Source organism: Engystomops pustulosus, chromosome 1 (genome assembly GCF_040894005.1).
Source record: "Engystomops pustulosus chromosome 1, aEngPut4.maternal, whole genome shotgun sequence".
Taxonomy (NCBI): Eukaryota; Metazoa; Chordata; class Amphibia; order Anura; family Leptodactylidae; genus Engystomops; species Engystomops pustulosus.
The window spans coordinates 154398146-154470234 of NC_092411.1; the positions used below are offsets into that span (position 1 = coordinate 154398146).

General features: G+C 42.8%; 2 protein-coding genes across 8 annotated transcripts; both read left to right on the forward strand.

Annotated features, from left to right (window-relative positions):
* The first annotated feature begins 16570 nt into the window (after positions 1-16570).
* DAZAP1 (DAZ associated protein 1) lies at positions 16571-42200 on the forward strand. 7 transcript variants are annotated; one of them, XM_072111919.1, is made up of 13 exons: positions 16571-16755; positions 22343-22383; positions 23652-23818; positions 25655-25720; positions 27379-27492; positions 27627-27675; positions 30704-30786; positions 32871-33024; positions 34538-34567; positions 34658-34801; positions 34899-35075; positions 35389-35450; positions 41215-41353. In XM_072111919.1, the coding sequence occupies exons 1-12, from the start codon at positions 16727-16729 to the stop codon at positions 35424-35426; spliced, it is 1092 nt and encodes a 363-aa protein (XP_071968020.1). In that variant the 5' UTR covers positions 16571-16726; the 3' UTR covers positions 35427-35450; positions 41215-41353. The 7 variants fall into 7 exon arrangements, with proteins under 7 accessions (XP_071968020.1, XP_071968029.1, XP_071967994.1 ...); XM_072111928.1 differs by having other exon boundaries at positions 16574-16755; positions 34670-34801; XM_072111893.1 differs by lacking the exon at positions 35389-35450 and having other exon boundaries at positions 16574-16755; positions 41215-42200.
* A 27032-nt stretch (positions 42201-69232) lies between these two features.
* On the forward strand, positions 69233-72048 carry RPS15 (ribosomal protein S15). The gene is made up of 4 exons (XM_072111961.1): positions 69233-69395; positions 69766-69851; positions 69927-70161; positions 71898-72048. The coding sequence occupies exons 1-4, from the start codon at positions 69393-69395 to the stop codon at positions 72009-72011; spliced, it is 438 nt and encodes a 145-aa protein (XP_071968062.1). The 5' UTR covers positions 69233-69392; the 3' UTR covers positions 72012-72048.
* The last annotated feature ends 41 nt before the right edge of the window (positions 72049-72089 follow it).

Sequence of the window (72089 nt, forward strand, 5' to 3'; positions counted from 1 at the left end):
AGAGTATTTAACATGGAAGAAGAAGAAAGTATACGGTCCAGCCAGTCTCCAAATCACCGATAGTATCTTTATTCAAAGTTGCATCATAAGATAAAAAATCCACTCAGACAGATGGTTAAAATTGCTTACGCGTTTCAGACAGACAACCTGTCCTTAGTCATGGCTAACATACACTGCTTTAGATCCACATTTATATAGCAATACAAACAATCAAACAATCAAAGGTAACACCCCCCAAGGTGAAACTCTGACACTTCCGGTACCGCCCCCTTAACAAAATATTTTATGCTAAAACATGTAAGCAAATACACGACACACCGCGATCGCCAACAGTGATCGTCGTAAGCATAACATTAATGATATTAATAAAGCGCAGGTTCGCCTTTTGTGTTGCGTGTAGAGTCACTCACGGACCGCTCGGCTCCAGTCATGTGGTGAGTGTCAGCTGACACGTCCGAATCACATGGTCCAAGGTCACGTGACATGCCGGCGGTTGCATAGCAACAGACAACCAGATGGATAATGATAAGGTTCTAGACATCGGAGTGACATGTCGTATAGAAGTTGCCATCATGGGGGGGCTGGACGAGGAGACATCCCATCGGCATCTCAGTGAAGACCCACAGCAAAACCGCACGAAGACGAAAGGCCCGGGCAGCGTCCGTAGGGGACCCACGCAGCGTGGCCGAGAAGAATCTCCCCCATCAGGGTACGTATCTACAATAAATCAGAACATGATTGTAATCAAAATAAAAACAATTGGTATGCAAAATTAGATAAAAACCATGGAACTGACCAACATCATGCATAACGGTATAGGGTATATTATGGAACAGAAGAACGTACAGCATTGTCAATACACCTGCAACCTCAGAAAATGGCATAACACAGGCTAATAATGGTACATTAGCTCCCTTTTGATATTCAAACCTTGTGGAAAGGAGGTACCCAGGGTAAAGATCCAATACACCTCTCTATTGGCTAGGCGGGCTCCGATATTGCCCCCTCTGATGTTTTTGTGGACCTTTTCTATGGCGTATGCGCTAAGTGAACGGGTAACTTAACAAAATGTTGTGATGCTCCAGATAGGTTACGACCGGCAGGGTTCAAAATATCATGTAAATGTTCCGCAAATCTAACTTTAAACTTGCGGGTAGTATGTCCGACATACATTAAATTACATATGTTACATTGTATGATGTACACCACATTTTCTGAGTTACAATTCAGGAGCTTCTTGACAAAAAATTTCTTTTCACCGTCCCTGGAAAAGAAATATTTCTTTTTGTTGGCTACAAATTTGCACGGGATGGACCACATTTATAGAAACCCTGTGTGGCCAACCAAGTCGGGGTGGGTTGAGTGGTAAAAAGGGAAGGAGACAATAAATTAGCTAGGCTTTGGCCTTTTCTGCAGACGATCCTACACCCATCGTCCAGAATCTTCTCCAGTATGGGATCAGTTTTGAGTAAGGGCAAATGCTGATGAACAATGTTAGAAATAGCCTTGAACTGTGGGCTATACTGCAAAACCAATGTTGGAGCAAGGGCGGAGTTTGGATTTTTGTTATGAGTAAGCTGTTGTGGATATAAGAGACTATGTCTGTCCCTATTGGTGACTTTACCATAAGCTCTCTCTAGTGCCCACTTGGGCATTCTTCAATCTATTGCAAACACCTATTGCCTCTGTACAAAATGTAGTGGTGTTACTGCAGTTTCTCCTTACCCTCGTTAGCTCCCCTACTGGAATGGCCCATATCGTGTGTGGCGGATGTTGGGATTTGGCGTGCAGAATAGTATTGCCAGCCGTGGGTTTACGGTATGTTTTCGTGGCAAAACTGGCCCCACAAGTACCTGAAAGTGATAAATCCAGAAAGGAAATCTCGTTTGGATGAGTGACAAATGTGAATTTTAAGTTGAAGGTGTTGTCATTTAGATAGTCAACAAAGAGTGGTATGGCAGGCACCCCTCCACGCCAGACGATCAAAATATCGTCAATGTACCTGCCATACCACTCTATGCAGTCAAAAAACGGGTTTTCGGAGGAGTAGATCGTAAGTTCCTCCCACCACGACATGGTAAGATTCACTAGTGACGGTGAAAATTAAGCCCCCATGCTGACCCCCTTGATCTGTAAATAATAAGCATTGTCGAACATGAAAAAATTATGTGTGATCAAAAATTGACAAGTCAAAATTTGTTCCTTGTACATTGATTTGTCCATCAGGACAACTGACCCCCCCCTTGTCCTGATGGACAAATCAATGTACAAGGAACAAATTTTGTCGCTACTTAATGACCCCTGTACTTATAGAAAATTACTGGAAAACCCAACCAAATGCTTTAACGATGAATTAAGAAAATTGTTGGATGAGGGCATTAGCCTGGGTGCACTCACTAAGGGCCAGACAGAGCAGATTTTCGTCAGGGATCCAATGGTGCCTATAATCCATGCTCTCCCCAAAACCCATAAAGGGCTGACACCACCCCCTATGCGCCCAATTGTTTCGGGCATCGGATCTCTTGGCGAAAATCTGTGTAGCTGGCTAGACTGGGTACTACAACCCTTAGTACGACGGGTCCCGGGCTTTCTTCAGGACTCACGTGATGTCTTGCAGGCACTAGATGGGATTTGTTGGAGTGACAGCTTCCATTGGCTTAGCTGTGATGTGGTGTCACTTTACACCTCCATTCCCCACAGTGTAGCTCTTAGGGCATTCCAGTTCCATCTGGATAAGTACACCAAGTACACACCTGAGTTCAAGGAGTTTGTTATTTTGACTTGTCAATTTTTGATCACACATAATTTTTTCATGTTCGACAATGCTTATTATTTACGGATCAAGGGAGTCAGCATGGGGGCTAAATTTTCACCGTCACTAGGGAATCTTGCCATGTCGTGGTGGGAGGAACTTACGATCTACTCCTCCGAAAACCCGTTTTTTGACTGCATAGAGTGGTATGGCAGGTACATTGACAATATTTTGATCGTCTGACGTGGAGGGGTGCCTGCCATACCACTCTTTGTTTACTATCTAAATGACAACACCTTCAACTTAAAATTCTGCAGTAACACCACTACATTTTGTACGGAGGCAATAGGTGTTTGCAATAGATTGAAGAATAGAGGGTATCCCAAGTGGGCACTAGAGAGAGCTTATGGTAAAGTCACCAATAGGGACAGACATAGTCTCTTATATCCACAACAGCTTACTCATAATAAAAATCCAAACTCCGCCCTTGCTCCAACATTGGTTTTGCAGTATAGCCCACAGTTCAAGGCTATTTCTAACATTGTTCATCAGCATTTGCCCTTACCCAAAACTGATCCCATATTGGAGAAGATTCTGGATGATGGGTGTAGAATCGTCTCAGAAAAGGTCAAAGCCTAGCTAATTTATTGTCTCCTTCCCTTTTTACCATTCAACCCACCCCGACTTGGTTGGCCACACAGGGTTTCTATAAATGTGGTGCATCCTGTTGCCTTACGTGCAAATTTGTAGCCAACAAAAAGAAATATTTCTTTTCCAGGGACGGTGAAAAGAAATTTTTTGTCAAGAAGCTCCTCAATTGTAACTCAGAAAATGTGGTGTACATCATACAATGTAACATATGTAATTTAATGTATGTCGGACACACTACCCGCAAGTTTAAAGTTAGATTTGCGGAACATTTACATGATATTTTGAACCCTGCAGGTCGTAACCTATCTGGAGAATCACAACATTTTGTTAAGTTACACAACGGGGATACCCGTTCACTTAGCGCATACGCCATAGAAAAGGTCCACAAAAACATCAGAGGGGGCAATATCGGAGCCCACCTAGCCAATAGAGAGACGTATTGGATCTTTACCCTGGGTACCTCCTTTCCACAAGGTTTGAATATCAAAAGGGAGCTAATGTACCATTATTAGCCTGTGTTATGCCATTTTCTGAGGTTGCAGGTGTATTGACAATGCTGTACGTTCTTCTGTTCCATAATATACCCTATACCGTTATGCATGATGTTGGTCAGTTCCATGGTTTTTATCTAATTTTGCATACCAATTGTTTTTATTTTGATTACAATCATGTTCTGATTTATTGTAGATACGTACCCTGATGGGGGAGAGTCTTCTCGGCCACGCTGCGTGGGTCCCCTACGGACGCTGCCCGGGCCTTTCGTCCTTGTGCGGTTTTGCTGTGGGTCTTCGCTGCGATGCCGATGGGATGTCTCCTTGTCCAGCCCCCCCATGATGGCAACTTCTACACGACATGTCACTCCAATGTCTAGAACCTTATCATTATCCATCTGGTTGTCTGTTGCTATGCAACAGCCGGCATGTCACGTGACCTTGGACCATGTGATTCGGACGTGTCAGCTGACACTCACCACATGACTGGAGCCGAGCGGTCCGTGAGTGACTCTACACGCAACACAAAAGGCGAACCTGCGCTTTATTAATATCATTAATGTTATGCTTACGACGATCACTGTTGGCGATCGCGGTGTGTCGTGTATTTGCTTACATGTTTTAGCATAAAATATTTTGTTAAGGGGGCGGTACCGGAAGTGTCAGAGTTTCACCTTGGGGGGTGTTACCTTTGATTGTTTGATTGTTTGTATTGCTATATAAATGTGGATCTAAAGCAGTGTATGTTAGCCATGACTAAGGTCAGGTTGTCTGTCTGAAACGCGTAGGCAATTTTAACCATCTGTCTGATGGATTTTTTATCTTATGATGCAACTTTGAATAAAGATACTATCGGTGATTTGGAGACTGGCTGGACCGTATACTTTCTTCTTCTTCCATGTCTGTTTGCCCCAGCAGAGGGGTGGCCCGTGCCGGACTCGACACTACCAGGAGGGGTGAGCTGGCATCTGTGTGTTTTTTTCATTGACAAAAAGAGTATTTAACCCCTTACCGACATGTGACGTAATAGTTTGTCACATTCTGGGTTAATGTAGAGGGCTCCCGGGCTGAGCCCTCTCCATAGCCGGTAAGTCTGTGCTACATATTGCAGCAAAGGCTTACTGATAACACCGACTGTCGGCGATAGCTTTGCCGGCGGCTTAAAAAAAATCTTTGCGAGGATCATCGCTCCCCGTCACGTCATCAAGGAGCAGCGATCCATCGCCATGACAGTTTCGGGTCTTCAGAAGACCCGAGGCTGTCTTGTTTTAACCCTTTCGTTACAAAGTAGGATCACCAGTTGTAATGAATGAGGAGGAAAATCCACATATACTGCCATGCTGTGGTATGGCAGTTTATGATAGAATCGATCAGACAACCTAGGGTTAAAGTACCATCAGGTATCGCCACATCCGAAAATGCCTGATCTATCAAAATATAATAACGCTTTTTCACTACGTTTAACCCTGTAATGGAAAATAGCGCCCAAAGTCGAAAATGCCACTTTTTGCCATTTTACAAAAATATAAAAAATTCTATAAAAAGTGATCAAAAGGTGGTACAGTCCTAAAAATGGTAGCATTAAAAACATCATCAAAAGTCACAAAAAAATGACACCACCCACAGCTCCATACACCAAAATATAAAAAAGTTATTCGCGCCAGAATAATTTTTTTTTTGTACGGGTTTTAATTTTTGTAAATGTATGAAAACATTATAAAACCTATGCGAATTTGGTATCCCCATGATTGCTCCGACCCAGAATGAAGAAGGAATGTAATTTGGGGTGTACAGTGAAATCCGTAAAATCCAAGCCCACAAGAAAATGGATCAAATGCGTTTTTTTTTACCAATTTCACTGGATATAGAATTTGTTTCCCGCTTCCCAGTACACGACATGGAATATTAAATACCATCACTATGAAGTGCAATTTGTTATGCAGAAAAGATGCCATCACACAGCTCATTACATGGAAAAATAAAAAAGTCATAGATTTTTGAAGGTGGGGAGTGAAAAATGAAAACGTAAAAACAAAATAGGGCTGCAGCGTGAAGGGGTTAAAGCAAAGGGGTGTATATAACATTTAAAGAGAAAAAATTAAAACATACACTCGAATATTTACTGGAGGAGCACCAGTCCTAAGGAGTAATTCCAGACAACTCCCAAAACATAGCAAATTCAAAAGAAGTCTGAGACAATTGGAATTTAAAAATGTTCGATTGTCATAAGAACTAGGGTTAACAATAAAGCATGATTACAGACAAATTTAATAACGGTTATAGCTGTTTATTGTAGCCTAGGGCTAAAGTACAGTAAATTACCAACATCCAGAGGTCCGTTTGTAACTAGGAGTTGTCTCTAAGTTGGGTGTTCTTAAGTAGGAGACTGTCTGTACTCCAATTTCAACTCGGAGAGCAGAGAAACACAAACACAGGCATTCCACCACAATCCTGTAGGATACTCCACTTCACCCTCAGCAGATTCTGCGCAAATCCAGAGTGTACGTAGTGCAGATAACTTCCACATAGCTTCAGAATTATTTCTTTAATAAAACGAACTCACAAATATGAATTGAAATAAGGCCTTTCACATAAAATCCAGTTCAAACGGACAACAAACCATCTGACCCGACCCTGGGTTTCGCCTTGTTCCAGCTTTTTTTGGGGGGCATGATCATGGCACCGGCGATCACCGATGTTCATTTAAACACCCCATTTTCATATTAAATAGTGTACAAATATACATTACATAAAACAAATTATCTTCCACTTCCTTATTATATGTAATGTACACATTTGAACCTATTCATCAGACCTTCTCTAGTCCAAAATCACAATTTCCTATAGTTTTATATTTCTCTCTCCATATTGCTACATCATGGGGAACTACAGATGTCTTCCACGGTAGCTATCCTTTACTTTTTTTTTAAAACACACGATCACCCTACCATTACACATTACAGCCTTGTTAAACTAATGTAGATTTCCAGGTGTCAAGAAACCTCTCTATTACCGGTAACTCAAATTCACCCATACATTTATTATAAAAACTCTTCATCTCAAAATCGATGTTTAGACCCATTGGTTGTAAACTGTTCAGTTGGTAAATCCACAAACCCTCCCTTTGATTTAATTGTTTATTCACATCCTCACCTCTACATGAAACCTTTCTATACCATTAAAGATAATACCTTTCAGAATTTTTGATGTACTAGTTTGAAATGTGCTGAGGGGCCATGTGTCCTTACCCCTTTCTTAATGTTCCTAATGTGTTCCCTAATCCTTAATTCACATATAATAGAAGACAAGGACAAACAAGGAATACATTGATTGTAAGGCTATATTCACACTGCCGTTGCCCGCCCGTACCGTACCGTAGCAGGCAACGGCAGTGTACGGGGAGAGGAGGAGGAGGTGAGCGCAGCTCACCCCCGCCCCTCTCCATAGCAACCTATGGCGCACGGCGCCGTATTACGGGGAAAGATAGGACAGGTCCTATCTTTCTCCCGGGTACGGAACGGTACGGTGCCGCACGTGTGCTGCACCGTACCGCTCCCGTAGGGTGCCGTGCGCCCATAGGAGTGTATGGGGGACGTATATCGGCCGTATATACGTCGGCCGTATATACGTCCCCCATACGTTCGTGTGAATGTAGCCTTACACTGAGGCCCCTTCCACACTCACGTTGCAGATCACGTCAGTTTGATCAGGGTGCGATCAGTGTTTGGTCAGTGAAAAACGCACATTTTGCATCAGAGTGCAATCAGTTTTCAGTCAGTGTTTGTTCAGTTTTTCACGGGCGTTTTCAATGCAATTTCAATGCGTTTTTCATGCGCAGAAAATGCACGTGAAATGGACTCAGGGCTGAGCTCTATCTTTTCTATGGCAATTGATGCACTTGCATTGCACTTGCAAGTGTCTCAGAGTGCAGTGCGTTTTTCACACGCGTGACTTGCAAAAGTAGAGCATGTCGAGATTTAAACCTGCGTTAAAAAAAACGCGCGTGTGTGCGTGAAAAAAAATGCAAGTCTGAAAAAACCCATTGGTTACAATGGGTCAGAGTGCAATGCAAGTTCTGTGCGTCAAAAGCATGCGCAGAAAACGTGCGTGGAAAACGCAAGTGTGAAAGGGGCCATACTCTGTTATATATGTTATTGTTTGTGGTCAGCAATGGAAGCAATGATACCTGGTTAGATCCGCTGCCTGCCTTGACCTATTTGATATTCAATTTCTCCTGAGTATGAGAATGCCACATATGTGGTAGTAAACCGCTGCCGGGCTTAGAACGAAGGAGCACTATTCAGGGCAGATCTGCATTGTCACATTTTACAGACTATAAAATGTTTATTTTTTTCTAATTTGGACATATGGGGGATTATTTTTTTGTGGATGAGATCCACTTTTCAGGTACATTATTTCCGGTGGGTTAAATAGCTAATTATCAGATTTTAATAACTCTTTCTTGGTGGTGGTGGACGTTCACCGTACCATTAAAAAAATGCGTTATCTTTATTCAATGGGTCATCACAAATACAGATATACTCCATTTATATCGCTATTTTGTGATACATTTTCTTGTTTATGCATCGCAATAAAATTTGCATAAAATTAATATTTTTATGTTTACAGAGCTGGTTTAGAGCTCATTAGTAAATGTTACTTTTTGATTTTTGTGAAGTTTTTTGGAGTTTTTGTTTACAGCGTTCACCATATGGTCTTAGCAACAATTTTATTTGATTGTACGGGTTGTGCGAACGTTGTGCTATCCAATATACTGGGGCACCTTTACTAAAGGTCTGAATCACTCTTTTTTTGTTGGGTTTCCCAAAAATTACCGGTTTGTGCCAAATTGGCCCGGGTCTTTGGCGCACGTGATCGTATTGTGGCGCGTCAGTGCCAGCATGCATGCGTCGGAAAACCCAGACGGATTCGGAAAAAAAGCGGTATTTTTACTTACATGCACCAGGAATAGGTTGGTGAACTCTGACGAACCTGGCGCAGCAGCCACACCTGGTGGACATCGGGCGTATGACCTTAGTGAATCGCCGGAAGACCCGAATCGTCGACGGAGAACGCGCCGCTGGATCGCGACGGGACCAGGTAAGTAAATGTGCCCCACTGTGTTTTTTGGGTGATTTTCACTTTTTTATGTTTTATTTGGGGGATGGGACTTCAGGGGACTTTTATTCTTTTTTAATAATTTTTTTTATTGCACTTTTTTTTTCTGTTTTATTTTGTCCCAGTGTGGGACATGAACAAGTGATCATTTGATCACTTGTTCATTCTAATATTCTGAAATACTAATGTATTACATATTACAGTCAGCCTATGCATTTTGCACAATCCTAACAGGCTGCTACTATAGGAAACTCTGGGGTCCTTATCAGACATCAGGGTTGCCATGGAAAAGATCGCCACCTCCGTGCCCTGCACGTCAGTATGACCGTGGCGTCTATAGGGTAAAACAGACAGGATCGCGATAGTCACGATCCCAGCTGTTACTGCCAGGATCCCGCGGTGATCGCACGGGCTCAGTTTCTGAGCCTGGGCAATTGCCATGATGTAATTCTACATCAAGGTGCGGGAACTACCCGAATCCTTGAAGTAAAATTACGTGAGGGTGGGGAAAGGGGTTAATGGGATTTCTATTGTTTATCTGGGATACTATTGCGGGGATATCCTTGTTCATATTACAGACAAAGCCATTTTCTTTCTGGGGACCTGTTTGTGAATTCTTTGAGCAGTTTTGTTTTCTTATTGGGTCTGTGTTGACCTGGAGAGTGGTTTCAATTCCCTAGTAGGTTTGCATGAGGCGTGCATCCTATGGTTTTCTTTCAGGTCCGTCTAGGCTCTTGGAATAAGTTTCCCTTCCCTACCCTTCCGTAAGGGTAATGTATCTTGCAGTGTATGTTTCCCAGTTTTCTTTCAGGTCTGATTTTTTTTCAGCTATGTTCTCTATTAGGATTGTTTTAGGCAGACTATTTAACAGTTCTCTGTCAGGTCCGTCCTTTCAGGCACGGCTTTGATACCAAGTCTTTTGAAAGGAAAACATACATGCAAAGTAGTTTTCTTTCAAGTTCGGTGTTATTTAAAGAGACAGTGACCAGGTTTAAGCCAACAATGTTTTTATAAATATGTTTTTTTTTAAAAACAATACCTTTGTATATGTGGAATAAGCAAAAGTACTTTTTTCATGACTTGAGGAGTAACACCTATCATGTTATTAAGATGTGTCTATCATGTGAACCAGTTGCAATAATTTTATTGGTTGCTTTTTGATATATAAACTGTGTCTATGTATTTTGTGTTATGATATGCTATGAGCCATTTTGGGGCTCCAAGCTCAGCAGCCAAACGTGCAATTTGTGTTGTTTAAACAATTTTTATAGATTGAAGACATCGATGGCAAGCCAGAAGCCATACATTCCATTGTTAAACAAACTTTTTGATTGCATAATGTTTCCAGGAGGTGAGGCATCCAGACAGTGTAAAGCAATTAATTCCTAGCTTTGTATTACATTTTCTGGATAGCTAACTTACTACATGAAGTAAGTGGCAAATTAGACACAGGTGTAACTTGTATGTGTTCTGTGTTTTGAAGTCACTTCTGCTTTTAGATAGCTTTTACAAAAGTTGTTGGGTGTCTTTATATGGTGATGCAAAGCAAAAAATACAAGAATTTGGCACTGTCTAAGGGTGAAGACACACGTGGCGTTTTTAGGCCTTTTTTGGCCGTTTTGTGAAAACGCATGCGTTTTTGACAGGTTTAACCAATTATCTTAATTCAAACTGGTGAAAAACGCATGCGTTTTTTACGATCTGAACACGCACTAACTAAAAACGGCCCAAAAACGCCACGTGTGTCTTCACCCTTAGGCTCAGGGCTGTGGAGTTGAAGTCGTGATAAAATGGACCAACTCAAGACTCCACAAGCAAAGAATAGATTATAAAAATTATAACATTTTCTTGTCTGTTCTATTCCTGATTTAATGACTTAATGGTCAGGGGTGAGCAACATTTATTGGACCAAAGGCCATAGTGTCTTAGTGCTAAACTTTAATGGGCCGTGTAAGTAACTAGTACCCTAGATATACCAGCACCCAAAGTACAGCACAAAATGCCAACTCATAAATGATAAATGCCACATTTTAAGATTTTTACAGGAGGTGATTGAGGAGGCCCTGTCGAAGACACCGCTCCGTGCGAGGTAGCTGGCTCTTGCCTCATGTTCTACGCTGTGTCACACGCTGGTTGTATGGGTCAGCATCGGGACCCAGAGCATAATAGGAGAGGACCTGAGATTAGTACAGCAAGTACTTACCACTTCTGGGTCCTCTCCTGTTTCTGGGGCCATTCTTCTCTGTGTCCTTATCCCGGCGGATGCAACCAGTATCAGGATTCAGGACACAGATTGAAGCAGAAGGAGAGGACCAAAGGGCAGTGAAGACTTCTCAGCTGCACTCACTGCTACATGCTTCCTGCAGCAATGAATGCTTCCATCAGTTATGGAAATGCTCATTGGACCACAGTTATGGAAGTGCAGGGTGTGGACCACAACTCATGGCTTGACAAGCTGCATGTAGCCTGTCAGCACAGGTTGTATACTCTTCTCCTAGGCTTAAAGAGAACCTACCACCACGATTCTACCTATAAAGGTAGATCGGGTGGTAGGTGGATGTAAGGGACGTGAGGATAGCTCTTTCTAGAGCTAATCCTCACATCCCCGCTAACTTTTGGTACACTTTATTGAACTAATATGTAAATTTCATTATGCGGCTACTGGGGCGTGGAGTAGCCAGGCACGAGGCTACACAGCGCGGCTACTCCACACTCCAGTAGCCACATTACTCCTCCTACCCTGTTGCGCGCGGCGTGCAGCTCCTCGTAGCTGCGCGGCCACGTCCGTCATGATGGCGTTCTCGCATGCGCAGAACGCAGGCCGGTGGCTGAGCAGCCCCAGCTCCGAGGCCGGAGCTACTGCGCATGCGCAGTAGCGGGCTTGTCGGACGAGGGACAGATCAAAGGAATAATGCAATGGGAAGGAATGTGACCAGTCACATGAAAAAAAAGGTTTTGTACCGTGTTAGCCAGTCGAAGAAATTCCTGTTGCTTTTCATAGGTCAAATAAAGTTGCCTTATTGAGATTGATACCTTTTAATGGCTAACTGAAATATAATATGTTACAAGCAAGCTTTCGGCAATAAACCATCACAATGCCCAAGTAATCTAATTAAGGACCTCTTGTCTCAACTTTGTTACTGCTTTTGTCCTTTTGTTTACAGCAGACAAAAGCAAACGGCACGTTGCGTTTTGGCTGCGTTTGCAAATGCTGATGCAGACTAAACCGCACCCACCGGGGTGGGCCGCGGCCCGATCGCATTGGCATTTCTATAGGGAATAGAGCCGCCGGTGTTTTGCATTACGCAGCCAAAACGCAACGTGGGACAACAGCCTGAGGGCGCGTTCACACGTTGCGTTTTGACCTGCATTTTCATTGCGTTTGAAACGCGAATACAACAGCTGAGGAGAGGTGATTTGCCTAATTACATCACTGTTAACAATTCCGTTTACAAAACGCATCGTAAACGCTATGTTAATGCACATGTTGACAAAATGTTAACACATACATTTTGTTAACACATGCGTTAACATTGCGTTTACAAACATAAATGGTAATGTAATTAGGCAAATTATCTCTCATCAGCTGTTGTATATGCATTTCAAACGCAATGAAAACACAACCAAAACGCAACGTGTGAACGCGCCCTTAGGGTGATGTCACGCGTTGCATTTTTGGAATGTTTTAACCCCTTCACGCTCCGCGGCGGATATATCCGCCACGGAGCGCAGTGACTTAGCGCTCAGTGGCGGATATATCCGCCACGGCGCTTATGCCGGCTCGGCTCTGGATCAGAGCCGAACCGGCATCGGGAAACACGGGGTGCCGGCTGTAACTAATAGCCGGCACCCCAGTGTAACACCCGCGATCGGAGTTGTCTCCGATCGCGGGTGCTTAACCCGTTAGATGCCGCGGTCAGCGCGACCGCGGCATCTAACAAGTATCTGGGGGGTCTTTCCCCCACGATCGGCCCCCCCGAACCGTTTTCGGGGGGCGCCGATCGTTGCTATAGTAACTCTGGGGTCCGATCTGGACCCCAGAGTTACTAGCAAGAATTGCCAGTAAGATGGCGTCTGTGACGTCATCTTACTGGCAAAGTGCCAGCCTATGCAAGTGCATAGGCTGACACTGATAATACTCTGCAATACATCAGTATTGCAGAATATTATCATGAAGAAGCAATCAGATGATTGCTTGTTCATGTCCCATGGTATAAAAGTGAAAAAGTAAAAAAAAAAAAAGTTATTCAATAAAAAAATAGTCATAAATCACTAAAAATGCCCCAAACCCCCAAAACATATAAAGAGACATATAACTCAAAAAAAAAGTCTAAATCATAACACAAACCCCACATATATGGTATCACCGCGTCCGTAACAACCCGTAGAATAAAAGTAAATCATTATTGAACCCCCACGATAAACGCCGTAAAAAAAAACTGTTATAAACCCTCCAAAAATTATGATTTTTACCTTTTCAATCCCACAAAAAATGATATAAAATGCGACCAAAAAACCATATGTACTCAGACATGATACTGGTGCAAAGTACAACATGTCCCGCAAAAAACAAGCCGTCAACCAGCTCCGTAGCCAAAAACGTAACAAAGTTATGCCACTTGGAAGATGGCAATACAAAAATTATAGATTTTTCCCCACATTAGGGTTTTGTTTGACAAATTTAGTAAAACGTAAGAAAATATATTCATGTCTGGTATCCCCGTAATCGTATCGACCCATAGAATAAAGATAACATGACTATTAGTCTATACGGTGAACACCAAAAAAAAAAAAGTCAAAAATCCAGTACAGAATTGATGCTTTTCTACTCCTGCCCTCAAAAAAAGTTCCTAAATTTTCAACAATAGGTGATACCAACCCCAAAATGGTAACAATGGAAAAAGCATCTCATCCCGCAAAAAAAATGCCGTCACATGGCCCCAATAACGAAAAAGCGAAAATTTTATAGCCTTCAAAAGGGGCCAATGAGGAAACTAAAATCCTGGCAGCTGTAGGGTGCTCCTTCCCTTCTGCACCTCGCTGTGCGCCCATAAAACAAGTCACAGCCACATGTGGGGGGTCTTTGTACTCAGGAGAAATTGCAGAACAAATTGTATGGTGGGTTTTCTCTTTTTATATTTTGGAAATGTGTAAATTTTAGTGCTAAATGAACGTATAAGGGAACAATATGACCATTCTAAATTTCACCTCCATTTTGATTCAATTACTATGAAGATCTCAAGGGGTTAACAATCTTCGTAAAAGCTGTTTCTGATAGCTTGAGGGGTGCAGATTTGAAAATGGGTAGATTATATAGGGGGTTTTGATGCTAAATATGTAAAATTTCATTCAAAACTGTATTTATCCCCAAAATAGTCAATTCTGAAAATCCGGAAAAGCGATATTCTATTTGTAAGCCGCGTGACGTCAAAATAAATTATCCAGATATTTCAGAAATTATGAAAATGTAAAGTAGACAAATGGGAAATGTTATTCAGCAACTTATTTAGGTGGTAAATCTATCTGCCTGAAAACGCAATGATTTAGAATTTCGAAAATGGCAAATTTTTCAAAAAATTTATCATATTTTCTTTTTTTTGTAAATAAACGCAAAACTTATCTGCCAAAATTTACCACTAAAATGAAGTACAACATGTGGGGAAAAAACAATCTCAGAATCGTTTTGATAAGTAACAGTGTTCAAAAGTTATAACCATATAAAGCGAAGCAAGTCAGAATCCAAAAAATCGGGCCGAGCCTTAAGCTGTAAAATGGCTGCGTCCTTAAGGGGTTAAAGCATGCATTTTCAGTCCGTTTAAAATCGCATGCGTTTCTTAATGTTTACTATGTGTTTGGCTGGTTTTCATCTGTTTCACAGCTGCCTACATGAAGATAAACAGGATCAAAGCAGTCTGTGCGTGCATTTTTTTTAACGTATTGCTTAAAAACGGCCCCAAAACGGGTTCAAAATGCCATGTGTGCCGCCAGCCTAAGGGTGAAGACACACATGGCGTTTTTAGGCCGTTTTTAGTTAGTGCGTTTTTAGATCGTTAAAAAACGCATGCGTTTTTTGAAAACGCATGCGTTTTTGACCAGTTTGAATTAAGATAATTGCTCAAACCTGTCAAAAACGCATGCGTTTTTCAAAAACGCATGCGTTTTTAACGATCTGAAAACGCACTAACTAAAAACGGCCCAAAAACGGCCTAAAAACGCCATGTGTGTCTTCACCCTTAGGCCGGCGCCACACAGGGCGCTTTGTCTGCGCTTGCAAACGCAGACAAAGTCGCGCCCACCGGGGCGGGCCTCGGCTCAATCGCATCGGCGTTTCTATGGAAACGCCTGCGATCAGGAACGAGTCGCCGGTGTTTTGCGTTAATTTAAAACGCTGATGCGATCGGGCCGAGGCCTGCCCCGGTGGGCGCGACTTTGTCTGTGTTTGCAAGCGCAGACAAAGCGCCCTGTGTGGCGCCGGCCTTAGGCCGAAGTCACACAAGGTATTTATGTTTTGAGGGTTTTGGCCCATTTGCATATGTGTTTCTGTTGTAACGTAATGAGCATTGCATCTATTCTATTGTTTTGATGCAAGATACCTGGTGCTCATTCTTAATTGAATGCATTCCAGTGGAAACAAATGAGGGTACATTCACACATTGTTTTTCAGATGCGGTTTTTAAAACCAAAAGCAGGAGTGGATCACAATGAGTGAGAACATATCAGTGAGCATATATTTATTCACTCCTCTCATGGTTTGGACACACAAAAACCACATCTAAAAAACTGAACATGTGAACGCAACCTGAGTGATCTTGCCAAGACCCCCTCCTCTCCCTCACTATACTCTAGGGTAGTTCACATGGCCAACTTCAACATGTTATATGAGATGAGCGTGTCGGCCATATTTAGCAGCCTGAGGCTGCATTCCCATGTGGCGTTTTTGGATTTAAACGCATCCAAAATGCAAGTAAAAAGTGTTTGGCCAAAATGCATACGTGTTTGTTTTTATCCCGTATGTGATATGTGAGTGAGCTCCACTAACACACTGATAACCATTGCAAATGACTGCAGGAACACAAAGACAAGCAGGGATAGGACCTGCCCTATCTTTTGCGTCTCAGGCAGTCGGATCATGCACAGGGCTGTGAAAAAAAATAGAAACTGTCCTTTCTGTGTTCAGAGCATAAAGGAAACTTAAAAACAAAAGGTCTTCTTGTTCACCTTCCGTCCATAGACTACAATGGAGCTTTCACAGCACGAAGACAAGTTGCTAAAACTAATAGAATGTGTAAGGGGACGTGCAGAATTCAATGATCCTGTGACTTTTACCTTACAGGCAACACGTAGAATAGAAGAGGAAGTGATGTTTTCTCTCCTTCAGACAGTACATAGTATTTATTTGCAGTCTCTCAATACATTGTATGGTACAAAGGTTCCATCTAGAGACAAAATGTATCTAGAAAAAAAAACCGCAATCATCGGCGCCGAAGAGACACGTCAGCGGGACGACTCATCGTCCTCGATTTGACTACAGCAAAATGGCGTCTCTCTCTGTAACTATGACCTTGCCTCTAGTGGCGATCATCTATCGAAAGTAATGTGTGCGTAATGACGCTGACGCCGCCCCCTGCCTGGAAACCCCGTAGCCTCGCGCTGTGTTACCGTTGGTCGGAGGTGTACAGAGAAGCGGCGGAGGCTCCAGATCTGCCGCAGAGAAATGAACAACCAGGGCGGGGATGAGATTGGGTGAGTGGCCGCGGCGGGTGACGGTTACCGTGTGCGTCTTGTGAGAGGGTCTGGTGGGAGGGAAGGGTAGTGAGGTGACCCTGGGAGGGTGAGTGACTGTGAGGCCTGGGCGTGTGGGGAGCATAGTACCCGGAACGTGCACGTATAGTGCGGCTTGGCGGGCTGCCGTGGTCCTGAAGCACATGTGTTCGGCTAGAGCCCCCCGCAGCCTGGCATTGCTGTGGGCATGCACTGGTGGCACCCTCCTGGATCCAGATGGGTTTCGTCGCCTTGCTGGGAGCTTTGGGCTAAGAACCGGTCTGACGGGTTGATCCTTTGTTTGGTAATTGCTATGTGCAGCACCTGTTCATTACTGTGACTTGCTGGAGGTGCAGGATGTGCACATATGATGCCCATGTGGCCCCATGGGGCTGTGCACAAGGTTGTCTCCGGGGTGTGCTCTATTTCCAGCTCTCTGCTTTGTACTCTGCCATCTTCTTCCCTTCACATGCTCTTGATGGCATCTAAATGTACTTAGCAGTGGACCCTTGTAACGGTTGCTGCTTCTGTGGTTGATGGGTGTGCATATAAACGTTTAAAGGGTTTCATATCCGCACCTTACCATCCTCTGGCAAGATCTTGCACATGTGTGTTAGATCTTGCTGTCTGTCGGCCCTTTTGCTCTTGTGGGCCTGCCATGGCTTTATCCAGGTCTATGGAGTCCAGGAGGTGCAGATGTGGGCATATTTGAAGTGCTGTGGAAGAGGAGCCCAGAGGGGCTCTGGTAAAGCACTCTGAAGCAATTAAAGGAAATCTACCATTAAAATCCAGCATGATAACCCTGGGAAACCTAATTTAAATTTCTTTTGTTATCCTTGGCTTCCTTCCTTCTAAAATCAACTTTTATAATTATGCTAATGGGGCTGCTACACTGTCTCCCTGTCCTCTGTTCCCTCACTACTTCCCCTTCCCTCTGCCTGCTGCAATCCTACACAATGGGAGGAGGAAGTGCTTCTGTACAGTGTAGCCTGTGACACTACGCACAGAGGGGGACATTACCAGAGCCCTTCTGGCTCATTAGCACAATTTTAAAAGGTGATTTTAGAGGCAGGGAGGATAACAAATATATAATAAGAATATTACTACAGTCACTGTGCCTGGATCTATGAGTAGGTGTCTGGTGTTTATCATGCTTGATTTTGACGGCAGATTTTCGTTAAGGCTCAATAGAATATTTAAAAGTAGAAAACTGTTCCGCAATATTGATTTAAAGCCTATGCATGGGTTGTGCTGAGGAAGAGCTACGCATTATCTTGGCTTGGGGGTTCTAAAAAGTGATTACCGTATATAATCGAGTATAACCTAATTTTAACACAAACTGGGAAAACCTATTAAATTGAGTATAAGCAAAGGGTGGGAAATACATTGCGGACAAAATAACAATAAACCTGCGCTGACTGTGACTACTGATGCAAACAATGATATATGAAGTGAGGGATGTATTGGCTGGATGGGTAACTGACCTGATTAAAAACAGTCTTCAATTGAGGAGGTGGTGATGATCAGGAAGTTTCTCCGCAGTGTGAATAGTCCCACAAGGATAGTAGGTATCCAATGTAGTAGATGGCTTTTTCTGTGAGCCAAGTTTGAAGTCAGTCCAAGAGCAGAGCGATTCAGTGTGGGAGCCCCGGCCGGTGGCTCGTCCACACGATGAGTCGGATGTCAATAGTGACGTCACTCTAAGTTACAGTGGGACATAGGTGAACACGCACCGAACGCGTTTTCAAGAGCTACGGCTCTCTTCCTCGGGGTAGCTCTTGTCTTCTATTGTGTTGTACACTTGTATGAGCTCTGGCGGCTCATATTATACCAGCAGTGACACCTATACCATTTATTCATATAGACCGCCGACCTTTGTGCCAACGTCTCCCCTCTGGGAAATACATTGGTCATAGCCCCCACTGTAACACTGTACTCGACTTTCAAACCAGACGTCCTCTTCTTGCTTCGGTTGCGCCCGTAACTCTTCTGGGCCTTAAGCCACTTGCCGAGATCATTTTTTGTGTGGCGCATCGGAGCATCCAAAGCAAGAAGACGACCTGTAGGGGGCGTCGGAAATGTCAATACAGTGTTTATTTTTCAAATACACTCAAGTATAAGCAGAGTTAGGGTTTTTTTTTCAGCAAAATTTTTGTGCTGGAAAACTCTTATACTCCAGTTTATACGGTATATATTTCTTTTAACCTGTTTTAGAAGTGAAAATAGGAAGTAAACAAAAAAAAAAGTTGAACCTATCCTCCACACTTCCCTCCCTTTGTGTTGTGGTCAAATAGCTATGGCAGAAACAAACGGTTTTTGACACTGCAGTACTTTAGACATCTGTGACCCGCTTTGTATCAATTTATATAGATTTGTATCAAATGCTTTTTACCCTTAAATTTCTATTCCATTAACAACAAGCAAATTTTGCTAATTTGGAGGGAGTCTGAGTGCAATGGTCCCTATAGATCGTGACAATTGGTTTCCAGAGGTCACCCGCTAGACTACGGCTACATGCACACAAATGTTATTTAAAGACATGTGCTAGCCGCATTGTGCACTGCTAGAACATTAACTTATTCACTTTATATGGCCTCTTGCACAAGGCTGTCGATTGCACGTCCCCTGTGCATGATCAGACCAGCTGGGTCACAGACAGTCCTATTCATACCTGTATTGTAGCCTGAGCAGTATTTGACACCCAGGACTGTTGCTTGCATCACATATAATTGCAAGTGCTATGTACATGTGAACTATTAGAAGTCTAAGTATGAAATATCCTTTAGTATTGTTATGTTACTAGTGTAATTGTTTATCCATGCAAAAAAATTGCCCCAAAGTACACATAAATTAGAAGAATCCTTTGTCTTTCTGTCCCAAAAACTCTCAATTTCAAAATACAGCCAAAAGCTTTGTTCTAGAGAGCCCAAGATAAGGACATCTGAAGTGATGCTCACCTCTGGAACAAAGTCAGTCTCATCTCATTTGCGTGTTACTTGGAGTGTAACTCCTGCATTCATTGTTAGTTAAAGGGGTATTCTCATTTCAGCAAATTAATGTTATTGCTTGCATGATGAAAAACTATACACTTTTCCAATGTATTTTCTGTATTGATTCCTCGCAGTTTTCTAGATCTCCGCTTGCTGTCCTGCTATAGAAAGTTTCTATGTTTACTTCCAGTGGACAGAAATCTGACCATGGTCATACCAGTGCACGACTTGTTATATCATGGAGAGTAAACAGAGCTGTGTGTTATAACGAGCAGTGCACCTGTGTGACCATTTCTATCCACTGGAAGGAAACATAGAAGCTTTCAATAGACGGACAGCTAGTGGAGATCTAGAAAACCATGAGGAATTGATAATTGTATAGCTTTTAATTATTCAAACAATAAAATTTTTTGCTGAAATGTGAATACCCCTGTAAAGGGAAGTTGGTGATGGTTTCCCTTTAAGTCTTGTTGACATGCTGGCAGCAATAGTGTACCATACAGGTTCTGCAGAAATTACTAATTGTACGCTTGATTGTATGAAGAGTAAGATGGTATTTTACATAAACTGTACACGCCCACAGTTCTAAAATCCACATGTACTAGACTTTGACAATAGTTGGCCCTTCAAATGTAGTAATGGGACCCCTCCTTTTTCAAAACAATATGCATAATTGACCCCCGACTGATGTTAGCTGGAAAGTCTGTTAGTTACGTCAAATATCTTCTGTCAGATATTCAAGCTACACAACCCAGCGCTGTTTCATTGGGTTTCTGCACTCAGCCCTGTTATCGCCTGCTTGTGAAAGATAATGTGTGCCATATCTATAAGGACAAGGAGGCGCTGTCCTGCAATGTAAAGATGAATGCTACATTTCACTGGCATGGAATGAGTTCTTTTCCATGTGTCTTCTAAATGCGCAATGGACCTATCTTGCTGAAAGTGACATTGCAGCCTCTTGCAGTGTGTGTGAATGATACACCAGAAATCACACACAACTAGAGATGAGCAAATTGTAGGTTCAGAGTCTCCTATTTGCTAGCTCCGCCTAACCTGGACATGTTGCTTGATTAGCTGAAGAATCCAGCAGCTTTACACCCCTAACAACTAGGCATGGATGTGATTGGCCAAGTGGACACATGTTACCTGATCACAGGTAGCTGCTAGGGGCATAGAGCTGTCTGGCTGCTCTGCAACATAAACAGGTTAGGCGAAGCTGCCGAACCTAAAGTTTGGTTTGCTCTACACCCCCCCACCTGACACCCTTCTTTAAGCAGTCTGTCAAAATCTGCGTTCATTTAACGCATGCGGTTTTTGACGGACTGGTTTAAAAAAAACCGGGCAAAAGACGTGTTCAAAACGCCACGTGTGACATCACCCTTATATCCACATAAATCCTCTTTATATTATATCCCCTGGCATCAGAGAAGGGGTGTCCTGCTCAGCCACACTACCAATATAGGTATATAGGACAAAGGTCACCAAAAAAATCAAAGATCATAGACTATGACACAATTAAAATATAATATCAATTTTTATTTTTAACACCAAATACAGCAATCAATAAAACTTAATTAATAAAGGTCCACAAAAACGCAACGAAATGTGGTGGTGGTCCTAAATTAACAAGTGCATATGTGTCTACCATAACATGTCCAAATGGACACAACCAAAGTATACAAATATAGATATATGTAGTCAAATTACCCACCCGGGTGTAACATCATACAAAGTTTAGGAGAGAAGATGGACCACCACCACCACAGCACCCCGACGTACGTTTCGCCGTCACTTCCTCAATCAGCCAGTCCCTCCCATCTACTCCTCCCTATGTTCCATGCCTCTTCTTGGCATATCCTGTGACCAGGGTGACTTCATCACAGGTCCTTTAGCCTCCTAACATTAGCAAACTGTAGACCATGAAAATAACTGATCAAATGAAATCACAGCAGCCTCCATGGAGGTACATTAATATTTTAATCATAGTTTTTAATGAAGTCTTTATTTTGGGTGAGTTAATTTGCATGACAAGTTCTCTTTAAAGCTGTAACTTAGAATATCACTGACATTGTGGTGAAAATGTTCCAGAGCTTTGAGAGGTTTCCTGGTCTAACAGGTCCTTGGCACAGAATGTTTCTTGCACAGAGCAGTCAGCTTTAGACTTCTTTACAGTTTCAGCAATGGAAAGTGGTAAACCAGGGCTTGAAGCCAGAAATGGCAGAGCAGGCACACTCTTCCCATTGTAGATTGTATGGGCCTCACTAATCGAGCATTTGCCTGACATTTTTCTCCCCCATACACATGCATGCTCAGTTTAAGGTAGTTGTGGGGAATCTTCATGTGATATGCCTGCACTTATGGCTTCTCTGTCTCCAGTCACTTCAAGCAGACAGGTTATACCCTTTGGTGTTTGGTACAATGTTCCACTTGCTTTAACCTCTTTGCTATAGGTGTCAAACGGGGACAGACAAAATTGAGTATGTATTCTGAGTCTCCCCTAATGTCTTTTTGGAGGAGGGTGCTAAAACATCTAGTGGTTTGTGCCTTTTGATATGACTAACATTCATGTTCTTTTACAGGAAACTTTTTGTTGGTGGCCTTGACTGGAGTACAACGCAGGGTAAGTAATGCAGGGTTTATACAATTGTGGAGTGCTGATATTTTATATCCTTATATTTTTACTAATCAGGTGGGAGAACTGACTTTTTAGATAGTGTCTAAGCATTATTTACTGAGCAATGAAAGAAAGCTGAATATGGGGCTTTGTGGGGTGGGTTATGTGCTATTGACTGCAATAAATAGGGATATACATGGGCTCTAAAAATCAAGGCTTACTGTATAATTTCCTCTCAAGCTTGTATGGCTTTATGCTCTACAGAAAGACAAATTTATGTGTGTTTGTGGAATCGATTTCCTTTCCTTTTCTTTCTTTTAATAATTTCCCTCAGACCCCAATTGTAGAATGTTTTTCATGGCTACCTGCTGGTGTCTGTACTGTGCAGTAGCGGTGATGCCACATTGACACTAGTCACTAACCTTAGCATTCTGTTTAGGTCAGTCAGTGGTTGCAGCCATTACAAGTTTTTGGTATACTGCTGGGTTTTGTTTTGTTTTTTTTGTTTTTTTTGTACATGTGAACACTGTAAAATACTGCCATTGTGTCACCTTGACCTGATCCTTTGTGTCATTTTTTTTTCTTTGCTCTTTCAAAGAGTGCACTGTCATTATTGTGCTTTTATATAGTCGTGCTTTTGTTCTGCTTGGGTAACTTGCTGTTTTTACACAGCAGTGTTTTAGTCAGTATTTTGCTTCTGTATTTGTGAGCCAAAACCAGGTGCTGGTCCTGTAGAAAAGTAGTATGTTGTAAAGATTTGTGAATAGGGTCTCTGATTCTTCCAAATACTGGCACATGCAGGTTGTTACAGCATGGTGACCATGCAAGTTACATGGACATTCTAATGGGCACATTGATAAATTAGCTATATGGCTCCCTTGTTCTTTGATCATTGAGTTTTTCCTCAAAAAAAGTTATGCCAATATCACTCGATAGGGCCTAACTTGCTGATCAGTAGGGGTCTGTGATGAACGCCGTACTTGGCAATCGTGGGCAATGTGGACATGTGCGTCCTGCTGCTCTGTTCATCTTGGGGATCAATGAGGGGTACATCGGACCCCTTGTTTTATTAATCTGTGGGGGTTCCCATCACTGAGATCCCCACCGATCAGCAAGTTATGCTGTGGATAGGGCACAATTTGTCTTGTCAATAAAACCAGCGGGGAAAAAAGGATCACCTTAACGTATAGCCAATTGTACATACAGTAAATCTATTAATGCTATATGAAGACCTGCATTGTAAATTTCACATCTGTTATATTTCCTTTATGCAGAAACCCTGCGCAGTTACTTCTCCCAGTATGGAGAAGTAGTGGACTGTGTGATAATGAAAGACAAGACAACCAATCAGTCAAGAGGATTTGGTTTTGTAAAATTTAAAGATCCAAACTGTGTTGGTACAGTCCTGGCCAGTAGACCCCACACGCTAGATGGCAGAAATGTAAGTTTACAGTTTCTTTCCAAAAGGAAGTGTATTTTTTATCCAGTACATTTTCCCCACCAATTCCAGTTTCACTGTGAATGCTGCTCTACACGCAGGGTTCTGCAGCTAAACGTGATAAGTTTGCAATAGATGTCTGACTTGTCACATAGATTTGTGGTAGACTTCCTTTAACATCTATCACAATCTGTCATGATAAACCAGGGACACTTAGATCCAGGCACAGTGACTGGGATATTCTTCTTATATTTGTAATTCATGGCCTCCTCTAAAATCAACTTATTTAATTATGCTAATGAGAACGAGCCTCTGGGTGTTTCCAGAGCCCCTCAGTGTTGTAACTTCACAGGCTGTTACAATAAGCACATTTCCCCTGCACATCCTGCTGATGCTAAAGGACACAGGCATGTTCTGCTTATTGTAACGGCCTGTGAATCTGTGGAACTAAAGGACTCTGGTAATACCCCCAGAGCCCTTCAGGCTCATAAGCATAATTTATATACAGGCAGTCCCCGGGTTACGTACAAGATAGGGTCCGGAGGTTTGTTCTTAAGTTGAATTTGTATGTAAGTCGAAACTGTATATTTTATAATTGTAGATCCAGACAAAAAAAAATTGGGCCCCAGTGACAATTGGATATTAAACATTTTTTGCTGTAGTGGGACCAAAGATTATCAATAAAGCTTCATTACAGCCACCTTACAGCTGATTATTGCAGCCCGAGACTATAGTAAAGCAATTCAGAAATCCAGAGGTCAGAGGGGTCTGTCTGTCTAACTATGGGTTGTCTGTAAGTCAGGTGTCCTTAAGTAGGGGGCCGCCTGTATTTGTATATTATTATTTTTTTTTTTAGTTTAGAAGGAAGGAGGCCAACAGTTCCTGGTTTATAAGCAAGTGTCCCTGGTTATGAATTTTGAGGGTAGATTTACTTTGACCGTAGGGTCTGCCTTATTGAGACTGTATGTTGGAAAATGTTATTGGGTAGTAAATGCAAAAAGTTTAAAATAAATGTATCACCGCACAAATTTGACATGCATAGAAAAAAATGTCCTAATTAAAATACATGTGGCAGTCATTGGGATTCAAAAGTCCAGACAATTTTTCATAAGAGAATGGAAAATATATTCAATAAGTACAAACAATTTATCAGAAATATAGTAAAGGTGTCTCAGCACCAACACAACATAAAGTCCATTAGTCTGCAGTCTCAGTATATCCACAAAAGCATAAAGTATAATCTACCCTCGATTGTATGACAGCAAAAATTAATGCACAATATATTTACCAATCTGAGCGTAGCAGTACAGTACCAATCATGGAATCCAGTCCAGTTATAGTACTTAATTTTTAAATTAATTAAATTCAATATGGACCCTTAAAGGAAGTCTTTTCAGTTTTTTTTTTGTATCATGTCTGAAAGCAGGAACTGTGACCTTATTAGCAAAATGGCCCCTTTGCTGTTTATGGAGCGGGGAGGAGTGCGGAGCACTCACCCACCTTCAGCCCCCCACACTGTGTACTACACCCGGGTTCCGGCCGTGTGCATGTAGCCTAATTGTGTGAGACTTCAGTCCACAACTTGACTCAATGCATGCCCGAGGCCAATAATGAATTGCATGGTTAATAAATAATGGTTCTGCTGTCCATAAAAGTATTCAGCAGTGGGTTTCTTTTAAACCTTTGTATGTATATTCCTTTTATGGACTTTATTCGTCAGCTAGGAAATAAAGCTAGAATAATGTAATTTGGTTTTCTTGTATAATTTGTCTAGTTTTATATATTGTGCTCATGTACTGGTTTTGTGTTTGCCTTTTCACTGGGCTGTTCTGTTTTTAGATTGATCCAAAGCCATGCACACCCCGAGGAATGCAACCTGAAAGGACTAGGCCCAGAGAAGGATGGGTAAGGCGATGAGATGAGAACCATTGTATAATTAAATCCTAAGAAAGTGAAATGCATGACTCTAGGCTCTGACAATGTAACCAAAAACTAAACATCTCTCCAAAACAAGGGGAAAATTTGCAATTTTCTTGTTTACTAAAGAAGAAAAAGGATTTGTGTTCAATTATAAAGATTAATTTGCAGGAATATATACTACAAGAATTAGGTCCACCTAATTATACCAGGATTCTGCAGGAATTAAGTGCTTGGCGAACCCTCATTTCTTATATGAGTATTTTTTAAGGGCAGAGTACTTTCATAATGAATTGTTTCTGTCAGATTATCTGATCAGCTTCAATGAGGAGGTGAGTTCTAGGCTGGCCCTGGAGTGGTGCCTTATTGGGTCTATCTGGACACTTGATTCTGTACCACATAAAAGGTTACATAAAATGAGATTTCTGGGTATAGGTAAAAATGTGTAATTCCTTAAACCATGTCCCTTAGTGATGAGGGTCATAATAAATAACACATTCTCAGATTGGGTTACAGTGGGCTGCTATAAGGGTAATTAATGGGTACCGTGTAATTATTTAAAATTTTACTCCCCTGTTGACGCACACTGTAATGAAGAATTAAAATGCTACTGGCCCTTTAATCACTCTTGTGATTTTTGTCCGTGTGGAAGGGACACGGGACAGAAGATGTCCATATCACATGTCCTGCACCTGTTAGGACAGGTCATGTGATCATCACTATGTTTGGCTGTAGTCTGTTGGTTGCAGTGCATGCAGCATGGCCAGTGTTGAGACTTACCACAGTAATGATGTGTAACTGCCATCACTGCACATTATCTCACTGAGATAACAGAGAAGGACAGTCTGTTACACCATCAATGCAAGCAGATCATAACAGGGAGGAGCTGTTACTGAGAACTAAAGGATCCATGGGACTTGTAGTTTTTAGTGACGGGCATCTTTGTGATATCTCCCATAACATGTTATAGCCCATAACATTTTGTGAATCATAAAATCAAAACTATTTAAGCTCCATTTTGTGACTAAAGACATTGAGTTTTGTTATATTCATTTATTTATAGCATTATGGGTTTTTGTATCGGACCTTCATATTCCCGGAATACCGGCATAAATGGATTTATACTGACTGCCATATTTGTCTGTAAAGAAAATAGCTTGGCAACATAAAAAGCCTCAAATTTCAGTTTAAAGTACAGCTTTAAGAACAGCTGTACCATGAAAATGTGTGACTGTTATCATACATTCACTACTGTGCTGCATTCATTTATCCTTACATATACAGCTGTGCAGCTGTATATAGATCCAAGCATAGAATACAAATTGTGTTTCAGGCAAGATTAGTCAGAAATGTGCATTCTCCTAATAATATAGCTATGGAGGTTGTGATGCTATTATTACAATCTAACATGGACCGCTCATCGTCCCTATGCTGTCCACTTAACTTCTTTTCAAAAGTATTTGCATCCTCTGCCCATTCCTGCTTCTCCTTTTTTAATATTCCCTCTTACATCTGCAGTTTTATGTTTTCTTGTGCCTAAGAAGAGCGATTTAATTAAATGTTTTTGGTCATCACCTTCTTTTCAGGGATCTGTAGTTATTCTGCACATGTGGCTATGAATTAAAATGTTTTTTTTTTTTCTGTAGCAACAGAAGAGCCCTAGAACTGAAAGCAATAAATCTAACAAGATCTTTGTGGGTGGAATCCCACATAACTGTGGAGAAGCTGAACTGAGGGATTACTTCAAGCGTTTTGGAGTGGTAAGTGGGGTGCAATTCATCTGGTCAATGATCTGTCTCTTTATATTTAAATCAAGCTCCATTTGGGAGCTGCATTGCATGCTTTTAAGAAATGGTCTATATATTCTAGAAATAAAGGGTTGTTTTGGTTTCAGGTGACTGAAGTAGTGATGATATACGATGCAGAGAAGCAGAGGCCAAGAGGTAAATAAAAGCTGATCCATCTTATTTTCCAATCTCTTTCACACTTCTCATTTAGATGGCAAACAGTTTTCCAAGTGACCGAGCTTCACACATTACCTGTCTTCACTTCCCAGGGGTTTAGTGCTTGCTCCATACCGCATTGAAGTTGTTTTAGTGTTGTTTGCAAACTGACAGCTTTTGTAAATTGAGCTAGAATATCCCCAAATTTTCCCCCTTCACCACCAAAGGAATATCAATCGGCAGCCCACTTTACTGTGCTGCATGTTGGGTCGTTTGCAAGCTGTGACGTTTGTGTCTGACATGTTTCACTTTACATGAACTGTATTGTTTCAATCTACCATCCTTACTTTTTCTTTGTTACACATGAAACAATGCCAATGCGCCAATCAGAATTCTGGGTGTTCTGTATTGTGTGCCAAGGGCATTGAGTCCTGTTGTCCAATTCAGTGTTCCTCTCCAGAGCCCAGGTCACGTGCTTGTGCTGGCCACAGAACATCCATTGCTTGCCTCATACATACTGTCAAAATTGTTTGCCATCTGAGTGTCCTCTTGTTCATCTCACCATTAAGACATAATATATATATATATATATGTAGTGTGACTCTGCATTTTAAGCTAAGATATATTTTAGTGTTTCCATTCCTTTCCATTTTAAGTTACAGTAAAGTATTGTTAAGTTGTTTGTTTTGTTGTTTGACTGTGATTAATGTTCTCTCTAGCTTTCTTTTCTCTAGGTGTTTAAGCTCTTTCACTCAGGTACAGGCCAGTTTAGTTAGAAAAGCTCTGGGTGCTCTGTTTGGGGTGTAAATGAAGTGTTTCAGAAACCCACTGATCTGAAAATTACCTGTCCTATAGATAGTCCCACAAATAATTCTGCTTTTGTTAATGTACTGTGTACTAGAATTTGATGTAACGCAAGTATCAACTTAACCCAATAGTGTCAAGTACATTGACACTACAAATCTTATTGGTAGTTTTAGGTCTCAAGTGTAAAATGGGGTTCAGCTCTTGCTTAACCCCTTAATTCATTGCAACGTTCATGTACGCTCTAAATAAATAATTCTTTATTTAAATAGCGCCTACAGATTACGCAGCGCTGCATAAAACATACCAAATTGGTCCCTGTCCCCATGGGGCTCACAATCTAAACAACCTACCATTATGTTTTGGCGTGGGGAGGAAACCGGAGTACCCGGCGGAAACCCACGCAAGCATGGAGAGAACATAAGAACTCTTTGCAGATGCTCTAATGCGATAAGGATGTGTGAAGAGGGCTCACTGGCTCATGTTCTTCATACATGGTAAGTGTTGGCTGACACCAGCGATCGTCACTCCCATTAAATCATCAGGGAGCAATGATCCGTTCCCATGGCAGCTTGGAGTCTGTATTTGACTCCAGAACCTGTTATTGGGAAGAATCTATAACAGTGTGCTGTTGTATTGCAGTATATGGTAGGAATGATCAGAACCCCAAGGGTTAAAGTACCCTTGGGGGTCTAAAAAGTATCAATTAAAAAAAAAAACTTAATACCAAACTCCACCCTTTCCCTAGAACTGATATAATAATAAACAAATCATAAACATGTTTGGTATCACTGCGTCTCAAAAGTCCCGATTTATCAACCTAAGAAAAGTTTTTCCTGGCAGTGAACCCTGTAAAGGAAAATGGCACCCAAATGCGCCACTTTCACTGTTTTGTAACACTTAAATTTACTAAAATGTGCTCAAAAGCTCATACAGCCCCCAAAATTGGACCATTGTAAACATTGTGTCCTGCAAAAAAAATACATCCTAGGCAGCTCTGTACACTAGAGTATGAAAAAGTTATTAGCATCAGAATAGGGCAAAATGAAGAAAACTATTTTGGTACAAAAAATAAAATTTAAATAAAACAACATTTTTTAAAAATCTATTAAAACAAAATAAAACTTCTAGAAATGTGTTATCCACGTGATCGTACCATCCCAAGGACAGGTGCTATTTTGAGCTTCGAAAGCTGTAAAGAAAAAACATTTTCTTGTGGACACAACTTTATTTTTCCATTTACAAAGAATTACAAAATGCAATGAAATTTTGTCCACAAGAAAGTGGCGCAAGTGTGTTATTTTTTTTTTTTCTACAGCTTTTGAAGCGCGCTCAAAATGACGCCTCTATTTTATTCCTTGGGATGGTAAGATCACGGGGATACCAAATTAAAAAACATTTTATTCTGTTTTAATGGATTTTTAAAGACGTGTGAAAAATGAAAATGCAAAAAACAAAAATGGCTTGCTCCTTAAGGGGTTAAACGTTAAGCATAAATCTCCTCCATATGCAGGGTCAGACCATGGTTATAGTGAAGTGTCATTTGTATTTATAGCAAGTGTTGAATGGACCACTGATGGTTGTCTACTTGCTCATCTGCTGATGCTTCATTTACACTCCTTTCGCAGTAATTTGGGAAACCTTTAATACTTCTACATTACAGTGTTTCTTTGCTCTTGCTGCTGGCAGCAGGAATTATCCTGCTAGTTCTCAGCTTGGCCTGTATCTTTGTGTATTCATATAGCTTTCTCTCCAGTTTAGACTCTGGGCTTTTCCAACCGTGTTGGAAAAGCTTTGGTAGTCCTTAGCTGTTATAGATATTGTATCTCTGTTTAACGCTTTAGAAAAATATATGGCTGCTGTCAGCACTAGCTGCAAAGCAAAATGCCACCGAGAAGGAAGCAGCAGGATTGCAAGAAACGGCAGTGCACATTCTTTTCTCCTAAGCCACCAGTGTCAAAGTAGTGATGATGTGGATGTATTGCATAAAAAAACCCTTCAATGAACTGATAATGTTTCCTTTTACCAGATAAATGTCCGTTATGTAGGTAGAATAATTGACTTCTCCATCTGGTCTGCACGCCAGGTGGCAGTCTTGGTGCTGCTGCAGTTTCTGAAGCCTGATCCTGCTGCTGAGGTCTTGGTTTTGCTCCTAATACTGTTCATCATCCTGTTTTGTGTCACAACACCCTGCTACCTTGATTCACTCTTCGTCGTTGGCTAGGTTTTGGATTTATAACTTTCGAGGACGAACAATCAGTGGACCAGGCTGTCAACATGCATTTTCACGACATCATGGGCAAAAAAGTGTGTAGTTGTAGTTTTATTTTACCTTAAGACTAAGCCAAGTCTTGGGAAGCAGTCAATGTCCTTTGTGAATTTTTGATTTGTTGTAGTGGGGGGGGGGGGGGGGGTAGCTCTTTAAGTTGGAATTTGTCTTATACTGGGGAGTAAAAAGGATCATTTGTTAAATTCAGTGACTAATCTATTTTCTTGCTATGTCACTGGGCCCTGAAGGACATCTCTGCTGCCTAAGGTTTGGTTTGATGCCACTCCTTCTGATATCATGGGTGCTTCAAATTTATATGGGGGTGGGAATTGAACAAGGGTTTCATTATAATAATTTGCCTTTAGAAACTGAGATGTTATGAAGGACTGGTTGCTGTTACTGTTTCATTACTGGGTCACTTACTGTGAATCTTTGGTACAAAAGCCATGTTCTCAGTAGATAACCATCCTGCAGTAAAGTGATCTGTTCATACTGTGTTGTCATGTCTTGGAGGATTTCTAGTCCCATCACTAATATTAGAGGTTGCCGACAATTTTGCAGGTGCGTACGCAGAAGAGATCATTTTAGTTATTTTTCTAGAAAAGTCAGTATAGGGGAAAGGTCTTTATATCATAATGTTGACCATGTACACATACTGGGTATTGCTACCATATTCCCATATTCTTCTTGATTCTCATTAAATGGCAAAAATTACATGCGTTCACAGGCACACTATTATGACGGGGGCAATTCTTAATACAAAATTTCACAAAGTTTGGGTGTCACTAAAAGTGGGTCTCTGAAAAGTTACTGGTAATGAATGGCGGAGAAGAGAACATGCCTGAGCCTCATACCATATTATGTTCTCTGTCCATGAGATAGACAGTCTAAACAGCAGAGGCCAGTCAATTACAATTTCAGGAATGAGGTTCTACATAGTTTTCTAGTACAAGGGAATATCTTCTAGATGAAAGTAGTGCAGTCTTTTATGATGGTGTCCCTTATACAGTAAAGGGGGAGATTTATCATAACACAGGCTCCCTGAGATGGTTCTATGTCTGTCCTTTGGAGCTCCGCTGCCCTTCCGATTCATTACAGTGGCTTTGGCCCTTAATAAATGTTCTTATGCTCTATATGTGTCTGGGATTTTTCTTCCAAAAAATGCACCAAAAGTCACAGCACATACACCAACAAGGGGCTAGAGTGACTTTGCAACCTTTTTTGCTACTTTTTCAAAGAAGGCGCAATTCATGAATGTGGCGTTGCACTAGCAATTGTTCTGTTTACGCCAGTATAGTGAAGTGGCGAGAATAGTCCTGTGCGACTTTTGCGCAATGAAAGGTTGCAAAAACCCTCTATGCGACTTTTATATGCCAAATAAAGCCCAGCAAAACCAATGATATATCTCCCCAAAGGAGTATCTAGCCAGGTAGAGTCTGAACAGTAGATCTTGATATTATTTCACTGTGCTTGAGATGAGAACCTACCAAGGAAACACAAGCTCCAAAACCATGTGGGTGAAGACCAGGCTAGTGTGATGTATTTTAACAACACAGTATGAAGAATATGCTTCTTATTGACCAACTGTCCATTTTGTATTACTTGCATGTTTTGTTTACTTTTTTGTTAGATATAGTGTAAGATTCTCTTACCACATCCATTCCCTCTGACATTATTTGCAAGTTAATTAAATTGAGATTCTTAAAGCGTTAGCCTGGGGAAGGTAAGTCTTTATCTTCCATTAGCTATTTTTGAAGCAGCCAATCAGCAGCCTCCCTAGCAGCGTCCCAGCCCCACAAGATTGTCTGTCTGATGTGAGGGGACCCCAGACTATTTACATGAAGCATACCACTCCAAAAACGGCCCAGCAGTCCGGATGGGAGCCTTGCTTTCTTGCCTTTTTTAGAGTTATATTAAGAATCCCTAATTTTCCAGTTAAGAAATATATATATGCTTTATACTGTACATGTCAAGCTTTTCAGAGACCCGTATAGAGTCCTTAATAATTAAAGTTAAGTATTAGAATGCTAAGCTTACTTCTAAGTATTATTTTGGGTGTAGAGGGTGGGGAGTGGGCAGTGACCACTGAGTTATTTTCTAACCACTTTCTGTCTTTGTTTAGGTGGAGGTGAAACGTGCCGAGCCTCGTGATAGTAAGAGCCAGAATTCTGGACCTGCAGGATCTAACCAGTGGGGAAGTAGAGGAATGCAGAGCACCGCAAATGGATGGACTGGACAGCCTCCTGCCGCTTGGCCACAAAGCTACAGCCCACAAGGTGAGGCAAACAATAGCTTGTGTGACATGAAACTCCAAAGCATACATTTAATGCACTGCATTCATTTTTAAATTCTTGAAGGGGTTGTCTCATAGAGAGACTTAATTGTTTTGTCATTGGGGGGCAGTGCATTCTTCTCTATGAGGCTGCCGGGAGGGTGATTTGTGCTGCCACTTCCATGCCTGCAAATCATTTAGGGGCAGACTAAGAACAACTTAGTCCCCCTATTCCCCAACAACCCTGTTGCATTGTGTACATACAGCATTGCACTTGTATTACTTTCCAGACATTTCCTGTTTTGCTTCAGATCAATGTTCTGCTGGTGCACTATAGGTGTATCTGCCAGCACTCTTGCTTTACACGATAACATACATCTTGTAGAATAAACTGACAGACGCAACCACACCATAAAGAGAAAAGTGACATTTTGCTTAAATTAATAAATTACTTGGGAATGCATAAGAAATCCATTTTAAGGATTGCAGTTAATATCTGATTAGCCGAGTGTGCTGCTAGAGATACTCCTCTCCATACCAGGCTGTGGTGCAGCTGAGGATGTTAAGAAAAGAATTTGTAATAGAAGGCAATGAAATATTGTCATATTTGGGTTTTTTGGGGCATCCATAGGGCATAATAGTTACAGGCTAAAATAGTCTTCTTCTATGGTCAGTGGAATAGGTAAAAGGTGTGCAAATATTGAGCCCTATGTAGACTGGAAAAGGGTGGGCTAAATCATTTATGGACAAATTTGGTGTTTTCTTCTGAGTGTCTCTTAACAAGCCCGGCACCTGACCAGCACCTTCTAGATTGCAGCCTAAACTTATTTGCTTGAAGTCCAGGACCAAGTGTTGTAAATTGACTGTATTTGTTAGTTGTTCTAAGTTAATTGCCACTTTAATTATATATCATGCTACCTAGAGTGTTAGTGTGTGCATGTCTCTTACATGCAGGTTGTTGGGATGCATGTGTAGACATACTATGAATGATGGATAGATATGAATCCACATAGTTGGTAGACTTGTCACTGACACTAACCACTACATTTCTGTCAAGTTTGTTTGGCCACATTACCAGGAATACTTTTTTTGACAAATGTGGTCTATGTTCACTGTAGACAGCATATGATTCTTTTGGATAAATCTAGATGCCATTGTATTAGCACTGACATAGTCTTATACTACTAAGCAAATAAGTTGCAATAGTATGACTATGCCAATTCAAATACAATCACATCTACATTTATCCATCATGCCCTGCTCTGTAATACCCAATTATTTGAGCTCAGTATCTTGTGATGCCCTAAGCCCACTTCTAATATGCATATATTGACTTTTAATGTGGTTGTCCAGACATATTATGATTAGAAAGAAAAATAAATTCCTAGAAAACAGTAGCAGGTCGTTAAAGTGGGATTAAACCCCCTGGTGATGTTTTACTGAAGTTATAATTCAGATGGATTACAGCATCCAAAGAGTCATTTGGGCTAATGTGTTCATAAACTATTTTTCCTCAGGTATGTGGATGCCAGCTGGCCAGACAATTGGTAAGTAACTGGCCATATTTCTTTGTAGCTACTGATCACTCAGGGGCAGTTCACTTCAATCTCTCCTACTTTTTGGTCTTCCTAATGCAGTCTTCTCCACAGGCGGGTATGGGCCTCCTGCAGGCCGGGGTGCTGCTGCTCCACCACCTCCTTTCCCCTTCCTAGTGTCAGCACCACAAGGAGGATTTCCTGCGCAAGGCTTCCCACCAGGATATGCAACACCACCTCCATTTGGTAAGATCTAACTCTGTTCAGACCCATTTTACTCAAGCTCTTCTAATAGAACTAATCCCTAGCTGTCCCTCTATATATTTTTGATGTATTATTGCAGGCTATGGCTATGGCCCACCCCCTCCCCCTCCTGATCAGTTCGTCCCATCAGGAGTTCCACCAGCAGCTGGTACTCCCGGAGCAGCGCCACTGGCGTTCCCTCCACCACCAGGGCAGTCAGCTCAGGATCTCAGTAAACCCCCTGGTGGTCAGCAAGACTTTGCTTTTAGCCAGTTTGGTAAGTGGTGTCCTTGTGCAAGTTTGTCCCTCTGTATGTCATTTGAGGGTGGCTGGGTGGGTTTCAGAGTCTCTTGAAATATATCCCACTGACTTGCCAACTGGAGTGTTCATTGTCTCTACAAAGTGTAGTTATCTCCTTGCATCTTCTTTTGAACCCCAACACTCCCATGTCCCATCCAGTGGACCCCTTCATGTCTGCCCCTGCCATGCACAAAAAGCCTATTGCCTGGCTGGGTGGTATGTCAGGTTGGGGTAGTAGTGCATGCCTTAACCCTCCCACTTAAAAAGCCTGAAGAAATCACTCTTTCCAGGAAATGCCTGCTTTGTGAAATTGTCCGAGTGGATTTGAGCTCACTATGAAGGACATAAAAAGGTAAGAAATGGTAGGTAGAGTCAGATCCTCCATCTCAATTTTGGAGGCCTGTTGGACACACATGCATGGAACAAATACCCTACCCAGTAGTGGAGCAGTTATGGTCCCATTTCCTTTGTAATTGCAATAGTTTTGAACATCTACAATGATGTCCCTTCTCACTTTTTTATTTTGGTATGACATTTTTTAGTTAATAGTGACATTTTCCCATTTTTTTAAAGTTTAGGTTCAGTTTTAAAATCTAGATATAGCTTGTTAATCTATAATCCACATATATTATGCACCTTGTTTGACTCCTCCTCATAGTTCATGTTAACCATGGCATGTGGACTGCCCACTATAGGCTTATATAATAGAAATGCATTTTATACTGAACCTACACCTTATAGTATCACCACCGCCACCTCAATACTAAAGAGCTACTCCGCCTTGGAGTGCAGAGGAAGGATGCATCAGCCCTGTATGATGTGTTCAGGTAATTCACTTCCCTTACGTGGCAGTATGAATGCGACTCTGCAAATGCATCATGGTCTGAACCATAAGCATATTTATGGGCATTGTGTTTATCTCCATCCTGGATCTCCATAATCCATTGAATGTGAATACTAATTGCATCAATATATAAATTGAATGTTATTCAGTTATAACTGGCAGCTTTTGAAGAAAGCATATGGAGGGGTCGCATTGCAGGCCATTGTTGGTGGAGATGTGATGGTTCTCTGTTGGCTCCTGCGGGGCTACTGCTTGTAGCTGAGCACACTTGTGTGTCTGTTTTCAGACCTCTGATAGAAATGTGCTGAGAGAACCACCCCTCAAGTTGGATACTGTCCCATGTGCTCCTAGGGACATTAGCACAGTTAAAATGTTTTTTTAGAAAATGTAAAACATTACACATGAACAACTAAGCTGGTTATTTTTATTATCTACTATTTTATATGTCTCAATAAATGAATAAAAATGTATAGTGTATAAATATCAAGCATAATAAGTTGTAAGGGCACATGAATGGTCTTTATATACCCCTATATATCTGCAGTCCCATATGGAATTGCACAAATGTTGCATATGTAGTCACATGCAATGTTACAGATGCATTCTGCCCTGGATGATCTCCATTGTATGGCAATATAAGAGAAATATGGAATGATTTGCATTCAATAGCGCAAAGCTGCAGTTGTGAATAAACAGAATTAATTTATGTAAATGCATAAAAACAATACCCTAAGATGAATGCTTTAGACAAAAGATGTTGCACCTTTGCTCTGCATTTTACTATAAAGCTTCTTACTAAAAGGTGCAGCTTCATATATTAATATTGTATTTTTCTTTTGATGTAGTATGCTGTATTTGTATATACACCTACTAGTCTTACTATGCTAGTTATTTTGAACACTGTATCGGAAACTGTAGAAACTTGATTTAAAGCCTATACGCTCCAGGCACTGACTGTGGTAATCTTCTATTTGTTATCCATGGCCTCCTTCCTATATTAAATCAACTTTTATAATTATGCTAATGAGCTTAACAGGCTGTTACACTGCCTAACCTTTTCGGTAGCTCCTGAGCTTGTTTGTATAATTTTAAAAGTTTATTTTAGAAGAAAAAGTAGATAACAAATATAAAAAGATTACCACAGTCAGTGCCTGTATCTTTGTGTAAGAGTCCATGGTTTATCAAGCTGGATTTTCATGTTAGATTTCCTTTAACCCCTTCATTTCCTTTAACCCCGATATTTGACGTAGTACTGCATGGCAGTAGATGCATTCCCACATTTTGCAGTACTATTACGTCATGCTTCTGGCATCGGGTGGCAGCTGTATGTTACAGCTGGCACCCATCTCTAGCACCTGCGATCGCAGTTTCCGATCGCACGTTAAAAATAAGCCCACACTAGCTCGCTCAAGCAAAAAATATTAAAGTTATGTCTTCGGAAAGATGGCAATACGAAAATAAACGAGATTTTCTGTGTTAGTTTTTCTTAAGTAAAATTGTAAAAATATATTTTAAAAAACGGTATACATGAGATATCATCGTAATCGTAGTGATCTATAGAACAAAGATAACATGTTATTTCTATGATACGGTGTACGGCCCAAAAAAAGATCAAAGAAAGGAAACCAAAATTTACATACATTTGATTTAATAAAATCTTATCAATGAGGTAATGACCCACTAAAATGAAGTATGTGTAAAGTGCATCTAATGTCGCAGAAAATAAACCCTTTTATGTCCAAAAAAATAAAGATTGTCTAGCAAATAAAAAGAGACAATGCATAATCTGCTCTGAATGGCGCAGCTTCCCTTCAAAGCCCTGCGTGTGCCCATACAGCAGTTTACCACCACATATGGGGGATTGTTATACTCGGGAGAGATTGGGTATCAAACTTTGTGGAGTGTTTTGGTAATTTATCCACTGAGTATTTGTACATTAAAAAAAAAAAAAAAAACACATCAATTTTGCCAAATTTCAAAATTGCATCCAATTTTGTTTTATCCCCTGTAAAGCAATTAAAGGGTTAACAAACTTCAAGAAAGTTGTTTTACTTATGTTAGGGGTGTAGTTTCTATAATGGGGTAATTTATGGGGTTTTACTTTTATTTAGATCTCTTAAAGTGACTTGAAACCTGAGCAGGTCCCTCAATAGCAGGATTTTGTGTTTTTTTGTTTTTTTTTTTTGTTTTTTTTTTTTTTAATGAAAATGTGAGAAATCGCACCTAAAGTTCAAAGCCCCATAACATCCTACAAAAATGAGAGAATGCATAAAAAAACCATGGAGACATAAAGTAGACATTCGGTTAATGTTAGTTATTAAGTTTTTCTGCTGTTATGACTATGTATGGAAAATCCAAATCCAAACAGTAAAAATGGTGACTACATTCAAAAACATTTCTTATAAATCAAATGATTTTATTAATTAATTAATTTCTTCACAAAAAGATAATCATAAACATACAAGAAAGGGTAGTTATACGGTGGGAACATTTAGTTAAAAACAGTGCACAGCCACATAGTAGAAAGGCAGAATACCGAGGAAAAGGAAACTCAGTATGAGATCCATGATATAGTCACTTAGACCAAAGAGCAATAGAATACAAGCCTCAGCTTTAGAGGAAGCAGTCTCAGTGAATACTAAAGGTCATTACCATACCGGGATAAGCGGTGTGCACTGTGCAGCCCCGACATGTGTTTCGGCAACTTGGCTTTCTCCCCTTGTATACTGTGTGGGAAGGTGCTGGAAATTTCTGGGGATGGAGCTTTTAAACACTGGTAAATGTACAGTACATCTTGTCTGTAGTACATTTCTGTATAAGTTCATATTCATATATGGTGCGCCTTATAGGCCGAAAAATACGGTAGTCACCATTTATACTGTTTTGAATTTGATATTATTGGGGCACATAAATTAGCTGCCCTTATCCTCAGCTCCCCTACCAGTTTGATATGTGTAGAAATATTAGAACCTTTTCAATTTCAAAAATCGAGACTTTTTACATATTTTCACCAAATATCTGTGGTTTTTTCATAGAAGCAAAATATACAAACAAAATTTTTCAACTAACATGAAGTATTGATAAGTTGTGTCTGCCCACAGAGTTCTTACCTTTGGTGTTCTCAAGGCACAAATTAACAAGTGATTTACTACATTTATAAAGTGAAAACTGTTAGATCCGTATCCACCATTTCAGGTTTCCAAACAATCTTTGATTTTAAAAACCAAAAATGTTTTTATCTTTATGCAAATTATGTTATTTGTGGAATAGGAGAATACCCTCACCTGCTGGGGCACTTATTTTAATACTTTCTATAAGTGATAGATTAACAGTGATTGGCAGAGAAGAAAGCTGGGAAGGAGGGAAGACCAGATGTGTCATGCAGCAGAAAATTCACTAATTTAAAAATTGAACCTTCTGTCAATTTCTGTGCAGAAAAAAAAATCAGCAGCATTTTCTTATAGGAAATCTACCCCCAAAAAAATCCATAAAAAGGGGGCACTTACACATAGATCCGGGCATGATGGCTGTGTAATCCTTATATTTGGGCTGCTCCTTCAAAATGTAAGCACAAAGGGGCTCTGATTACAATCCCATAGCCTTTCTGGGCTTGGGACTTTAGAAAGAAGGAGTTCATAGATAACTAAGAAGATTGATTGCTTGATTTTGATGGTATATTTTTTTTCAAGAGGTAAATGCCTCTGTATTATGCAGTGGACTTTCCACTCATGGTTTATCCTTTAGGTTCCACTCCTGGTATTGGCTAACAAAACACTGATGTAAAATTCTGGGTAGAAGACTGTAAAAGTGACCTCCTAATCTTGTTAAGTCCCCAATTGGCTTAGTAATTACTGGTTGCCAGACACAATGTATGGTATGGGGACAACACACAACCTATGGGAACAAGGGTGTAATTCATACCGGTAACTGGATGTCTACAAACAGATGACCACATTCTGTATGTGGAGTGTGTATATAAAGGCTACACTTGGCCCACTCTCAAACTTCCTCCCTTATGTGCACTGGGGTACTTAACTTCATGCAGAGGGAAATATTCACTGCTTTCCTCTCATTTTTCACATTGTAATCTAGCACTTAACGCCAAGCAAGCAAAAAAAGACATTGGGGCAGATTTATCAAGTGTCTGAAAGTCAGAATATTTCTAGTTGTCCATGGCAACACAAACTTACGAATAGGATCAGACTTAGAGGGGAGGCCTAAGTGAAAGACTGCATATCATGTCCTCGTTGCTATTTTAGCTAAACCCCTCTATTCATATCACCGCACCTAGATAGTGCCACTACAAACACTAATGGAAACCAAAAATTACCCTCCAAACAAGAAGGGACACTAATACAAATAATTCTGGATAAAAAACTGTAAATGACCTTTATTGATAATACAGGGTATAATACAATTTAAAAAAAGAACAGAGAAAAACCATGAAGACAAATCATGTGGCCTCACCGTGGAGGATATCCACAAAATACAACAAAGTGTAGGGTGGTTGGACACAAAAAGACCAAAAAGGGCGGTCACACTCCGGGCAAAGTGGAGCTGATGAGTATCTGTATAGGGTATGAATAACTGGTGGCCAAAAGGACAGTGCCTTACAAGGGCTGTCCCATGTCTATGCTCATATGCAGGACGGACAGGTAGCCTCGAGGCTCTAGGTATGTTATGCCAGGGGACTTAACAGTAGGGCTACCAGTTCTTACCTATTGGGTGTAGTATGCTCCACCGCCCGGGAAGACCGCCTCCCCGACGCACGTTTCGGCTCTAGCTGAGCCTTCGTCTGGGGGTGGCGTCTTCCCGGTCATTGACCTCCACGGTGAGGCCACATGACTTGTCTTCATGGTTTTTCTCTGTTCTTTTTTTAAATTGTATTATACCCTGTATTATCAATAAAGGTCATTTACAGTTTTTTATCCAGAATTATTTGTATTAGTGTCCCTTCTTGTCCATGGCAACCAATCACAGCTCAGCTTTCATTTTACCAGTGCTCATGAATATTTTAAAGGGGAGCTGTGATTGGTTGCCATGGGCAACTAGAAATATTCGGACTTTCAGACAGCTTGATAAATCTGCCCCATTGTGTGACCTTTCATTTGGTTCTGTTTTCTTGATTTGAGTTTTAGGTTTGTGCTAAAAATTAAACTCCTGTTTCATTAAAGTGGTGTATGTTTCTAATAATAGCAAAAATTCCAGTCATGCTAAAGAGCAATTTCTAGCGGTTCTCTGTAACCTAATCCTGTTCTTTTTTTCTTTGTAGGATATGGACAGGACATGAGCGGGTTTGGACAGAGTTTCTCGGACCTCAGCCAACAGCCCCCATCTTATACGACAGGACCCACTGCACCAGCATCGGCAGGCCCGGCCGCTGGGGGAAGTGGCGTGGGAAGAGGGCAGAATCACAATGTGCAATTCCACCCTTACAGACGTTAACATCAGGGAAGTGTATGCATAGAGGAGACTAGAGGATACATCCACCTCTGAACTTGTGACAATCACCTGGTGAAGACACATCCTGCTAGAGACTTTTGGAGGTTGTATGTTTGAAGGAAAAGCTGTGGGTGTTTGGACTAAATTTTGACATCTTTTTTTGACCCATCAGCACAAATAAAGCCAATGAGTCACTGGTTCCAAACAGGGTTTTGAAAACATCTGCAGCTTTAACAGAACTCTTCAGGTTTATTGGTTCATTTTTGTTTTCCTTTTTCTGGGGGGAAATATTTTTTTTCTGAGCCTTTGTTTTACCATGAATTGTAAACTTTTATGTTTAAAGATATAAAGTATATACATTTAAAGATTGTGAATTTTTTAAAAGAAAATTTTCTACTATGTATGCAGGTTTATTTTTTAATTTAATTGCAGGGTTTCCGGTGACACTGGAGTTCAGACAAATTTTAACTCCTTGCTTCTGAATATATTTTCCTTAATTTTATTTTGGGGGTTGTGGGTTGTTGAGTGCAATAAGTCAGCATCTCCGAGTTACCCATTGAGTTCCTACTGAGTGTAGTTCTTAATTTTGTTACTTGACATGAGGCAGAGTGCAGGAAACAGCCACCTGCTCCAAAGTCACCAATGTAGAGACTTGATTTATGCCCCGTGCCTGTCACGTCCTTTTTGCTGATATTCCGGGGTACTGGAGCCATCTCTTGATGTAAATTCCTCAGGCTGAAGGTTTGCAGTGCATTTTGCACTAACTGGTGAATACCTCCTGGTTTGAATAAAGAAAAAAATCCTTTTGGATTACAACTTGTGGCGTCTTTCTTTTGAATTGGTTTTCAAGTGGGGGCAGGTTAAATAGATGCAAGGTAAAACATATCAAAATATACGTTCTAGATTATTATATAACATAATCGCACATCTTAATGTAATATCTTTAGTGTGCGCTCTTTCTCTTTAACCACAGCTCGACTGTACTGGTTATATTTCATGGATAAAATAACCAGCATTCTTTTTATATAATAATCTTTATTATGCATTGACTTCCTATTTCTACTTGGGTCAAACTCAATACTGTACTGATCTTTTCAGTATGGTGCTTTTTTTTTTTGCCACATGAAAGAAACGAATCTTTACTACAAGTCAAGTAACAGGTGAAACATGTACATGTATACAATAATAATGAAATGGCAATTCCGCACAAGGGCAACAGCTCTAATACCCCCTTCTCAACATAGACCTATAACTATCCTGGACGAGTGGGATAGAAAGAGCATAATGTAAAGGAAAAATAGAAAAAAAAAAATCTAGGGCCTGCCCATCTAGAAATACTTTCAGGCAACATCACCTAAAAGAATACAAATGGGGTACCTAACCATAGAATAAAGAAAATCCAGGTACCAAAATAACTAAAAAGAGAAGGGCCGGGAGCACCTCCCTAAGCCTATGAACATAAAGAAGGTATCTAGGGAAAAGCACCAGGAGCCTCTCACCTTCTAGACAACCGCAATGTTTTTAAACTATATTCTAATATGGCAGGGTCTGATTAACTAGATTCTATCCCTGGGAAATAGTAGGAAAAGAGGCAGCCATCCTAATATAGCGATGGTCTTACGAGCCAGAAGTAGTACTTCATTTTAAAAGATATCTTCATGTTCCTGGTTAATGCCCAATGGACACGAGGCTGGAGTAGCAGGAACCGGTTTATTCAGGATATCAGATGTAAGAGAAAAACTACTTCTCTCCAGAATACAGTTATGTAGTCACATACCCATATGAGATGGATGAATTCTGCACTGTCATGCTGAAACCTATATATAAAAATTGGGTAATCTGTCTTTGAAATAACCTGACAGGAATTGTATAGCATTGATGAAACATGAATAACTGAACAAACTTGTTTATGGATACCAAGGTATGAGACTCCCGAGTCCCCTTCCCCAGTCTTCATCAGACAACAAAGGTATGAGGGATTCCTAACAAACCCTTACTGGTCAGGGAGAGCTCCCCATCACTTGAGAGGTCACCAAAGGTGCAATGTGAAGAGTAAAATGATTACTCTTCTACCTGCGCTTCCTGCAGCCGGGTCCTTGTGGCTCCCGTGCTCTCTATGACCCAGGTGCCGTCACCATTGTTTAGACAACCGCACCTGGGTCATAGAGAGCACAGGAGCAACAAGGACCCGGCTGCAGGTAGGCGCACGTGTTGTGGCTACCTATCTCTGGAGGGGGGGGGGGGGGGGCAACATGTGCTATGGCATCATTCAGTAAGTGTGTTAGGCTACCCTTGTCAAATACCGCTTGATACGTGATCAACAAGTGGAGGGAGTGAGATGCTATATACTGTAAATAGGCCTCTAGAGGAAGGTCATCAGGACTCGAGGCCTTGCCCTCAGAGATAGACTGGAGAGTTTCAATAATCTCCTCTTTAGTTATAGGAGCCTCTAGTAATTGAACGCTCTGAGGAAAGACTGGAAAGTCAACTCACTAGATAAGCAGAGTTCAGTAGGCGTCTGAGAGAACGTACACGCATATAGCTCCCTTTAGAAATCTGTTAATTCCGAATAGATACTACTGAACCCAAAAGAGATCTAATATGTAATACCGGGGGAGAGGAAGTAGTTTTCTTTGCTAGCCAAGCCAGCAATTTGCCTGATTGATTGCATATTTTACTGTTTATTGTAAAAAGCCTTCTAGCCACCTTTTCCTTCACCACCTTAAGGTAATACCTGCCCAAAGAAAGCCAGTGCTCCCTGTTTGCCACATTGGGGTTCCTGACAAAGGCTAAGTCCACCTCCCTACATGCTCTAGCTCAGTGATGGTGAACCTTTTAGCGGCCGAGTGCCCAAACTGCAACCCAAAACCCCCTTATTTATTGCGAGGTGCCAACCAAAAATTAAAGCAGTAACTTATTGCTCCCTGTTCCTCAACATTGTTCGATCATATTGGCCTCTTCCAAAGAAAATTTGGTCCCGTCTACTCATTCTCCCTCTTCCTACATTCACAAATAGCAAAGTAGTGAAAGCAGCATCTTTTAACCCCTTAACGCTGAAGCCACTTTTCACCTTCCTGACACGGACCATTTTTTAAAATCTGACATGTGTCTATTTAAGTGGTTATAAATTTGGAACGCTTTAACATATCCAGTTGATTTTGAGATTGTTTTTTCGTGACACATTGTACTTCATGCTGGTTGAGAAATTTAATAAATATATTTAGTATTTATTTATGAAATAAATGGAAATTTGGCTAAAAATTTTAAAAAAACAATGTTTTCCAAATTCAAAATTTTCTACTTTTTGGAAAGTTGGTCTTATCACTAAAATAACTTGATAACTAACATTTTCCATATGTCTGCTTTAACTTGGCATCTTTTCCTTTATTTTGGATGTTAGGAGGCTTATAACTTTAGGTGCAATTTTTCAGATTTTCACGAAAATCATCAAAACCTACTTTTGGAGGGTCAATTTAGTTAGAAGTGACTTTATAAGGCCCACATGACAGAAACCCCCCACAAATGACACCATTTTAGAAACTACACCCCTCAAAATATTCAAAACAACCTTTGGGAATTTTGTTAACCCTTTGAGCGTTTCATGAGCGTGAAAGATAAATGAAAGTGAAATTAGGGCACTTCCTCCTGAGTATGCCAATACCCATTTTGTCACTGTACCCTGCTGTACGGGCACAGGGGGGCACTTGGAATGGAAAGGGCGTTGTTTCGTTTTTGCAGGGCAAATATGGCTGAAAAAGTTTACATGTGTCAGGATGCATTTGGAGAGCCATAGTGGTACCAAAACAGAGGAAAGCCCCAACATGAGACACCATTTTGGAAAGTACACCCCTTGGAGAGTTTAGCAACGTGTAATTTGTGTATTTTCCCCAACAGGTGTTTGATTCAATTAGGCCCCAAAAGGGAAAAAGGTGAAAATTTTCTCAAAAAAGTCACTTTTACCCCAAATTTTTGTAAGCCACAAGGGATAAAAGATGAAACAACCCCATAAATGTGTAAAACTATTTCTCCTAAGCACAGAACTGCACCACTTTTGCATATAAAGTGTTGTATGGGTGCACAGTAGGGCTCAGAAGGGAAAGAGGGGCTTTGGCCTTTTAGAAGCCAGATTTGACAATCATCCTTTACATGTGTCAGGATGCATTTGGAGAGCCCTAGTGGTACCAAAACAGAGGGGAACCCCAACAAGTGTCACCATTTTGGAAAGTGCACCCTTTGGAGAATTTAGCAAGGTGTAATATGTATATTTTCCCCCACAGGTGTTTGCTTCAATTAGGTCCCTAAAAGGAAAAAGGTGAACATTTTCCCAAAAAAGTCACTTTTACGGCTAATTTTTGTATCCCATAAGGCATTAAAGATGAAACAACCCCAAAAAATGTGTACTAGCATTTCTCCCGAGTATAAAATTGCCCCACACATGCAAATAAAATGTTGTATGGGTATGCAGTGAAGCTCAGAAGGGAAAGAGGGGCGTTGGCCTTTTAGAAGCCAAATTTGACAGACATCCTTTACATGTGTCAGGATGCATTTAGAGAGCCGTAGTGGTACCAAAACAGAGCGGAACCCCAACAAGTATCACCATTTTGGAAAGCACACCCCTTAGAGAATTTAGCAAGGTGTAATATGTGTATTTGTCCGTAAAGGTTTTTGATTTAATTAGGACTTAAATAGATAAAAGGTGAACATTTCCTTATAAAGGTCATTTTACTCCTAATTTTATATAGCCACAAGGGATAAAAAAATGTAATAACCCCTCAAAATGTGTAAACCTATTTCTCTCGAGTGTAGAAGTACCCCACATGTGTATATAAAATGTTGTATGGGCGCACAGTAAAAGGAAAGGGGGATGTTTGCCTTTTAGAAGCCAAATTTGACAGAAATGTTTGACATGCATTTGGAGAACCCTAGTGGTATAAAACAGATAAGAATCCGAAAAGTGACCCTAATCTTTGAATGCACATCCCTTAGAGAATTTTGCAATGTGTAATATATGTATTTGCCCCTACAGGTGAATGATCCAATTAGGCCCGAATCATTAAAAAGGTGAAAATTTTCCTATAAATGTCACTTTACCCCTAATTTATGTAAGCCACAAGGGATAATATATTAAATAACCCCAAAAAAGGTGTAAAACTATTTCTCCCGAGTGTAGAAGTACCCCACATGTGCATATAAAATGCTTTATGGGCGCACAGTAGAGGAAAAGAGGGATGTTTGTCTTTTAGAGGCCAAATTTGTAAGAAATCCTTCACATGTGTCAGGATACATTTGGAGAGCCGTAGTGGTACCAAAACAGAGGAAAACCCGAAAAGTGACCCTAATTGTTGAATGTACACCCCTTGGGGAATATAGCAAGGTGTAGGGTAATACACGTGGTGAAATGAGCATTTTGAACATATAGGTGGTTTCCAAATATGATATGCAATGGAGTCCAAGATGGAAATTTCAATTATTTCTGGAAAGTTCAGTGCCCGTTATGTGGCGCCCCTTATGAAATAATGGAGGGGTATAGGGAGCAACGGGACATAACAGTTGTTACAATTATTCATTTTACCGAAATTAATTCACAATAGGTTGGGCGTGAATTGTGAATGTCTAGTGTATAAGGAGGTAGAATATACCAGGGGACCAACTAAACTTTTGTCACTCTGGAGTTGTCGCAGGTCTCTTAGTAGTATGTAGTGTCCATCCTAACTTCTCTTTTGGAACATACTCTTTATTGAGTCCTACCATTAGAAGCAGCAGAATTCACCGGGAAAATGCTGTCCTGGCAAAACACAGGAACATCTAAACCAGAGATACTGGGGCCCCGTCCTTCTTGTCCCAATATTAGTTTCCTAATATCTTCCTCTTGAAAACAGAGAAATGATACGGCAGGACATGCACATTTGAACAGCTCGTAAGAGTTGTACAGCATAATCTGTACAATGTACATGGCCAGCACTTTTGTACCAAATCTTCGTTTTAGTAGGGAAATTATCACCAAGTGTTGCTCTTATTCACCCTAGCGATGCCCATTGTGACGAATATTGCTGCTTTTGGCTGGACCAAATCGACCAGCCAATAGCGGCAAACATGGACAGAGGGGGGCAACAAAACCCCTCTGGACCGCAAGGCAAAATTGGTGGCTGTCAGGAACAGCCGGCACCCTGCCCCGATCACCGTGTCTACAGACATGGTGACCGGTATTACTGACGTCATAAGTAAATTCGCTGCTATCGGCTCGTCTGAATTGATGAGCCAGTAGCAGCGATAATAAACTGGGGGTGTGTGGGGGGGGACGTAACCCTTCTGGTCCATGGGGCAGGATGGATGGCTGTCAGGAATAACCGCCGTCTTACCCCGATCAGTGAACAGCCGCCGTCTTACCCTGACCGGTGTTAAAAAGTCACTACTCGCCGCACCGTTCTATAACAACGCTCGTTGGGAATAGGCTATACAATCTTTATTTATTTTTTAAGCAATTTAGACAAATAAGGGCTTATTTTTGAGAGACGAGATGCACTGTAAAAAAAAACTTAATTTTAGTGGGTTTTTGGCTTATTGAAGAAATTTTATTAACTTTTTACGTGTGGAGGAAAATAAAATCATCAATTCTTGTTTTGGATTTTTAGCATTTTTTGGGGGGGTTGTTCACTGTAGCATAACAATAATATATTATCTTTATTCTACGGATCACTACGATTACGGTGATACCTCATTTATATAGTTTTATTTTTATTTGTCCAATTTTATTGAAGGAAAACTAGAATAGAAAAAATTGCATTTGTTTTAGTATTGCCATTTTTATAGTGGCATAATTATAGTATTTTTTGGTGTACGGAGCTGGTTGTAAGCTTATTTTTTGCGTGACAAGTTGCTCTTTTTATTGGTATCATTTTGGTGCTTGTAACTTTTTCGGATCACTTTTTAGAACATTTTTTGTAAAGCAATTTGATAAAAAGTTTTAATTTTTGGCAAGTTTTTTTTTTTTATTTTTTACCACGTTCAACGTTCACTTTTTTACCGTTACTGACATCTAAGCTTGAACAAGTGATCTTCTGATCACTTGTTCAAGCTTTTTTACTGGTTACACAGTGCAATACAGATGTATTGCACTGTGTAATGTAAGACACTGAGCATGCTGCACATGCCCAGTGTCTTACAGCCGGGTCCTGCCAGAAGGCACGGACCCGGCACCGAGAGGAGGATCGCCCAGCCCCGGGCACCGGCAGTCCCGGGGCTGCGATCGGAGGAGCGGACCCCCCCGGTAAGCGCCACGGGGGGGTCCGATTCAACTTTAAATAGCTTTAAATGCCTCTAACACACCGCGGTCAGCGCGACCGCGGCGTGTTAGGGGTTAACACCCGCGATCGGCGAAATCTCCGATCGCGGGTGTTAGAGGCGGGTGTCAGCTATAACATATAGCCGACACCCGCAGCTTCTGGCCCCGGCTCCGTGCATTTTGCGGGAACGCACCTCCCGCGATGCAGTACTATTACGTCAAATGTCGGGAAGGGGTTAAGTTGCTTGAAACTGCAGGAAGATTCTTTGAGTCCGGTCTGGGGTGATGGCCCGGGTGCCCACAAAAAGGGCTCTGAGTGCCGCCTCTGGCACCCGTGCCACAGGTTTGCCACCACTGCTCTAGCTAATTCCTGCCATCCCCCACGATAACTTGAGATAAATAGGATAATGATCTGACGGATATCGGGGCGGATGGGTAGTGTCATACATATCGGTGTGAATGCCAGGGGTGCCAAACATATAGTCATGCTAAAGCATGACATTTAACTGTGTGATGTGAATTCTTGCAGAGTTGGATGAAAAGAGAACTACTCTCTTAAAGAGGACCATTCACCACCTCACACATGTAGATTATCATACCATCCTGTAGGGACGGCTACACAGATTCAGGGGCACTTTGAATTTTCCTTCTAGCCCCCACAGTTGCGGAGATATCATTCCGAGGTTCTGACCATTGTAATCAGTGTTTGGTCAGAGAGGAGGAGCTGAAGGCGTGTCTTATGCTAATCTTCTCTCATACTGTCCAATCAGTAGACAAGGAAAATCCCGGCACTTCGAGGTAGGTGAAAATCAAATATTCTTCTTTTATTTAACAAGACATCATAAATCAAGTATAACACGCAAGGAAAACGCGTTTTTTCGTCTCCACCTGAGCCTTCATCAGCTCAGGTGGAGTCGAAAAAACTTATTTTCTTTGCGTGTTATACTTGATTTATGATGTCTTGTTAAATAAAAGAAGATTTTGACCTACCTCGAAGTGCCGGGATTTTCCTTGTCTATTTATAAGCACCATTTTTCCACGAGCACGAGGCGCAGGTGACCGAGTGCCGAACAATCACAACTAAACTGTCCAATCAGTGGCAGGCAATGTCAGAGAAACGATTATGAATATTGAGCTGTGAGTTTTTTCTATGTTCATCTAATATCTGTGTTCACACACATTCTGCTAATATTCTCTTGACATTGTGTTAACATAATCACAATGTTTTGTCAGTTTTGCTGGCGGTTGCATTTACACTGCGTTTGCGCCACGGTTACGCTTATGCGACGTTTGCAACGTTTACTTTTACGTGGCATTTGAATTACGGTTACTTATACACAACGTTTGCGTAACATTTACGCTTACACAGCGTTTGCGCTTACACAGCATTTGCATCACGTTTACGAGGCGTTTGCATCACATTTACGCTTACACGGCACTTGCGTCACGTTTGCGCTTATGTGCCGTTTGCATCATGGATACGCTTATGCAGAGTTTGCGTCACGGTTACGCTTACGCAGCATTTGCATCACGTTTACGCGCCGTCTGAATCACATTTACAAGGCATTTGTGTCACATTTATGCTTAAGCAGCGCTTGCTTCACGGTTATGCTTACGCAGCGCTTGCGGCATGGTTACACTTACATAGCCCTTGCGGCATAGTTACGCACCGTTTGTATCACGTATACACTTACGCAGCGTTTGTGGCACGCCTACACTTATTCCGCATTTGCATCACGTTTACACTTACTCGCCATTGTCACATTTACTCTTATGTGGCGTTTGAATTACGTTTACTTTTACACGTTTGTGTCATGTTTACGCTTACTCAGCGTTTGCATCACATTTATGAGGCCTTTAGATACACGTAGAGAAATTACATCTCACTACTGACAGTATGAGAGAAGATTAGCATAAGACACGCCCCCAGCCCCAACTCCTCCTCTCTGACCAAACACAGATTATAATGGTCACATCTCGGGACTAATAACTCTGCAACCGCGAGGGCTAGAAAGAAAATTCAAAGTGCCTGAAAATCTATGTAGCAGCCCCTACAGAATGGCTTGCTAATCTCCATATAAGTGAAGTAGCAAAAGGTCCTCTTTAAATCTCTCAACAGTAAAATTTCAGCCCCTAAATATTGAGATGAAAAAGTAACTGCATCCTGAAGGATCTGGAGAGTTCCAGGGGAGGAATACACAGACCCATCAATACAATAGGTCTGTAAAATAGCAGGGCATATACAAATAAATAGTGACCCTTAGTGTCAGGGCCGGCTCCAGGTTTCAGTGGGCCCCTGGGCGATAGAGGCTCAGCGGGCCCTTTAACAGTGAACTCATGTGGCGGCAGGACCCTGTCACCTGAGCTCGGACATAGTAAGAGACAATGATATCTTTCAATTACATCGGCGACAAGGATGCCGTTGCTGATGTAATTACATTTTCTGATCAGAGGCTCCATAGCAGACCTTTCCCTCAAAAGCACATGCATGTTTTTACACAATCACAATCATTTTTACACTCATACACGTGTCTACAGATTCCTACATTTATACACGCATCCAGTATATACTCAACATATACCCATAGATATACAGTATATATACACACCACATACGTACAGATATACAGCATATATAGACACTCATCCAGTATATACACACACAACACATATGCACAGATATACAGCATATACACACGCATCCAGTATATATACAACACATATGCACAGATATACAGCATATATACACACCACATGCATACAGATATACAGCATATATACACATGCATCCAGTATATACACAACACATACCCACAGATATACAGCATATATACACACCATATACATACAGATATACAGTATATATACACACATATCCAGTATATACACCACATACACACAGCTATACAGCATATATACACACACATCCAGTATACACAACAAATACGCACAGATATACAGCATATATACACACACATCCAGTATATACACAACACATACACACAGATATACAACATATATACACACAAACACATATAAAGCATATATACACATAAACAAATATACATGCATTTACATATATAGCAATAAGACTCACCCCAGCTGGATGTCACTCGATCGGGATGTGGTGGCAGAGTCAGGAAGGAGACCGCGTAGGAGAGGGTGCACAGGCCTGTGAGGCGCGCGGAACAAGCCAGGCCAGACATGAGGCGCGCAGGCCGGGCCGGATGTGAGGCACAGCCCGCGCTGCATCAGCTGCGCCACACGTGAGGTGGGTAGTGTAAGGCCGAGCGAGGTGAAGCTGGGCGGGCACAGCGGGGCAGCAGGACATGAGTGGATGGGATTCTAAATTATACCTTGCCCCCGGGCCCATCCCACTACCTCTCCGCCCACTTCCTATGCAGCTTGCAAACACGGGAGGTAGTAGGACGGCCCCAGGCTGTTGTTAGCTGCGCCACTGTTTCTGGTCCACCGTCGTGGTGGGCCCCTTCGAAGCTCTGGGGCCCCGGCACTTGCCCGGGTCAGCCGGGTGCTGACGCCGGCCCTGCTTAGTGTTATTTGTACCCTCTGGGAGTCCCAGCGCAAAGAAGAATGAGAGTATGAAGTGTGGCAAGAACTTTTAACCAATTGCACCCAGGGTTTAACATAACTTGTTGTTTCAGAGGTCATATGAGTCTCTTGGAGGCATAGAATATGGGTCTGGTAGCGCCTAACATGGGAGAAAACTGCACTTCTCTTATAATTATTTACATAGTGCCTACACATTATGCAGCACTGCATACAGCTTGCCAAATTGGTCCCTGTCCCCATGGGGCTCACAATCTAATCAACCTACCAGTATGTTTTGGTGTGTGGGAGGAAACCTGCACAAACACAAAGAGAACATACAAACTCTTTGCAGATGTTGACCTGGGTGGGACTTGAACCCAGACCCCCAGCGCTGCAAGGCAGAAGTGCTACCCACTTAGGCAGCCACCGTGCTTCCCTTAGCAGGTCTTACTAGGTCTCCCCAGGCCCCTTATTTTCCACGATAAAATGTTAGACCTCACCATCTGGATTGATCAGAAGAGATGACAATACAGGATGTAGGCACCACAGTAAAGAGAAAACAACAACTGACAGAGCAATGTTATTAGAACATAACAATAGTAACTGAAGTAGCTTTGTGGAGCCATATCTAAGAAGTGGCTGAATAATGTAGTAATACACCCACAAAACAGATGACAATAGCTGTGGGTCAATACAAAAACAATCCTGCCGACACACCAGCTACTCGCTCAATAGAAGGAGAATCTGTGCCTGTGAATGAATGTATCAGAATAAGACTTGAAAGGGACCCTGTCACCAGGAGATCCATTTTTAGCACCCCCAGTCCCCATAGAGCATAGTACATACACTGCCAAAAAGTTTTTGTATAAAAAAAAATGGTTGAACAGGAAAAAAAAGATGTTATATATTACCTTATAATGCCATGATGAGCTGTGACTTGTCCATTCGCCCCTTAGGAGTGACTAAAGAGGAGCAGGACCCTTGGGAAACCACTCCTCTGTGTGTCCTTTTCAAATTTATAAAACCCCTCACCCGACATTTTGACCCCCCCCCCTGCCGTGTGCATACCTCCCAACTTTTGTGGAGGAGAAAGAGGGACAAAATGGCGGCGCGCTAAGCGCGCCGCGGCGATTTTTTTACCCACAGAAGCCACACCCTAGCCACGCCCCCTAACCACACCCCCTGGCCACGCCACTGCTCATACCTTCAACGCATCCACTGGCACCAATGTATATTTATGTATATAATTGGGGGGCATATTCCACTCCCCCTAGACAACGAGCATGCCCTCCTAGACAACGAGCATGTCCTCCCCTAGACAACGAGCATGCCCCCCCCAGACAACGAGCATGTCCTCCCCTAGACAACGAGCATGTCCCCCCCTAGACAACGAGCATGTCCCCCCCAGACAACGGGCATGTCCGCCCCCAGACAACGAGCATGCCCCCCCCTAGACAACGAGCATGTCCCCCCCAGACAACGAGCATGTCCCCCCCAGACAACGGGCATGTCCGCCCCCAGACAACGAGCATGCCCCCCCCTAGACAACGAGCATGTCCCCCCCAGACAACGAGCATGCCCCCCCTAGACAACAAGCATGCCCCCCCTAGACAACGAGCATGTACCCCCCCCTAGACAACGAGCATGTACCCCCACCTAGACAACGAGAATGTACCCCCACCTAGACAACGACCATGTCCCCCCCTAGACAACGAGCATGTCCCCCCCCCCTAGACAACGAGCATGTCCCCCACCTAGACAATGAGCCTGTCCCCCCCTGTGGCTGCGTGCCCTTTTTTGTGTGTTTGTGTTATTTTTGTCTTCCAGGACCGTGCCTGCTGTGGACTGCTTCCGATTCGAAGGATTACATCGATGACCGACAGTTCTAACAAATAAAATGGTCAACGAGGGTGTGTCTGCGTTTTTTGTTCAATAAAATTTTCTGAAAACGGTGTGATTATTTATTTTTTTGCGACACTCTTCATAGTTTGCCGTAGTAGTGGTGCCGGCTAGGTGACGGTGCTCATTACTAAGGGCTGGCCTTAGTGTTTGCCTTAATTTTTTTGGCAAATTCACACTAACGCCTATACCATTACCCCGGTACCCACCGCCACCAGGGGTGCCGGGAAGAGCCGGGTACAAACCAGTACCTGACCGTCTATAGATGGTCAGGTGTTGGGGCGGCTGCAGGCTGTTATTGTTGCGCTGGGATAGCCCCCTAACAGTGGCCTATCCCAGCTCAGTAATGGCGGCTGCTGCTGCTTTTTTGTATCTGGCTGATTTGAAAAATAGGGGCACCCCATGCCGTTTTTTCTTCAAATTTTTGACAAAAATATGCGTGGGGTCCCCCCTTTAAAGGGGGCTCCCAGGCTGTTTCCCCCATTTTTACAAAAAAATGGGGGGGGAAAACGGCATGGGGTGCCCCCTATTGTTCAAATCAGCCAGATACAAAAAAGCAGCAGCAGCCTGCCATTACTGAGCTGGGATAGGCCACTGTTAGGGGGCTATCCCAGCGCAACAATAACAGCCTGCAGCCGCCCCAACACCTGACCATCTATAGACGGTCAGGTACTGGTTTGTACCCGGCTCTTCCCGGCACCCCTGGTGGCGGTGGGTACCGGGGTAATGGTATGGGCGTTAGTGTGAATTTGCCAAAAAAATTAAGGCAAACACTAAGGCCAGCCCTTAGTAATGAGCACCGTCACCTAGCCGGCACCACTACTACGGCAAACTATGAAGAGTGTCGCAAAAAAATAAATAATCACACCGTTTTCAGAAAATTTTATTGAACAAAAAACGCAGACACACCCTCGTTGACCATTTTATTTGTTAGAAATGTCGGTCATAGACGTAATCCTTCGAATCCGAAGCAGTCCACAGCAGGCACGGTCCTGGAAGACAAAAATAACACAAACACACAAAAAAGGGCACGCAGCCACAGGGGAGGACATGCTCGTTGTCTAGGGGTCAGGGGTAGACATGCTCGTTGTCTAGGGGGGGGGGAAATGCTAGTTGTCTAGGGGGGGGACATGCTCGTTGTCTAGGAGTCGGGGGGAGACATGCTCGTTGTCTAGGGGGGGGAATGCTCGTTGTCTGGGGGGGGGGACATGCTCGTTGTCTAGGGGGGGGGGGCATGCTCGTTGTCTTGGGGGGGGACATGCTCGTTGTCTAGGGGTCAGGGGGAGACATGCTCGTTGTCTAGCAGGGGGAAATGCTCGTTGTCTAGGGGGGGAAATCCTCGTTGTCTAGGGGGGGGACATGCTCGTTGTCGCAGTAAAGGGGAGGGGTCCTATGGAGCGCAGTAAAGGGGAGGGGTCCTATGGAGCGCAGTAAAGGGGAGGGGTCCTATGGAGCGCAGTAAAGGGGAGGGGTCCTATGGAGCGCAGTAAAGGGGAGGGGTCCTATGGAGCGCAGTAAAGGGGAGGGGTCCTATGGAGCGCAGTAAAGGGGAGGGGTCCTATGGAGCGCAGTAAAGGGGAGGAGTCCTATTGAGCGCGCAGTGAAAGCCATAAAAAACACATTTGATATTTTCCTTCCCGCTTCCCAGTACAGGGCCTGGAATATTTAATACTGTCACTAGGAAGTATAATTTGTTACGCAGAAACAGGCCGCACACAGCTCTGTACGTGGAAAAATAAAAAAGTTATTGATTTTTGAAAGTGGGGAGTGAAATATGGAAACGCAAAAATTGTTCCGTCAGAGTAATGGAGCAGGCGGCCGTGTATGACCATTCTGCTCCATTACCGTCATAGAGCGATGACATGGACCTTATGTGGACCCCAACAGACCCCTTGTTTTCATGATCTATGGGGGTCACATCACTGAAACCCCCACACATCAGCAGGTTAAGCCCTGTCCTATGGATAGAGCCTAACTTGTATTTGTGGGAAAACCCCTTTAACCCCTTAACGCTCTGCGCCGTAGCTCTACGACGCAGAGAGTATAAGGAGTGTATGAAGAGGGCTCACGGGCTGAGTCTTCTTCATACAAGGTGGGGGGTTTTGCATGTTGCAGAAAACCCCCACCGCTAATAACCGCAGTCGGTCATTGTCGCCGGCAAAGTCTTTTTTACGATCGCTGTGCCCCCGAACGTCATCGGGGGCGGCGATCGTTTGCCGTGGTAGCCTCGGGTCTTCTTTTGACACGAGGCTACATGGCTTCTGCAGGTTCGTTACAATGAGCCAGAAGTATTGCAGTATATGGTAGGAGCGATCTGACCATCTAGGGTTAATGTACCGTAGATGGTCTAAGAAATAGTGGAAAAAAAAGAAAAAACAGGTTTTAAAAATAAAAAAAAATTATAAAATATTAAAAATTCTAATCACCTCCCTTTCCCTAGAACGGATATAAAACATAATAAACAGTAAAGATCACAGACATATTAGGTATCGCCGCGTCCCAAAATGCCCGATCTATCAAAATATAAAAACGGTTACGGGCGGCGGTGACCTCCGAGGCAGGAAATGGCGCCCAAATGTCCGAAATGCGACTTTTACACCTTTTTACATCACATAAAAAATGAAATTAAAAATGATCAAAATGTCGCACAGACCTCAAAATGGTAGCAATGAAAACGTCGGCTCATTTCGCCAAAAATGACCCCACCCCCAGCTCCGTGCACCGAAATATGAAAAAGTTATTAGCGTCAGAAGATGGCAAAATTTTTTTTTTTTTTTTTTTTGCACACATGCGTTTAATTTTTGAAAATGTATTAAAACACAATAAAACCTATAAATCCGGTATCACCGCGATCGCACCAAACCAAAGAATAAAGCTGAGGTGTTATTTTGAGTGCACAGTCAAAGTCGAAAAAACTGAGCCCACAAGAACGTGACATGTGCGGTTTTTTAAAATTTTTTTTCCACATTTGGAATTTTTTGCAGCTTCGCAGTACACGGCATGTTAAAATAAATAACATTACGGGAAAGTAAAATTTGTTACGCACAAAATAAGCCTCACACAGCTCTGTACACGGAAAAATGAAAAAGTTATGGATTTTTGAAGTTGGAGAGCGAGAAATGAGAGAAAAACCCTGCGTCCTTAAGGGGTTAAGGGATTAAGTATATGGTACAATAAAAGCAGAATAGAAGGGCACTGGGGGGATTAGGGATGGGGGCAGGGGGTCTATGGAGGAAAGTGTTTAACCCTTTAGCTGCTGCCTGCAGTCACTGTAGAGTACCTGTTATCACACTGCAGCAGCTGCACACACTCGGCTCTGCTTCATCAGACGAACTTCAGTGAGGAGCAGGAGGAGGTGGGGGCAGGGAGCCATTGATGTAGCAGTGCTGGAGAGTTCCTGCCTGCACGGAGGATGATCCCCTGGGGCTGCTGTGCAGGGGCAGTGCAGAGAACATGACACTCTGCACTGCTCCATCCATCCATCCATCCATCCATGTGCCTGCAAGTGGCAGCCTGAGGACAGGGAGGGCTCTGCCTCCCAGGGGAGGGGATGGGGGAGGTGCCGGCTCTGCAGCAGACAGCCCGGGAGCTGGAGAGGAGGAGGACGCTGTACCCCGCCCCCTGGCTTCTCTGTATCCTGAGCAGGACGGGGGCGGGACTCGGGGGCGGGACTCGGGGGGGGGGGCGGGACTCGGGGGCGGGACAAAACGGAAAAATCCGTGAAACCGCAAAAAAACCGGGACTTTCACTTAACGGTCCGTGCAGGCGGGACAAGGGTTAAAAAACGGGACTGTCCCGCCCAAAACGGGACGGTTGGGAGGTATGCGTGTGTCCTCCGCACACATTAATCGATGATTCGCCCGCTGTCATCAACTCTCAATGACCGTGTCAAGCATTCTTGCACCTGGGCGGTCAGCATCCTGCAGAACATGCAGCCGGACATGTGCAAATAAAGCCTAGCAAGTGGCCTTGTGTTGGATATCAGTTGAAAACTTTTCAGTCAATTAGTTGATTCTTGTAGGCCTCTGTGAAGTCAACCTTCTTATCCCAGAGAGTCCCAGGCCAGGTTTCTATATGATCCCCGAGATCCAAAAAGATGGCAATCCAGGGAGGCCTATTATTTCTGACATTGGCACCTGAAACCCCCTAGTCAGAAATACCCCAAGCTACATCCAGGACATTACTGACTGTGGAGGAAACCGTGACGATTCGGACTCCTGAAGGGTACACAAGGTCACTTAGTTATCCTTTTATAGACACTCCCAAAACACACAGGTTCTGAGAGTTATTTAAAGTTATCCAGACAACTTCCAGATATGGGAGAACAATAAATCACAGGAAAAACAGTGGAAAGTCCAGCTCACCTAAAACCATAGAATCCTACAAGGCACGGACTGCCCTACTGCACAGGCGGAAAAAGGATTCCATGTCCAGCTTCATCCAAGATACTTCAAACTTTATTTAAGGCATAGTATTTAAAATCCCAAAGCGTTTAAAGGCCCATCCTTTTTCCGCCTGTGCTAACAATAAATCACAGCCCATAATGGTTATAAGATCCCTTTCACTAGCCTGAGTGAAACAGAACCTTATCAACCCAACTTAAAGGGAACCTACCACCACGAATCTACCTATAAAGGTAAATCGGGTGGTAGGTGGATGTAAGGGACGTGAGGAGAGCTCTTTTTAGAGCTAATCCTCACGTCCCCGCTAACTTTTGGGAAACTTTATTAACCTAATATGTAAATTTAGTTATGCGGCTACTGGGGCGTGGAGTAGCCGGCACGAGGCTACACAGCGCGGCTACTCCACGCCCCGGTAGCCACATTACTCCTCCTACCCTGTTGTGTCCGGCGCGCAGCTCCTCGTAGCTGCGCGCCCTCGCCTGACAAGCCGGCTACTGCGCATGCGCAGTAGCTCCGGCCTCGGAGCTGGGACTGCTCAGCAGGAGTTCTGCGCATGCACAGAACGCCATCATATCGGACAAGGGCGCGCAGCTACGAGGAGCTGCGTGCCGGACACAACAGGGTAGGAGGAGTAATGTGGCTACCGGGGGGTGGAGTAGCCGCGCTGTGTAGCCTCGTGCCGGCTACTCCACGCCCCAGTAGCCGCATAACTAAATTTACATATTGGGTTAATAAAGTTTCCCAAAAGTTAGCAGGGAAGTGAGGATTAGCTCTAAAAAGAGCTCTCCTCACGTCCCTTACATCCACCTACCACCCGATCTACCTTTATAGGTAGATTCGTGGTGGTAGGTTCTCTTTAAGCTGCCACCAGTTCTCCTTTAACCCCTTAAGGGTTCTTTTCTCTCATTTCTAGCGCTCCACTTTCAAAAATTCATAACTGTTTCATTTTTCCATGTACAGAGCTGTGTGAGGGTTTATTTTGTGTGTAACAAATGTAATTTCTCCATGGCGTTATTTATTCCATGTGGTGTACTGGGAAGCTGGAAGAAAATTTAAAATGTGGAAATATTTGAAAAAAACACATTTGTGTTACATTTTTATGGGCTTAATTTTTATGACTTTCACTATACTCTCCAAATAACACTTCTGCTTTATTCTTTGTTTCAGGATGATCCCGGTGATACCAAAACGAATGACGCTGATAACTTTTTCATACTTTGGTATACAGAGCTGTGTAATGTGTCATTTTTTTGCGAAATAAGCCGACATTTTCATTGCTACCATTTTGAGGTGTGTGAGACATTTTGATCACTTTTCCATTCCATTTTTTATGTGATGTAAAATGGTGTAAAAGTCGCATTTCGGACATTTGGCCGCTATTTTCCGTTATGTGGTTCACCGCCGGCAATAACAGTTTTTATATTTTGATACATCAGGCATTTTAAGACACGGTGATACCTATTATGTCTGTGACTTTTACTGTTTATTACGTTCTATATCAGTTTTGAAACTTTGTACTATTTTTTAGACCCTCTAGGGTACATTAACCCTAGATGGGCTGATCATTCCTACCATATACTGCAAAACTACTGTATTGCAGTATATGGCATTTCTGCACAGTATATATTACAATGAGCCACTGGCTTATTGTAATGAAACTGCAGAAACCGGACAGCCTCGGGTCTGACAAAGACGTCAGGGGGAGCAATGATCTGATCCAAGATGGTGGCGCCCATGCACCACCGGCACCGGCATCAGAAGAGGTAATATGCGGCGCGATCGGTGCAAGCACCGACCCCGGGTATTAACGGTGGGAGTTTGCTGCAATGTGCAACAAGCCCCATCTGTGTATGAAGAGGGCTCAGCCCTCTTCAAACCCCCTCCCCCACACCTCTGCACTGTACATGTACAGCACAGAGCATGAAGGGGTTAGTATAACCCAGGTCCGTAATGGGATTATATAGGGCGAGGAACCAACCCGGTAGCATGTGTAGGAGTGAGACATGGACGTTTGGGTTCATGCATCGATTATTATGCATTATATATTATTATACGATTATGCATTATATTTAATTGCCTTAATGGAACACTAGACAAAATAATATATACAATAGAGATGTATACAGTTAATCAGAGTACAAAATACAAAGGTAGCACTACAAGTATCAGCAGTTCAGTAAGTTAGTTACCTTATGTGTGGGCCTAATGGAACCTGATAGTCCACACTTTAAGATCTTCCTCTGCACTTGATGGTAAATCGGTCCCCAGACAGTGGGGATTCAAAGATGTCTGATTATATTAGGCGCAAACACACCTCTGCCCACTGCTAGGAGAAGTCATGGGTCCCTTTTACCTGGTATTACATCCAGAATCTTGGAGAAGTCATAGCTGCTCAAGGAGAAGTCTTGGGGTTAGAGTTCTGGTATAATTGGATCCGGTTGAATCCTTGGATCGCATTGATACAAAACCTGACCATTTGCTATGTAACTATCCAGAGATATTTATATATCTGGACTCAAGGGTCTGGACCCATGGGCCAGTGTGATCCCCTGAAGATAACGAATCCAAAAATGTAGTTTCCCTTGGGCTGGGATGGACCATAACTGTCCCTAATCATCATATTGGTTTAAGACTTTTTATGACTCTTTGTCTCCTGTTTGAAAATAGTGGGAAAATCAGCTCAAACCTTTAGAGACGATAAGGCTAAAGAGATCTTTTGAAGCCCAGCCACCTGCCGTGTTAGGTAAGACTCTGCTAGCTCCATTAGGCTAATTACGCTGAGGTTGGGGGGAAGTGGGAAATTTTAGTATTGTAATGCCTCCCTCCCCCTGGCCATATTTATCACACCTAATCTGACTTGTCAGCCACTTGGTTGGAAGAGAGGAAGTCAGTGGACCTAAGAGGGGCCTCAACACTATTACTGCATGTCACTGTGGCGATGGTCGCTGTGACTGCAGGTAGCATCTGCTTGCTCTCACCTTCCGACCCAGTCTCTAAGTCAGACAGACCGACCCGGTCCTCTGACATCCCGGTTTGGGATGGGCCATGTAGCGAGCCCTTGCCTTGAAGACCAACCACTCTGGCCATCCTACCTGAGACCACTGACTCGATGTGGTGACCGTAGAAGAAACCACCACATCTTGTACCGGTTACCTCGGATCTCCTGGCCTCCATCTGACCTGGCAGCAACTTGATCAGAAGGGAGCAAGGCTGTGAGCCGCCAAGGGGCTAAAACACTCCGAATGCGTGTCCCACGGCGATGGTTTTGTGACCACAGGTAGCGCCCGCTTCCTGACCTAGTAGCCAAGGCAGGCGGACCCACCCTTTCCTGAGACAATCTGGCTGCAATGGGTCCTTGCTGGGAAGTCCCTTCCCATCCTCACTTGCAGGCCCTCTTACCTGAACCAACTGACTCGACGTAGTGAGAGTAGAAGAAACCCCCATGTCTTCTGCCAGTTCCCCCAAATCTTTCTCCTGGCCTCCATCTGACCTGGCAGCCACTTGAAAAGAAGGGAGGAAGTCAGTGACCCCCCTTGGGGCTTCAACGCTCTGTCTGCGCCTCTCAGCAGCGATGGTCGCTGTGACCGCAGGTAGCGTCCACTTCCTCTCCGCCTCTGACCCAGTCGCCAAGGCTGACAGACAGGCCCTGTCCGAGACAGTCCGACTGAGGTTAAGCTCTGCCAGGAGTCCTTACCTGAACGCTTCATTAGTCCAGGTATTTTCCCATCCTTCCCTGCAAGCCCTCCCCCTGCAGCTGTTAGCCCCCTGCCTCTCCCTACACTAGGAGTCTCAGAGGCTGACAGGTCCCTTCCTATAGTAGCCTGACCCTCTGCTTGGATGGTCCCCTCCACCAAGGGCAAAGTAGGACCCATGACCCCAACCACCCCCACATTCCTGGCAGTAGGTATGTCACACACATTTATATCATTGACAATATTAACATCACTGTCATAACAATCATAACAATCACAGTATCAGCTACAGTGGCAGGCTGGATATTGCTGTCTGAGGGATCAGTCCCTGATAATTCTGGGGTCACATACTGTGACACTAGCCGACCAAAGTCCATTCCTAGCAGGACATTCACAGGAATGTCAGTTGACACGCCCACCTCCCTCACACCCCTCCCCGTACCCCAGTCCAAATACACCAAAAGGGACTGCCAGTTCAGTTCCTCCAATTCCACAAACAGTGACGGTTTCCCCCGGCATTATATCACCAGTTCAGGCCATACAAGTGTCAACCCAGCCCCAGTGTCTCTCAGTCGGTGACGGGCTGCAAATTATCATGGGACCTCCCACCACCCCCACCCACAAACAAAACAAGAGATGGTGGCTGGGATGGTGCTCAGCCTTTCTGGCACTGTAGACACATGGCCATGAAGTGTAATGGCCAGTGGCGTACCGATCACGGGCCCATAGGACGGGGGGGGGCTGTCACTAACGCATGTGTCTGCCGTGGCCAGGTCCCCCCTGTCATGCATTGGCTGGCAGAGTAGTGAGTAACGAATGATTCCCGGGGTGGGGTGGGGGTCAGGGGATGCCGAGTGCTGCACGTGGCAATTCTGACACTTCCTGCTCTGTCACACTGATGCCTGAAGCAGCGCAGAGGACGGTAAGTGTCCCAGCGCTGGCAGTGTAATGAAGCCATTATGCTGACAGCGCTGGGCGCCTTACTACGTGCGCAGAAGAGAAGCTGTGAGGAAGATGGAGGATGAAGGCCGGAAAAAGGAAGATCGCGGGGGTGAAGAAATGTGAGTATTGAAGTTTATTTATTTATTTGTGGGGGGGCCATTACTATATTTGTGTGGGGGGCCATTACTATATATGTGTGGGAGCCTTTACTATATATGTGTGGGGGCCATTACTATATATGTGTGGGAGCCTTTACTATATATGTGTGGGGGCCATTACCATATATGTGTGCTGGCCATTACTATATATGAGTGGGGGGCCTTTACTATATATATATATATATATATATATATATATATATATATATATGTGTGTGTGTGCGGGGCCTTTACTATATATGTGTGTGTGGGGGGGCTTTACTATATATATATATATATATATGTGGGGGGCCTTTACTATATATATATATATATATATATATATATATATATATGTGTGTGTGTGTGCGGGGCCTTTACTATATATGTGTGTGTGGGGGGGCTTTACTATATATATATATATATATATATATATATATGTGTGTGTGTGGGGCCTTTACTATATATGTGTGGGGGCCATTACCATATATGTGTGCTGGCCATTACTATATATGTGTGGGGGGCCTTTACTATATATATATATATATATATATATATATATATATATATATATATATATATATATATATATATGTGTGTGTGTGCGGGGCCTTTACTATATATGTGTGTGTGTGGGGGCTTTATTATATATATATATATATATGTGGGGGGCCTTTACTATATATATATATATATATATATATATATATATATGTGTGTGTGTGTGTGTATGCGGGGCCTTTACTATATATGTGTGTGGGGGGGGCTTTACTATATATATATATATATATATATATGTGTGTGTGTGGGGCCTTTACTATATATGTGGAGGGGGGGGGGCTTTACTATATATATATATATATATATATATATATATATATATATGGGGGGGCCTTTACTATATATATATATATATATATATATATATATATATACACTCACCGGCCACTTTATTAGGTACACCATGCTAGTAACGGTTTGGACCCCCTTTTGCCTTCAGAACTGCCTCAATTCTTTGTGGCATAGATTCAACAAGGTGCTGGAAGCATTCCTCAGAGTTTTTGGTTCATATTGACATGATGGCATCACACAGTTGCCACAGATTTGTCGGCTGCACATCCATGATGCGAATCTCCCTTTCTACAATCTTCTACTGTCTAATTTCCATGAGCTTGTGCAAATTGTAGCCTCCGTTTCCTGTTCTTAGCTGAAAGGAGTGGCACCCAGTGTGGTCTTCTGCTGCTGTAGCCCATCTGCCTCAAAGTTCGACGTACTGTACGTTCAGAGATGCTCTTCTGCCTACCTTGGTTGTAACAGGTGGCGATTTGAGTCACTGTTGCCTTTCTATCAGCTCGAACCAGTCTGCCCATTCTCCTCTGACCTCTGGCATCAACAAGGCATTTCTGCCCACAGAACTGCCGCTCACTGGATGTTTTTTCTTTTTTGGACCATTCTCTGTAAACCCTAGAGATGGTTGTGCGTGAAAATCCCAGTAGATCAGCAGTTTCTGAAATACTCAGACCAGCCCTTCTGGCACCAACAACCATGCCACGTTCAAAGGCACTCAAATCACCTTTCTTCCCCATACTGATGCTCGGTTTGAACTGCAGGAGATTGTCTTGACCATGTCTACATGCCTAAATGCCGCCATGAGTTGCCGCCATGTGATTGGCTGATTAGAAATTAAGTGTTAACGAGCAGTTGGACAGGTGTACCTAATAAAGTGTCCGGTGAGTGTATTTATATATATATATATATGTGTGTGGGGGGGGGGACATTATATATGTGTGCAGGGGACCATTTACTGTTTATTTATATTTATATCAGTTCTAGGGAAAGGGGGGGTGAGTTAAATTTTTAGATATTTTATTTTTTTATTTCATTTTTTTGCTATTGTTCAGACCCCCTAGGGTACTTAAAGGGGTATTCCCATCAGGGCATTTACATTTAATTAAATTCATTTGCCATATGTAAACATTTCTTCAATTGGATGTTATTAAAAAAAATGTTCCTGTGTTAAGATAATTTCTCATAAATGTAGTCATTCTGTCCCTTAGAAACCAGATATTTTCCCCGGATACGACCACGTCACACTCTGGCAGGGGTGGCCAGACTTGCGCTATAGAGTCCTGCCTGACCACCTGGGTTCAGCGTTCATTACCATCAGGACGGCTGTGAGATATGCAGTAACTCCCAGACATTTCATATACAAAAACAATTTGTTTCTTTGTGCAATCACTCCAGCAGAGGTGGCCGTATCCGAGGAAGCTATCTCGTTTCTAAGGGACAACATGGTTACATTTATGAGAAATTATCTTCACACAGGAAAAGTTTTTTTAATAACATCTAATTGAAGAAATGTTTACATATGGCAGATTAGTGAAACTGAATGCGAGTGCCCAGACGAGAATACCCCTTTAAACTCCAGGTTGTCTGACTGATCCTACCATATACTGCCATACTACAGTATATATGTGGCAGTATATGCAGATTTTCTACATCATCTATTACAATGTGCAAATCGCACATTTTAATAGAAGGGTTATTATCAGACAGTATCCAGTCTTTGTATAAATGTTATTAGGACATAGTTTTTATTCCTGTGACATTATACTGTCAGTGACTGGGGTGTTTTTAGAGGCAGCCCTATAGTGCAGTCATTTTTTGGCGCTGTATAGTAATGTGCAGTTTTTTCACAGCAGATATATATTTATCTATGTGGTATATTCATTACTGCAATATTATTAGTATTGTACAGGTATGTAGGTATATATATATATTTATGTGCAACTGTATTTCAGTGTTTGCTATATATGGTGTGTGTATTTATATGTGTAGCGTAAATATAGCGTGTGTAGAATATATATGAGGTTTTGTTAATATGTGTTTATGTGTGTTATGCACATATAGTGTATGTATGTGCAACATCCCCCACCGGGGCCTAGCCCTTGAGGTGAGGCCTGGAGACAGCCGGGGCCCGCGGTACCGGAGTGGCTGGTGGTTGCGGCCTAAGCACGCTATTGTCACGGTGCTTGGTACGGGGGAACCGGAGGGCTGTCCTACAGCCTGGCAGGTCTCCAGCAGGGTGGTGTTGGCAAGAAATGATGAGGGAGCGGCTGCTATAGCGGATCTCCCTGGGGCAACCCCTTTATGTCCCGAGTGTGAGTCTCTGGGTGATGGACAGGGTGCCGGTGATGAAGGCAGCCGTATTAGCAGGGACCAGACGGAGACAGAAGTTGAAGAAAAACAACTTACAGTTCTTTATTTGAACCGGCAGGAACCGCAGCAACGTGCCTTTAACAGGGAGATGGAGTGCTGTGCTCTCTAGAACATTCCTGGCCAGGGGGTTTTATTACCTCCCTTTGGTCAGTTGGTGGCTGCTCCTCCAATCACATCTCAGCTTACAAAGGACAGGATGTAACACAAATCATTGGACAATAGCATCTTGCATCATACAAAATACTTAACCTCTGCCTTGCCAGGCAGGATTCACCACTGCAATATCCCCTATGTCCTATCAGGACCATGTAGTGTAATGTGGATACATGCAGGTGGGACGTATTCGCAAACACTCCTGCGCCATTGCATCGGCGAGGGTGTTGCATATGCTTATGTCTGTGGAGTGTATATATGAAATATGTATATTTTGAAGTATAATGTGCGGGATAGGGCAGGCAGCGAGTGTTGAGGTATTTAGGGGCCCTGATTCTAAGTTCGCACTGGGGTCCACTGGGGTCTTGTTACGCCACTGGTACTGGCTGTCTGCAATGTTGACACAAATGGGGTTCACCCAATGATGTGGAGAGAGGAGCCCCCTTGGGTGCCGGGGCAGGGGTAACAGGGATGGTGTGCGTCTTACCCCCTCCCGAACGAGCAGGCCTCCAGAGTCCGGTTGTTGCTGTACTCATCCGCCAGGTCAGCTGTTTCCAAAGCCTCCTTTGCTTCCAGTCATGAATGTGCTTCTATAATTCCTCCTCAATTCCACAAAAACTGTTTGATGGCAATTTGCTATTTCGGCTGCTAGAAGGTGGTAACAGTGCTGTGGTCCACTGCTCTGAGGAGGGCCCTCATGTTGTCAGTCCAGCTGTCAGCAGACCCCTGCTGCAAACTCCGGAGCAACCATTTGCAACATCCCTCACCAGGGCCTAGCCTTTTCTTGTGGGTCTGGAGGCAGCCAGGGCCCAGAATACCAGAGTGGCTGGCTAGTGCAGCCTTGGGCACGCTGTGATTACAGTGTCTGGTATGGGCAAGGGAGGGCTGTCCTACAGCCTGGCAGGTCTCCAGCAGGTGGTATGTACAAGAAATAAGGAGGGAGAGGTTGATGCAGTGGTTTCTCCCTGGGGCAACCTCTCAGTGTCTGTAAGATGAGTCCCTGGGTAATGGATGGGAAAGCCCGTGGTAGTAAGCAGCCATATCCAGGGATCAGACGGAGGCAACGTTGTGTAAATCAACTTACACTTCTTTATAGAATTCCAAACAGCAGGCAACGGCCCAAACACAATTAACTTTGGGTTCTGGCTGCGGAAGTGGTCATGGAGAGTGGTGCACCAGCCTGGTATTAGATGCAGGCTGGGATAGTTGAGGTGGAGCTGTGTCCAAATTGTGGAAGCTGTAGCTCTGGGCTAGAGTCTCCTGACTCAGTTCCTGGGAATGGTATCTGTGACAGCACTGAAGGTGTGATCTTGACATGGAGAGAGCGCTATTCGCAACTACCACCTTGCCTATACATTGGCAGGGGTGTTGCACATTATTGTGATGTTAACAATGTGTTAACGAAACACATGTGTTAACAAATGAACACATGCTTTATAATCGCGTGTAAACAATGGTTTTTCAGACGATAATGCACGTGATTCGTGAATGTGTCGTGCATGTGTCGCTTCCCCACTCAGGTCCGCCTGAGTTCACCTTCTTCTTCCTGGTGCATGTAAGTGCATTGTCCTGCGACACAATTTAAAAGTTAAATCCTGCGTTCAGTCCGCTCCCCACGCTTTCTGTCGCATGAAAGCCAGCCCAGCTGTGTCACAATCATATCGCATGCGACACAATCCCAGCGCAAACCCCTGTTAAATACCTGTCAAAGCTGCGCAAATCCCGAAAATGGTGCATAGTCTGGCGAAAGTGAGTAGCGCGACCCTTAGAAAATAAGCCCCAATGTGTGAACGCGGCCTCAGGCAGATGGCTCAAGCACATGCCCATGAATGAGGATGTGTGATAACTGTAGAAAAAAACATCTAGCACACTTTCTCATTTCCTAGTGTGCAGGTAGCCTTTGAGTAAGGTCACATGGAGCATTCTTGGTCTGTTAACATTTTCACACCCAACCCATGGTCAACATGCAAAAATGCATGTGTTTTGCATTGTTTGCCATTTCTCAGGGACACTACGCTCATATATAGGGCTAAAGAAACCACAGGTGTCGCACATGATCCCTTTTGTGGCGCGGCAGCACTATTCTTCACATGACACATATTTTTGCATTGAAGGGGGCGTCCTGGAGCTCAGTTGGACCACGTGCCACATTTATCATGCAGTGTATGACAGAATTCTGCCGCACGACATTTGTTAATGGTGCACCCAAAGGTGGGGCACTCTGTTGGGCCAGTGATCACCAAATTCATGAACGCACACCAGAAACTGCATATAGTACAGACTGCACTGTTCTCAGTTTACATGCCCCATAGTGATGTGAACTAGCACACATATGAAAAATATTTATGTCCATTAGGTTAGAGATTTACAGATTTTAACTGCCAAACCTTATGAGGTATTAAAAGAAATCTGTAATCACAGGAACCTATAAAATAATGATACAATGTTACTTCCCAATCACGACAAAAAGTTATTTTATAAGTTTTATATATCCCAATATGCCACCCTTCAAAAATAATTGAGCTTTATAAGTGTGATGCCGGTAGCGGAAACACTTCCGCCATGAGTAGAAATGGCCGCTACAACAGCACTCTTACATCTGCCCTACTATTACAGTCTCCATAACATGGCCGACAACCGGAAGTGACGTCTTAGGAAGCGCGTCAGCCTCTCGCGATATCTGCGGCGCAGCGGCGAGATCTCTCTCTTTTCCTCCCGAGATCCTGGACAAGATGGTGGGTACCTGTGTGTTGTTGTAGCTATCCGATGCCATCCGCTGTTGCCAGCGTGGGTTAGGTGGCATTTTTCCCGGTTGGCGGATGTTCTTTAGGTTATGGTTCCATGTGGCCGGCTATGGGTGGTGCGAATTCGGGCATGGCGAAGGTTCCTGCGGGCCTAGGGTTGCTGCCCCGGGCAGTACTGTGTTTTCTCCATGCTGGATGACTGAGTGTCACCGCTTATGCGGGCGCTGTGTATTCACCAGCTGCAGGAGTCCTCCTGCCCCCAATTCCCCTTACGTTCTGCTAGCTTGTGTTGGGCCTGACCTGGCAGTTATGTGGCACTGATGCCTCCTTGTCCCTCATTGTATCTTGTGTTTTAACGCAGGCGGACGCTGATCAGAAGAAAAAAAGGACCTTCAGGAAATTCACCTACAGAGGGGTGGACCTGGACCAGCTGCTCGATATGTCCTAGTAAGTTGTCAGTCTGCTTGTGGCATAGATTGTATTGCCAGCCTGGGGTGATTAATGTTCTCCTCTGCTCTGCAGCGAGCAGATCATGCAGCTGTACTGTGCCCGCCAGCGCCGACGTCTGAACAGGGGTCTGCGTCGCAAGCAAAATTCTCTTCTGAAGCGTCTGCGTAAGGCCAAGAAGGAAGCCCCTCCCATGGAGAAGCCAGAGGTGATCAAGACTCACCTGAGAGACATGGTCATACTGCCAGAGATGGTGGGCAGCATGGTGGGAGTCTACAACGGCAAATCCTTCAACCAAGTTGAAATCAAGGTTAGTTTTCTATGAACACACAACATTGAGATGTACATAACCCACCATTTCCACCTGCCTGGTGTGAGTGACATTAGCCACTTACACCAGTGAATTGTTCTGGAGTCACTAATTTAGATTTTTGTTGAACCTTGTCTGGTACTTCTCTGCACACTGGGGTGAGAAGGGAATGGTTGTCTTGCAGTAGGCTGGAGGCTTTTGACATGCATTAGGTTAAAGGGCTATTTGAGGCTCTGTAGAGTCCACACACTGCTAGTGTTAGGGCTTCAGCGTCCTTCCTATCGAGATAGTTGATGTATGTTGTATAGCAGCTATACTTGATGTTGCATCTGCACACAGGCCATGTGACAATGGGGTCTGTTAATAATAGATCTGTGTTTTTGCTATTTCAACTGTTCTGTTATGGTGTCCATTAGTATCCACTTTTTACATCCTTCTGATATTCGAGCAGATGGTTGGAATAAACAAACCCATGGGTATAATATTAAAGGAAGCTGGCACTAATGGAATGCGGAGTATCCTTTAAAACATCAATTAAAAAAGAAACTAATCCTTTGCTATTTATGAATCTAACATTTTACACGTAGTTTAAAAAAAACAAAAAAAACCCTGCAAAACAGAAGCCAAAACGCATTTTGGAGCTGGTCCTTAGGAGGTTTTTACTAGAATTGTCGTATACCACCTGTACTGTTGCAGTACATGTAGCATCCACCCCATGCATTTCAACGGGCAATATATTACTGGAGGACCATTATGTGTGGTGGTCTTCATGTAGATTAAAGGGGTTTCATCAACCTTCAGATCCCTCTGTCCTGTGGATACGCTATCCCCTACCTTGTGGGAAGCAAACAAGAATACAACTGCTGTGTCCTAGTTTTATTCAAGAGCATTAAATTGCATAGTATAGCGCTGTTAAATCTGGCATTGCCGTTCACTGAGTGACTGCTGTGACCCCTCACCGATCAGATTGTTGTCCCTAATCCTGTGCCACATGTACTGTGGGAATTCCTCTAAACCACTTCTGCCATGTACAACACCATGAGATCATGAAAACCTGACATAACTTTTGTGAAAAAATGGTTTCGAGGGCTATCTAAATGTATGTAGGACTCTAGTTTGTGTCTTTGGCTACAGTTATTGGTATTTTGTTCTAAGTGTTTACATAGACGGTAATGGCTGGACACTAACTCCTGTCTGTTGAGTAAGCTCCTCACACTACGCAATTCTGTGCTGTTGTCATTCCTTGTTGATATACAGCTAGTGACAGCCAATCACTGGCCACAGCTGGAAGGGATTGGTGATTTCCCCGTGTGTAAATTAGGAGCAGATAGTATAGGCCACAGGAGAACTATGTAGTTTGTGGTATTGTGAGAAGAGGGAGTGTGTGCATTGAGTATAATTGCAACCATTAAGGGCACCTGTCATTAACTTTTCCCTTCAAGTCACTGACTTGGCCAACATCTCTCTTGGCTCCCTCGTTCCCCCTCCCTCAGGAATGATTGAGTTGAGATACCTGGCTGAGTCAGTGATTTGCTGCAGATAATTTCTGGAGGGAGGGAAGTAATAGGGTAAATGTTGCAGAAAAAAACACACCCTTTGTGACAGTCAGCTGAGGAGGTGCCAGATACTCCTCCATGAGGAACCTGATTGTGTAAAGATGAGGTTGCTATGGGGTTTGCTAACTGGGACTTGAAAGGTAAACAAATAATATTCTTACCCTTTCTTTCTCATTGCAGCCTGAAATGATTGGCCACTACCTGGGTGAATTTTCCATCACTTACAAGCCTGTAAAACACGGCAGACCTGGTATTGGTGCCACTCACTCTTCCAGGTTTATTCCACTGAAGTAACCTGCTTTTGCTGTAAATAAAGGTGGATTTTCCAGTCTCCTGTCTATCTTAATTTGTGGTGCAGATGTAAACTTGCAT

Coding starts and splice junctions, on each gene's coding strand:
- RPS15 (XM_072111961.1), top strand. Junction 69,852..69,926: donor CAGCTGCTCGATATGTCCTA/GTAAGTTGTCAG, acceptor TCTGCTCTGCAG/CGAGCAGATCATGCAGCTGT. Junction 70,162..71,897: donor TCAACCAAGTTGAAATCAAG/GTTAGTTTTCTA, acceptor TTCTCATTGCAG/CCTGAAATGATTGGCCACTA.
- DAZAP1 (XM_072111893.1), top strand. CDS start 16,727: ATGAACAACCAGGGCGGGGATGAGATTGG. Junction 16,756..22,342: donor CAGGGCGGGGATGAGATTGG/GTGAGTGGCCGC, acceptor GTTCTTTTACAG/GAAACTTTTTGTTGGTGGCC. Junction 27,676..30,703: donor AGAGAAGCAGAGGCCAAGAG/GTAAATAAAAGC, acceptor GTCGTTGGCTAG/GTTTTGGATTTATAACTTTC.